Here is a 72,089-nt window from a genome sequence, read left to right as displayed (position 1 = left end):
TATATTACTTAAATAATTCATGCTTAAGAATTACAGAGTAATTTCTACTCTGGAATGTGATTACTCAAGGTTTACATACCTCATATTGCTCATCTGGACTGGCCAATCAAAAAACTACTACTAATATAATGCGTCTTCACTTTTAGTTAAGCCTTCTTGCACCCACCCAGTAGGTTCTCTTAAAATCCCCATTAAGACATCTCAAGAGACAGTTCTCTCTGCTGCTAATCAAAGGAATTTTACATTTAAAATTGCCATCTGAACCTGAAACAAAATTCAGGAAATCTAACAAGCAAATAGGGAATAGGGTAGAATGAAAACATAATTGAAACTCTTATATTATAGTACAGCCTCTGTGTAGAACGGCTCAGACAAAAAAATTAAAAAATCTTGCATAAGCATGTTATTAATCAAAACTAATTAACTTTAGCTGGATTCAATCCTTAGTCATATTCTTGATGCTGGAAGGTATTTCTTCATTTTAGCTGAAAGTAACTCATTTAAAAATATGTATTTATATGAATTCATTTTGTGTTTTTAGATACAACTTATTAGCTCCATTTATAATTAGTGTGATGCACAGAACATATACTTAATAGTCCCATTTACAATTAGTATACAACACATTCAGAAGACTACATAAATAGACACTCAAAACTCCATAATCCAAGAACATAGTTGTCTAATGTTACTTAATTACATATTCATCCTACAAGGTAGGTAATACTTAAGTATTGACTGATAAGCTACTAAACCTGCACTCTTTGTTGCTGAAGCCATATGCACACAATATTAGAAAGAATGTCTCTGAATACTACGTTCTAGGTATTTCTAAGCAGTTCCTTACTCCACAGCATATTGTGTTGAAAACAAATTGAGTGCAGTGTGCATGAACAGAGTAGAGCAAGGGTGATGGATGAAATTTGGGAGAACGGTGGTGGGGGAGTGTGTGTAGCTCCCGCTCCCTCAACACAACCATAGATTCAAATGAGGTGCAGAGCAAACAAAGAAGGAACAACTGTAACCAGATAGGGATCCACTCCCCTCACTGGCAATTAAAGAAGAATCTCCCTAATCCTTCAGCAAATACCCAATTCAAGAGCCCTTGGGCTGCTTTGTCTCCCCACTTGAAATCTAGATTTGTCGCATTGATTGCAATCCAGCTGCATGTGATTTCTGAAATATTGCCCTATTGCTGCTCTTCTGTCAGTTATGTTCCATTTACTTTTCTCAATCAGCTTGCCTTCAGACAACTTTCATTACTATTAAACCAATTATTATTTTAATAGATAATGCATACCTATTCTACAGAATGTTAAACTTCACAATCAATTTACAGAACTGCTATATGTCAAGAAGTGAAGATGTAATCATCTACAAACTGCCAACTTAATGTGCCACAGTACATCATAATGAGAGGGAAATTCACTATAATTCCCCATTTCCTCCTCTATTTCTGGGCTCAAGCCATGTTCAACTGAGATGAATAATATGCTAGAAATGAACCTGACAGTGATTCTTGTATGTGGATTTATAGTCCATTTCAGTCATGCCGAGACTACCAAACCTGCTACTGGAAAGTTTACAAAACTCACAAAACATTGCCATGCTTCTTTATAATTTTTAATGATAGGTGCCAAATGACAAAAAGGAAAACACTTTTCCCTTAATTTTTAATGTATGCTTTCAAACTTCATTGAGCAGTGACCCTGTAGTAGTATATTTCATTTGATGTGAAATTGAACTTAAAATATATAAGTAGAGACTGTCTGATGCTCTCAGAAACACTGAAGTAGATCCATGTCCTTCTCCCCACTGCCCAAAAAAATTACTATACTTGATGGGTCTTCAGATTCTATTATAAGACTTTCAAGGAGGACAACATTTTAAACTTAAATGGGCATTGAGTATGTTTATTTGTTTATTTGTTAAATAATAATCTAATGCACCTTAATCTCCTTTACCTTCGAATTCAACTAGAATTGTTCTTGGAAAAGAAACAGAGATAGTGATATACTGTACAGGAACAAGAGAAGATAAATGTAGAATTTCAACATGGTTAAGAAAAGGATCAAGTAGAGGTTAATTCCACATTGAAAAGTAAAAAGACAAAACAGTTTAGGCTTGAAGGAGAATATTTGCAGAGATATAGAGAATTTGATAATACTCTCTTTAAAAAATACAAACAATTTGCCTGTATTTCGGATATAAAGCTGAAAAACATGAAACATGAAACTGAGTAGAAGATTCTTAAATTAACAGCAGTCAAACAAATAATACAAGTGTGATTGTTTCAGGGTTTATTTTGTCATTGTTCCAAGAATACTTTCAGCCTTCACTACCTGTGCTAGCATGTTATCTCTAGGGGAAAAGCTGTAATTCATGGTTCAGGTTTTTTTGAGGCATTAAATTTCCTAATGTTCTTATCTGTAACATACAGTTCAGTTGTTAAACATGCTAAAAGGTGTAAATGTCAAAGATACTTTATTATATCATAACAGGAAACTGGAAAGTTACAAGACAAGTTCATATCACATTCAGGCTCAGAGACACTCGTCCTCCATTGACAGATTGTGCCTAAAAACACCTTATTTTCAAAATATCTGCTCAATAGCATTTACAAAAAATCAATAAACTTTTTATTTAAAACCACATGACCTGTTGTAGAGCAAACAAACTAAAACAATGGGACTGGAAATTGGTAAGTAGAGCTCTAAATTGTATGAGTAGGATGTTGAAGCCTGAGCTATTTTCGTTGAAAGTAAATCTCATGAAAGGATGCATAAACTGATGCTGACCTATGGGAATACAGACACCTCTGCACTGACACAGTTCCACGACCAGAGTCTGAACAATCCACCAAGGGCCCTGATAAATGCATTGTCTTACAGACTGGAAGACATGAAAGTGGTCTGTGTGTATTCATAGCACGCGGGCACATGGCATAGCAAGCCCAGCCAGCACAAGGCAGCTAATCCCCTAGGCATTGTGCCTAATCTATACTAAATATTACTGTCTGCACAAAAATGTTTGCCGGATCTGTAAAATTCATTGGCTTCGAACCTCATGCGTGCAATTTAGTTGGAAGATTATTGGAGATCCGAATCAAGGATTCAGTGCTAGTTCTTTGACTGAATATATATATATGTTTTCCGCTGTTTTTTTACACAATATTTGGAGTATCATGGTTTATTAGCCTATTTCAGTCATGTTTGAATGCATACAAACAACAGTGCCACATTAAAAGTAAATGTTTTCTCTCCATATTCCAGAATTTGAAATAGTAATTACTTGGAATAAGCTTTGCCTCTACAGTGTTTGGCAATAAAATCAAAACTTATCTAGATAAATCTGAGTTTAAGACCCTCCATTAACAATGATTATTTATATGTGACTGACAAAGCCTCAAAACTACAACTTTTAAACAGAAGGGGGAGCTGAGGGTGATAACCTACATTTTAAAACCTTCTTTCTTTTGTTTCTTTAAAAATGCTCCACTACACTATGTGAAATGTTACAGAAACCAGAGAAGACAGGCTTAACTATTTTAAAGATTTCTTAAAAAGCAAGATTTTTTCATAGTTATGTTGATATGTAAAATTGTTGATTGTATATAATTGAAATATAAATATTATAATATAGAAATTACAGTGGTTACATTTACATGTACCACAGCCACTATGGATCCCTTTAAAGTGTAGAAATACTGATTGCCTACCATCGCAAACGGATATACATAAAGTGCAAAATCATTTTTACAGTTTGAGAGGTTTCTATAAGCACTGTGTACTGTAAGCACTGTGTTTAAAGGAGCTGCTTTCCCTGTCAGGAATTACAACAAAGCTCATTTACTCCTTGGCTAGGAAAGTTTTTGCATTTTTATAAAGACACACACAACAATATCCATAGTGGTCCCTGCAATGCTATAAAAGCATCAAAAGCATCTTCTTGGTCACTTTTAAGTGAAAAAATCATAATTCATGAAACTGTAGTTGGTGAACTGTAACACATATGCATACTGTATATACCTGTATATGGACACTAGAGTATAGTATAAAGAGAGAGTTAAATCCATTTTACATATGCATTTTGAAGGGGGCTGTATTTCAATGACAAAAGCATAAGTGTCTGCCACACCATCCTCAGATTAGTCATGCAGGCTCTGCAGATGTAATGCCAACTGTAGTCAAAAGTTCAGGACTGCTCATTTGCTCAGCTCCACATGGGGTGGTGAAAGGGTGACAAACTCACTGCATTAAGAAGGAGAAGTGGGGAAGTCTCCTCCTGAATTCATAATAGCCAAGCATAGTTTTAACAGCTCGTTAGGCTCTCTCTTCCAGACCTGGCCTCTTTATACAGGGCCAAAGAAATGCACAAAGAGAAGCTTACTTCTTCCTGGGATGGCTTTGCCGTTTACAGCACATGGCACAAAGGAGTCAGCTGCTTGGATGACTCATTATTCTCTTCCCTCTGTCTAAAACCTCACAAAAAACAACTTTTGTAAGGTTCTAGGCCTTGAACTCATAAAGGGAAACTTAAATCCACATAGCATCTTGCAAAGGCCAGAAAAGGTTCGTTAACAAGTAGCAGCCTATTAATCTACAGGCATAATTAAAAGGAGAACAAATAATTATACAAAAACAACAGGTCTTGTGATCCACATTATTCAAAATATCCAAAAATGCCCTACCTCCTGCTCTCATGCATGTGAAGACACAGATGAACAAATAAGTAGAGAATTCCAGCTCTGAACAGCTAAAAGGTTCAGTCTGAGATGTGGCATACACTTAATGTTTGAATGGAAATCATACATTGATGAAGTAATGAGCATATAAAATGTACCTTTCAAGTCTTTTGATAATTGGGGGTTAACAACAAATAAAGAGAATCTCACTAAACAAATTAACTGTCTGTAATTATCTTTACTTTTTGATGATGAAGAGACAGTCTTAGTAATTCAAAATATGCATTTGGGAATTTTCTCTCTGTTACTTTATCATGGTTTATACTTTATAAGAAAGATTTGCTATAGTCTAGGTTTCTAGTGATCTTTAACTGACTCTGCATTCTTCCTAGAATATAATTCTGAAATCAATGTATGTGCTACCTTTTCACTGTAACATGCAGAACAGAATACAACAAATTGTACTCAATTTATTTAATTGAGATATACTCCTCACTGTGTTATATTTTTATTCCTTAAGTAAAAAGCCCTTAAACATTCATTAACAATATACAGGATCCCTACATGCCTCCCAGTTTAAAAGTCTTGAACTCAGACTGGACCAAATTATCACACATACAGTACAGTATCTGCTCCCATGTTGAACTGTTGAACATAATGTTATAATGGCTATTACTCGCATTCATCACTGATTGTGTTCCACAATTGAGGAATGGCTGATCAGACTAGTATACATTCTCTGGCAGGTTCATACAAGCTTCACAATAGCACCTCCTGGTTTCCTTCTTGAAGGTCATGGTAATTTCTGACGTCGTGTTAAGCTGTCAGTTCATCCCCAGCCCAGAGGAGCAACCAACCCCTCCTCTACTCCACCCCTTACTGTCTCATGTTTTTTTTTACTCAGAATAAGAAATTCAACTCTGACAGTGTCTCATGCATAAGCAAACAGGTGCGAGGGATGTGAGTCTGCCAAACTCTGAAGCCGGCACGAGATACACTTGTATCATGCTGATTATGGTGTGGCTTAAATGGGACATGACAAGCTTGAACAAAAGGACGGGTCAGTAGGTGGCCTTTTGATTGCCATTGCCCTGTGACATCGCCCCTATGAGAGTTTACCGACAGACATGGGGAGGGGGTTCTGTGCGGTGGGGGCACACTGGGGTGTGGTTACAAAAGAACACAGAAGGCCTGCAAGAAGCTTCCCATCACAACACTGGGACAGAAGGTCTGTTTCTTTATGTTAAAGTGATGCTGTAAGGCACATGAGGCAGAGCTTGCATCTGGAATCCTGAGCCTATTGTCACTGAAAGTAAACCACTACTTACCCCATTTATGTCACACTTACAAATATGTTTTGGAAATGTGCAAAATGACATGGATGATTGAATCTCAGAAAAATACTTAAATATCACTAAAAAGATCTATAATAACTGAAAAAATGAAAATATATACAAATACAACAACAATCAGTACCGTTAGAACTAGCTTTTTTAGCAGTTTGGATTTTGAAGTACTGTATAATTATAAAATATAGTAAAGGAACCTTAATAAAACTGAATTGTCATTCCAAAAATGAATGAGTAATTAGCTAATCGACTTTTTTAAACTTTAGCAGAAAATTCCGAGGTATTGTAACAGGCTGATGCTGAAACATTTATTACAACTGGTATAGGATTCTAGCAGGTGAGTTGCACAACAGAGACGAGATTATCCCAGCTGCCATCTCCGCTTGTAAAATTCCTCCCTACATAAGACAGTAAAGGAGAAACATTCACAAATTAATGCTTCAAATGAGTCTTACAGCTGTACTACTGGAAAGTGAGAATCAATGATACCTGCTTTATCTAGCCAGGAGAAACTCTAAATTGAAGATTAAATTAGAATTTTGTCAAATGTACAAGAAAGAATTACTACCAAAATTAGTATAAGTAATAGTACTATTTGGAATTTATGAAAAAGTCTAGATATTTAAAACTCTTTTTATTGAAAACTGTCTAGAGATGGGTAATAGTGTACTATGACTTTGAGGAGAGTGACTGTTATCAAACTCAAAACTAAAGAATGACATTTCATTTTTAGGATAAAAGACAACAATCAATTAACATTTTTGACTGCACAGTACCTGGAAAAGTATATTAAAAACTTTAACTATAAGTGTAATCATTTAAGTGAGTGTGGACTTCATGGTTTTGATAATTAAGTACTAACAAAATATTTTGTGTTAAATACAGTTTCTTGCTAAATATTATCAGCAAATTTTAAATATGGGTCAGTTTCTTTCCAAAGGCTGCCCAGTCTACAAAAAAAGATTTTCATACAAAAAATGCCATACAGTACCTGTTTGGTGCTGGTAACAGGAGCAAATTATAAAAAGACTTCAAATCAATTGTGTACAATCTCAAAGACAGGGTAATGTTTTAAAAAGGTGCAAATAAAAATCTCATTCAAATTAACATCACTTCCTTATTTTTGCATTTAATATAAAAAACTTTGCAAATGATGTAAGACCTCAGGAAATAAATTGTCCCAAAGAGCTGATATTCAAGCAAATTCAGGAAAGTGTTATAAGATCTAACACAGCTTTTCTCAATATTTATACACTAAGCATGCCTTCTTTCCCTAGCCTGCCAATCAGTAGTGCTAATTCAGAAAATAGTATTAAGGTACAGAATCTTATAGCTAAATTCATTGGAAGTGATGTTTAATCTGTGGTCTGTGATGGCTGTTTGTTTTGGAACATTGTCTTTATATTTCTAAGATTCATCAAAATAAAAGTAATTATAACAAAAATAAGGGAATATTTTTAATAAATTTAGTAGGTTTTTATTGATACTGGCAAAGTGATGCAATAGGATTTAACGCCAGTTAAAAACAATTTATCATAGGGTTAAAACTGTGTTCACCTTTCTCCTCACTGGCATCTAGTAGGGTTATTTACCAAGAACCAGCCCCACTGGATTTTTTTATCCTAAAACACAAATGAAATAAGAAACAATAACATCATTGTCTGTACTATTTTCAAGTGTAAGCCTGCTGCCACTATCCCCAAAGCACATCAGCCTTCAAAGATGATGAAATGTGTTAAATGACAACATTTTGACAGTAATAAAGATAATTTATTTTAGGAAAACCATCTCTTAAAGTCACTTGCAGCAACCTTTCTTCATGTTTAAGTGAATCCTAGGAATTATTAACATAAAAAATACAGTATTTTTTCCACTAACTAAATCCAATTCTTTCTACCCCTGAGAACATAAAGAAACAGCAGAAACATATAATATTACACTGAGTGGTGTCTAATGAAATTCTTGACTGATGCCTTGTCACTGTTTTTCTTTTAATGACATAGGCCTTGTTATCACAAAAAGGGAAAATGAGCAAGTTATCACTCAACTCCTTAGTTTAACCAAAAACTGGTTCAAAAACCAATACACTGTCAGTGGCCTTCAGAGACTCCCACACCTACCAACATTCTCCCAGCCCTACCTGTTCCTACATACAAATACGCACTTGCCTGGCACAGAGAAGACATTACTGAGAAGATGTGACAGAAATGAACAATTTTTCACCGAGCAAGTGACGCCTACTTTCAATTTATCACAGCTTACATCTCTTGCCTGCCAGTGTCGTTGGATTCATACGTTATTGTCCCTTACCTGTCACTCACTGTGATGCTTTTTAATCTTTCCCCTACCGAATTACATTCACAAAGGTCACTACCATCCAATTAGAACCTTATCAAAGATGCACACACTGCCGGGCTCAGTGCTTATCAAGAATGGGTCATAAATCCAGAAACAGAGAATCTCAATGTTCTGATCCCATAATGAAAAAAAACAAAGAATAAACCATGAAGCAGGGAGGAAACACCTGTGTGTTTGACAGCTGGATACAAAGGGCTGCTCTGCATTACTGGTGGAAATTAAGTTCAGATTATGCCCATCAAAAAGGCTATGCCCTACATTAGTTCCAAAATTCAGTAGGTGTTTCTCCCTTTGAATAGGGCTCATCTGAAGCATGCAAAAAACTAATATAATTTATTTTTGACTTCCTGTGTAAGTCAGTGAGAACTCATGGTGGCTTCATAGTTATGGCCAGTTGCTGTGTGTTCTTGCAAGCCCTTTATGGGCTGTATGGTAACATTTTTCCTACTTCTAATTTTAGTGTGACCACTAAAAAAAAGTAAATTCTAACGTGGAACAGATCTAGATCTTTGTCTCAACCTCCTTCACCTACCTAACCTGCTATGATATACATCCATCTATACTTTTTCTAACAACTTTATCCAGTTCAGGGTCATGGGGAGCCAGAGCCTATCTTGGTAAGCGGTGGGCACATTGCATGCTGTTTTGTACCTGGATGGGACGCCAGTCCACCGCATGGCACACACAGACACATAAGACACTCACACATTCATACCAAGGCCAATTTTCCCTGAAACCAACTAACCTTCTGGTATGTCTTTGGACTTTGAGTTTGTTTCAAAATATAAAATACAGTAATAAAAAACTGTAGATATTCAACTAAACAGGATCTTAAATTCAAAATAATGTGCCTAGAAGCTTTTTAAACACACTTTGCTTTTTTATTTTCTCACTCAGAAGTTTTGAACAGGGGTCCAGTAGATAAAAGGGTTACTAAGAATGAAAGGCAACCAGCTGCACAAAGAGTACTTAAGGTAGTACATACATGTATCACTATGAATAACTCTGCAAATTAAAATCAATGTACAGATCATAGAATTTATGTTGAAGCCATTTAAAAGGTCCTTAAAAACAGCTACTGTATATCCTGCACAGTGCAATGGAGGATACCCAATTAAACTTGACTGTATTACTATACTTCTTTTATCACTTCAGTCCTGTTCACTTGGATCAGACTTTCATCTTCCACCAACACATTTCATTATTTGAAATATCCATATATAGGGCATGATTGGCCATAAAGGCATTTAATCACTGCAAGTAATATGAAAAACAAAAATCACAACATCTTGGGTCTGTGCCCTTACACAAGTACTAAGCCATAATAAAACATTTCCACTGGCCACTATTTGATATAAAAAGATCAGCTGGAGCTTGGCTTATGGTTGGTTGACTCTCGCAATTGACAGACCACTTTGTGCTCATGGCACAACTAGACCACATTGCATGAACTGCAAAATGACCCCCTGCTGGAACTACTGAGCTTCAGATTGCACAAGAAATAGAATGAATCTAATAGGGAAAAGCTAAAGCAACAGACTCCTCCCAAGCTAGCTAGCACAAATAATTATCTGCTTGATCAAACTTTTAGAGCAATTTAATAAAAGAAAAGGAAACCATTTAACTTTCACAAGTAGTAACACGCACCTTCATTTGTCAACTGGTTTAAAATGTTTTTTCATCTAAACTTGGCCTGCCGTTTAAACAAAACCAAATGACTCTTTATGAAAGGTCACAGAAAGTTGAACAAGAAAAGCCTTAATGTAGATGAAGCAATGGGAGCTGCTGAAAAGATTAAAACACCTGCTGTAATTGTGCTCAGTAGGAACAGTCACTGGCAAAATAGTGAGGAAATGACTGTGGAAGAAAACACTCAGCAAAAGTAATGCAACTTTAGAACATATCAAAATTCCAATGGCAACTATAAAGCAGAAGATTTCTACAAATAGGCTTTTCTTAAATTTTTGTGTCATTTTAATTTACAAAAAAATATTGATCAAAGAGCATGGCTGCCAGCTTGAATAAGCCGACCAAAGCTGATTGCAAAGGCTTCCTTATCTTTCTCAAGATCTTCTCAAAGATTTCTGCCACTGATTTCATTTGAGCTAAACAGCAATTCCAAAACAAAAAAATAAAAGCTCCCTCAGGGAAGAAGTGCACAATAGCTGAGCAGTGCCATCTCTGTGATTTTTCTTTCTTCCTCCTCTTCTCTTTTCAGACGACCAGCAGGAAGTAGATTTGCACCCTTGGTTTTTGATGTTGACAGGAGTGTCATCTGTGGCCAAGTCTCTGACATTTGAGGCTGTCAGGAGCCGCGGCAATGGCAAATTGATTGACCTTTGCTCACAGTTATCAAAACAAGTGAAAGGAGGAGGCCTCTGAGAGCAGCTGCCATGGCCCTCTGACTACACGTGGGGATTGGCGGAGTGGATTCCTGAAACGCACGAGGCAGCGGGCACCAAGTTGCAAGCTGTCAGGCCAAGTGCATAAGCCTGTGATTAATGAAAGGGCTGATTTCCATAGCTTGTGAGCCCTCAAGATGTTGGAAAAACCTAACCCTGTGTGGTTCACTATACCTGCAAAAAGACAAACATGGACTGTGCTGTTTTCTTATCTGTTGATAGGTTCTCATAGCAAAATCAGTAAATCTAATTTTGAAACAAAACTTGGCTAGTTTAGTTTCAATCTCCTTTCCTCGTGAGATGGTTACAGTGTCAGCATTAGTAAAGCAACAGGGAGATTAAGAGAAGGAATTAGTGGCGTGGGTGCTTGCACAGAAAAATTTAACATTATTGCTGCTCACACAAGTTTAGGGATTGGGAACATCTGTGTGTTGAACAGAGTGGGGCAATGAATAAAAAAACAACCTCAAATTACATTCTTTTATAGACGCTGCTGCATTACAGATCACTCTTTCACTTTCAAAAGTCTGAAGAAGAGCAAGATGTGTTTGGCCATAATTCAGTGAATAATTTTTACATTATTATCTTTTCTTTATATTATTATTATCTTTCTTTCACAGCTACTAAAATTAAACAGCCATATTCTTTTAAACAAAATGTGAAAGATGAGAACCCAGGAACATCAAATTTCATTGCTATCTTAACTCTCTTATTTCTAACTCTGTCATAATTAATTAAAGAAGTGACAATTATAAATTAAATGCAACCCGTCTTCAGGCATTTGAAGTTCAGCTGTCAGGAGAGAATAACTGAAGCTTGGCACTTGGCTCAGCAAGCCAGCAGCCTTACACGGTTCATGTGAAAGGTTTGATGGCCTGGCTGTTGCCACTCACCAAAGTTAATCATTGTCACCAGAAGGGACCTTTCACCGTTTCTCAGAAACAGTCACCGGTGGAGACAAAGAGATGATAGTTTGCAGGGATGAAGAATATTTATAACAATCAACACTCCTCTTGGCTTTTGATGACTTTTTTCTGTTTTTTTTTTCTTCTAATAGAGTCAAGTGAGCCATTATAGCTTATGAGAAACCAGGCTAATTTTGTTAGCAGCAGTCATCCACGCTATCTGATTTTCCATGCCTTTGGTTGCTGGTCTAAAATCATTATCGTCTACAGGCAGCCACAGTGCTGTGATCAGAGAGCAGAGAGGAAGGGTGCTGAAGGGGTGCAGGGTAACTGTTGACAGCACAGACAGGTGGCAGTCACCAGCTATCCTGCACTTAAAGGGGCAGTGTTCTTTTAATGCTGTTTCTGTAGACCATCTTTTTCGGTTGTCCCTTTTTCTTTGTTTAAAGGGAACGCATTCTTACAGTTATTACAGTTTTCACAGTTTTATTCTTCAAGATGGTCCTCCAAGCAAAAAACAATAAAAATTATGTATCTGGGGCCCTTTTAGCCTTTTTGATTTAAGTCTTGTCAAAGATTTGGATCCAATGTAGTTTGTTAATTAAAGTGTAAGAGAAAAGCTATTACATAAATGAGTTCATTGTATTGTTTTCACTCAGCAGTTGGAAGGAGTCATTAGTGATAATGATGCCCTGAATATTAGACTTTTGATTCCAGTGTTAGGAAGGTAGTGGTGCTATTCTGAAACAAAAATCCTTTTGTGCTATTGGTCTCAATGCGGAAAATGTTCTACATTGTTTTAAAAGGAGATAAGACACCTTTGACTGTGGCTGAAGATCAGTAACTCTGGACAATTTATATCTTTATGTTGAATATTAGCTACATTTCCATACATTTCCTTCAGTGGTATTCATTTGTGTACAAAACGTGTAAATGAAAACACATGGCATAACATATGTCTATTACACCTAGTTTGCACAGCTTGAGATAGCTACATGATTATTTTAAAACACAGTGGTAGTATGAATTATATAAAAGCAAAGTAACTAATGCTGCCACAAAACAGTTTTAGTTAAAAGACGAGTGCCTTCACAATACTTTTCAGACTGCATTTTCTGCATTCAACTGGTCAGCTAGATGTGACTTCAGACCATTTTTTTTCCTAAATTAACCTGAACTGCAGAGTAATCATACAGTATATTTCCTCAACTGAAATGCACTTCCATCCTTCTTGACAGTATCTCAAAACTGCAATAAACAAAGTGGGTACGACACAGGTTTGGCTGTCTGTTACACGCTAACTCCAAGTTATTGCCCAGTTGACTGTAATCATGTTAATCTACATTTCCCTGTCACATATAACACTGTAATCACTAAATGTACTGCCATAAATCTTTCAATTAGAGGATATAACTTTATTAGCATGATATTTCTGTGCAGATTATACAACAACGAAGAGGAGCTTTCATTTATTCTGTCAGCCAGGGTCAACCAGTCAAAGGCCATGGAGTACAAAGGTTGCTGCAGCTGTGACGCCCATTATCTGGCCAGGATGAGCCCCTGAGTGGATGTGTAATAAAATAAATGTCAAGCACTAACATTGGAGCTTCAGAGGAAGAGCAGGCTGGTGGGCTAGCCATAGCCATTCTAAGGGCAGGTGAAGGCCATTAGTCAGCCCACTGAGGTCACTTAGGGGGTCAGAGGACAGAGGGAAGAAGACTGCACTGTTTTCCTTTCCCTATTCCACATTTCATCCCCTTTTCCAGTTGAACCCATCGATCAGAGTGCGGAGTGTCTTACTAAGGGCTTATTTTAAATATCAGTTAATCTTTTTATATAAATCAATGATTACCTATAATTGTGACAATAAGAACCCAATCTTTTGCTTATCTGTGCATTGTTATGACTGCGAATTATGCATTAAGTATATATAAAAAAGTGGCATAAATCATGAGAATTTGTAGAAATAACCACCACAAGAGTGCCTCAAGGAACCTCAGAACCCAAAAGTTCAGCTTATAGCATGGCTGCTGGCAATCTGGGAGCACAATAAAAATAATTAAAACACTTTAAATAAAATAAAACCATAAGTGGTGGGTTACAGTAGGTATACATACTGTATTCAGTGTTATAGAGCTCCAAAACATTCTGGATTCCATAACAGTCATTCACTACTTTAGGTAATACAGGCAGTTACAGGAAAAATTGGAAATCACTTAATTTGTAAGGAAGTGGAGTGCAATCCATTGTGAATGGATACATCATGTATACACTATGTATAATTCATTACTGTGTAACAAGGCTAATTAGTATGCCAGCCATCTATATAATTTTGCTAAGTCATGTTTTATATGCCCTGTGATGGACTGATGTTCAATCCAGGGTGTATCCTGCCTTGCTTAATTTGTCCTAAGACCCTGAATTGGATAAACCAGTTAGAAAATGGATGGATGAATGTTTTATATGTGTAAATAAAATGCACATAGACATGCGTGATATGAAATGGCCCAGAGAAAGACATGAAGGACATGTTGAAAGGAACTGTGACTCCCCAGAAGGGGGAACCCATATGTTTGGATTTATGCAGACTGGACCACACTTCACCTGAGTTGTACCTTATGTCAGCAGGGCTCTCTGACACCACTGTCAGCTCTCCTCAAAGTCACGATTCCACTTCAGTTCTGACCTAGGAACGAGCCCTTTCCCCACATCTCCCCTACCAACACCTTGCTTGGCTCCAATGAGGCAGTGTTCCCATTTCCATCAGTCTTGCACACCATTCCCCCTTCTGTCGGCATCCTGTTCCAACCACTTCCTTGTACTCTCCTCTGGGTCCCTGTGCAACTTAATTTCATTTTTCTCTCAGATTCTTAATGATTCCCCAGCAGGACATGCCAGCACTGCGGCACTGCGCATGGTTAAAGTTATACAAGAGCCTTTGATTGCTTAAATATCCTGTCAGCTTGCATCAACAATCCATACTGGTGATGGTGACCCTAATATTGACTGTGTGAGAAAATCAACAGGATTGGATTATGTGTAAAAAGTACCATTGATCTCTTAATAGTCAAGTAGAGAAAGAATCTCTCTGTCAGGTAGCTGCTGAAGTGCTCCCATTTTGGAGCTTATTCAGCTTTTAAGTCAGCACTTCCATATTCAAGCCACAACAGCTTATTGGGGCAGACAGTATCCTGAATTCTGTGTTATTACTGTGACTGGAGCCCCTACCTCACACAAGGAACAACAGCTGTGCCTGAAGTGGAGACTTAAACCCACAACTTACCCATTATAAGTCTAGAGACATACCCACTCTATTATACCCATTATCAGCTTTCAGACAGGCAGGTAAAAGAGAGTACAGTTTTTATTCTCATTTTGGTGGAAAATACTTTTTATCTGGGGTAAACATTGTGTCAAAGGTGAAAAAAGCTTTTATGGTAAAGAAATTTCAGGATTATGCTTGGAGTTCACAACCATCAGCAATATACTGGAATTCTTAAATGGAAATACAGTGAAAATTAAAAATTGTCCTCCATATATTTGGCTTCTAAAATACATTTTTAGATATATCATGCAGATGGAGATCATTATTTTTCACACTTTGAGATTCTGAAACTGATTGAACTTGTGTCTGAAAGCTTAGCATTATGTTTAAATTGTACTCTGTAATTAAAAATATTCAGCTTGTCCATGAAAAGGTCACAGATTGCATATGCTGTGCACAGTACTTTTTATCATCTGATAAACACTTTTCAATGTGTCCTTTCTGTGCTTGCAATCTCTATTGAGGTATGAGCAGTAAAATCGATATTCATACAGTGTCAAGACTGTAATTTATTTGTCTTTTGAAGGAAACTCCATGGGGGCCTTTAAAAAATCAAGTGGTTAAATTTCACTTTTAATGCAAGGGGCTTTACTCATGTACAGCAATTAAGCTGTTTTCAGGGAACTCAGGCTGGGGGCTTTTTTCCCTGACCATGCTATTTCTGATTTATATTTTTCAATCTTGCTAAACCAAGTAAATTCCTCAGACATCCAAGTTAAAATCAGCAGGAGGAATAAACTGTTTGCTAAAGCGGCAAAGAGTAATTGTATGTATTTTTGTGCTGCACATAATTTCAGTCATTTTGATAGCTTCTAACATTATTATGACAAAGCAGATACTGTTCTACTATAAACTTTATTTTAGATTTAATAATAATAATAATATAATATTTATAATTATAATTATAATAATTGCTTACACTTATATAGCGCTTTTTCTGGACACTCCACTCAAAGCGCTTTACAGGTAATGGGGACTCCCATCCACCACCACCAATGTGCAGCATCCACCTGGATGATGCGACGGCAGCCATAGTGCGCCAGAACGCTCACCACACATCAACTATTAGTGGGGAGGAGAACAGAGTACTGAAGCCAATTCATAGATGGGGATTATTAGGAGGCCATGATTGGTAAGGGCCAATGGGAAATTTGGCCAGGACGCCGGGGTTACACTCCTACTCTTTTTGAGAAACGCCCTGCGATTTTTAATGACCACAGAGAATCAGGACCTCGGTTTTACGTCTCATCCGAAGGACAGCGCCTGTTTACAGTATAGTGTCCCCATCACTATACTGGGGCATTAGGGCCCACATGGACCGCAGGGTGAGCGCCCCCTGTTGGCCCCACTAACACCTCTTCTAGCAGCAACCTTAGATTTTCGTCTTTTTTTCGGACCAGTACAGCTGGTGCCGACCACGGGCTCGCGGAGGGCTCAATCACCCCCACTGCGGCCATCTCCCGGATCTTTTCCTCGGCGGGGGTCCGCTTGGCGTGAACCATGCGTCCCGGTGGGATGCGGATGGGCCGAGCTTCGCCGGTGTCGAAGTCGTGTTTTTCTGTAGATTTCTACAGAATTTGATCATTTCAGGTTTTTAAAAGAGTACAAAATATTCAGTGTTATATGACATTTTTAGAACGTCAGTGTAATCTCTATGGCACACATACAGTCAAAGATCTGTTTTACATTTTTTGCAATGACTTGTCATAAGCTGTGACTGTAGCTTTCAATTCACCTGAAAATGAATTACTCACTGCTTTAAAAGATCAACTTAAAATCTACCAGAATCCTGCCATGCGTCCTACTACATACCAAACAGATGCAAAAGTTCATATACTGTACACAATCAATGTATCAGGAAATGTATTTTAAAAAGTTTGGAGAGAGCAACAATTCCTACAGACTTTAATAAAACTTTAGCTCTAAACCGTTTTTAAAGTGAACAGGGGAAACTTATATTGCTGCAGTGCTCACTAACCTCTTTTTCCTGCAAGATAAGAGAATTACTCTGAAAACTATAATTTCTAATTTCCGTGAACCCCAATGGATTTCTTTGTCAGACTCTTATCTGCGGCAGTGCTATACAGAGCATTAACTGAAACAGCAGTATGGTGAAGACTTTATTTCTCTACTCCTTCCAAACTGTTTTACATTTGTCACCCACACCTTCTGCTTTTAACTGCTGGTCACTATGTCTGGAGTCAGTTAACATTTTATACACAGTAACACAAGAAATCGTTATTGTTTTATGTTAACTCAATGAATTACTAATGTCTAAAGGTGTGATTCTGTGTTTATAATTCATTTTCTTGATTATTTCAAATTATAAAGTAATCTGCATAAAACGTAATGATTTGAAATAAGATGCTAATGAGCAGCTGTACTGTATATACAAATTATTACAGCAGGGTGGCCTAGAAGTCTTGCTCCATGGGGATTTGAAACATTACCACTTAGATAATAGCAAATAATTTTCATAATAAACATATAATCCATATACATACAATATATGCACACACATACGCCAATATAAAAGGCTCCCATTTGATCATACATCCTCGTAAAGAACACAGATAAAGGGCAGCTGTTTTAATAAGGTGTGTTGAATATCAGCACCGGCAGCCCCTTCTTTCTTTGTCTAATCTCCAAACACAGAGATGTGTTTGTTCTGTCCGTCCACATCTCTTCCAGCACAGGCTAGCGTGCTTGTTTGTATAAACTGGCTAGCAGATCAGCAGGAAAAGGATTAAAACACAGGGATTAATGCAGTTTTATAAAGTGTTCACACGATAGCATTTTTGTTCAGATGGATACAGAATCACTGTTCAATTTACTGCAACATATATTATATCTTTGGGGAGGGACAACAAGTGAGAGACCTAATGAATCCATGTCTCTCATAGCTAGGGGCCAGACAAACCTCTAATACTTGGTTTTAGCAAGAGGAGGAGAAAACAAAGTAGGTTACAATTTTTAATCAGGAATGCAAGCATCATCCAGACAAAGAATTGCATAATGAAAGAAAAGTAATATACTTTTTGTCACTGTCTGAGAGAAAATTGCATTTAAAAAACAGAAGATTGTTCAATCAATTTCAGATATTTTTTCTTCTTTCAGGTATTTAGTTGAAATTTAAGAGTTGTACCTCCTTCTTCAGGAAATGATGACTGATTATGATGACCTTATTTGTTTCCATCTTGTTTTGAAATTGCTGTTATGGAATACTCACATTGTGTAGTTGATCTCATTAAAACTTGTAGGAGTAAGGCAGACACACAGCTGTCGTGGGCTTGATGTGCACTCCTAATCTCCTTCCTTTAAGGTTTTGTGCTTAATGTAATGCCTAAGCTACTCATTAAGACACGGCCAGGATGTCAGATGTATCAGTTTCAAATAGTCTAGGACAGGGAGGGAGAAAGTGCAGAGCAAGACAGAGCACTCATATTACACCTTATTGTGCAGCTGTTAAGAACCTAATGCCTTATTGGTTTCCATTTCAACAGAAGTAACTCTAGCCAAACATAATATCTTGCTCCACTATTGAAAGATCATTACAAGTCATAACAAATTCTGACAAACTATAACTCTTCCAATGTCATTGCCCAGGGGATTAAAGCAAATGCCTTGAGACACATTTGCAAAAAAAAAGGATTAATAACGCATGGGGCAGTAAACTTATACCCACACAGCATTTATTATGTCACAGCTTTGCCTAATGACTTGGCTTTAAAAATAAAGAAGAAGAGATCAAAGGGTACATTATTTGATTTACTGTGCACAAAATTAAATAATTAAACATAGTATGTAAGGAAATAATCATAATATTAAATGTTTACTTATAAAGAATTTCATGCCCAGTATTGCAAGTCTACTGTATATGAAATTTACATGTGATAATTATATTTAAATGAACAGGATTAATGCAAAGTTTTCCAATCAATTCTAAAAAGAAAATCTCAGTCAATGTCCTGGTTACTGGTGTGTTCTTTTCCCCATTGTCATTCCTATGCCCATGATCACACAAACCAGATGTCCGGTTGCAGAGATGTTCTCCTGAGGGTGATTGCAAGACTTCATCACCGCCTTTTATGTGTGTATAAATAATACTGGGCCACATTTGAATATATAAACAGAAGAACAGCCTGATATAAAAGAAAAAGCAATGGCCAGAGCAACGTCCCTATTATGGATATAAAGGATGGAATACAAAACAATTTAATAAGTGGATTTGTGTTGCTGCTCCTTTTGTGGCCTTAATAGAAAATGTTACAAATATGAAACCCAGGGGGACTGCCACATTGGCCTTTCCCACACTGTCTGCTCCTTTTGTATGGAAACAGGAGCTGGTAATTAGAAGGTGACTTCCATGTGCCTGTGAGAGGACAGATGTAGCTGAGCATGTCATTGTCCGGACAGAGAAGTTATGAATTTGAGTGGAGGATGGGACAAGGTGGAGGGCAGATGTCAAAAGGGCTGAAAATAACAATCCATCAGTGACTCCTGTAGGGTGGTGACAGTTCTGACCCACTGAACTAAATAAATACATTTAATCACTGGTGGTCAGCTTATACTCCACATGCAAGAAGAGCAGAAGAGCCTGCTGTCACATGAAAGGGCAGGTGCTGTCTGAACTATGGCCCTCAGAACAATAACAATCAAATGTTGTTTTGCGGCCAAAATTAACTAACCAGTGGCTGCAAGTGGAACATCATAGCTGTCCCATCAGTGAGCTATACATGATTGATTATGAGCCACCAGTGAATGACAGGTCCTAATTCAAGTCCTGAAAGACTCTGCAGCTTGGTTTGTTCTATGGGAGATAGCTGAAGCCCAGGCAGAACGGTAATATTGTACTCCTCTGTAGGGACTGGTAAGGTACGTTGGAAGAAAAAACAATGTTAAGAAGATGAGGTTGGGAAGGATCATGGGTTTAATCCATGTCTGATGCACATTTCCTCTACATGTGCATTTGCAGTGGACACACTAGGATTGATTGCTTCTCCAATGATATGTTGAGGAATAAAGAAAGGGACAGCTGATGAACTAAGACCAGATTCAACCACAGTGAGCAAGAAAATACAGAACTGGACTGGCAGTTGTGAAAACCCGTCATTCTAAATTCTAATTGGATCTTATTTCAGAAGATCTAATACCACAACTACCCTAACCACAAATAAATTAAAAGAAACTAGAAGCATAGTCCCACTCATGATATTGGATCTCAGATTGCTTAAAAATGGAGCAATGCTGCATAAGTCATTATCAATCCAACAAAGAAGGCAACAGTATGGTTATTCTCTATGTTCTCTGTTCTATGTTCTCTATTTTTTTGCACAATGACAGAAAGCCATTGTAGAAGCATTCTGCTGTGTGCCCCCTTTATATGCAAACAAGGCACCTATCAGCAAGACTGCAATTTCAGAGAGGGAACAGAACAGAAAGCATTGTCAAAACCCAGAAGTCATAAATAACATTGCAGTAAAACAACAAACACTGAACCTGGCACTTTATCTTGGAGCACTAATGGTGAAGTAATGTGTCTGCTCAGCACTTTTGTATTGATGTCTCACTTTGCCACTGTCGACGACCGGCATCCATGACTGAGAGCTCTTGAACTTGTTTATTCACACTTGTTTAATCCTGTTTTCACACCCTGCTTCTCAGCCTTTGGGGCAAAGAAGATGGATGAGGGGAGCTGGGGCCGTCAGAGGGTCGGGGTCGCAGTGTCGCTGGATCTCATTAACTGCACAGTGCTCCACAGTGGGCACACTGGAGGTCACCCCAGCTGAGGACTAGGGGAGCCATCAATGAGAAAAGAACCAGGGGAGTCGTAAATAAAAAAAACATGTGACAGACAATACCGCAATGCCCAATTCGGCAAGGAGTAATCTGTTACACTCCACACCTGAAATAGGAGTTTTATCTATGCCTGCATAAGAAGCAGGAATAATATATTGATGGTGCTACCTAAGGACTTTAACTAGAAGCCATTAAATAATAAAGAAAACATTGTACCACTTAATAGCAAATACCATTAAAACATAACAGACCAGAAATTCTGATCATTGAAACAGAAACACAAGGAAAATTTTGACAGGATGCATTATATGTCAGGCATCTAGTTAACTGATGTCATTATGATTCCCATTTTTGTAAAGAGCCACTGTTTATTGTCTGCACATCTAATCGCCGCGTCTGTTGTGTTTTCTTGCTGAAGTTTTATAAATTGAAGTTTATACCGATTCTTTTTATAATATGGTTGCAAAAAGAATCAAATACAATGACTTTTCAATAAATGAACTAATTAAAGGGTCTCAAAGGTCAAACTCAATTATTATTACATTCATTTACATGGCTTTACAGTCTGCAAAAGTGTATCATCAGGGAAAAGAAAAGATTAAATATGAGTTCTCAATGTCATTTCATTCCTTAACCAAACAAAAGAAATTCTGCAAATAAAAATGATTTTTATGTCAAAATGCAAACGTCCACATTTTGTGTACTAAAGAAAGACTGATAAAATGATTAAAATGAACAGAATACAAAATAAATCCATCCATCCATCCAACATCAGTCATATAAACGATTTAATTTCCATTTCTTGTGAAAATCAAACCAAATTTACCCCTAATATTTTTCCATTTTCCATGCAGAATTTTCTTTGCTATCAGATTTGCCACAGTGAAATGTATGTTGGAGCCTGACGGTAGAGAAAATAAATGTAATTTCACAATTCACAAGCCTCTGGTCAGTAAATTATATACTGTACATATATTAAATATGACAATATAGTACACGTTTATTTTAAATAATATTAAATAAATATAAGAGATTTTGGAACAAGTGAATTGAATTAGGGTGGCATAGACACATGTACGGGATGTACTGGTTCACTAAAAAAAGGTAACGTAAAAAAAAAGTGTGTCATAGCTTGTGTTGCACCACCATCCATACGGAAGTGCTGAATTCCTGTAGAGGATGATTGACTTCTTGACTGGCATGAGAAAAAGGATGCATTTCCGTGCTCTCACTGTATAGTTTATCTGCCAGTTAGCTTATGCTGAGACACCGATATGGACCAAAGAGAAATAAGCTGTGGTACCTTCAAGGGGAAAATGCTTGGTATTCCTGCTTACCTTTATCTGTCAGTTCCCTACTATTTTATAACTTTAGTGTTCTCAATAAACTTCATTTGGAGCAGCACGGCTGCCTTAATAAAACTTTCCCTGATGCCACCCTGGCTTGACCCTATTATAGCAAGGTTATAAACTTGATGATGTTTCTACACTTGAAGTAGAAAAGTAGCAGTTATAGAGTAATGGTCCATGAGATTTATGATCTTTTCAAAGAAGAGTACTAATCTCTTGAATGTTGAATGTGATCATTTCTGGAGTTCCCTCTTATTGTGTATTTCTAAAGAGAGAAAACAGATGCTAAGAAACAGTATTTAGCAATCCAGAGGGAATTTAAATAGTCATAAATCTGATTGAGAATCAGCCAAATTTTTGGCAATAATTTTGTTTGCAATTGGATTGAAAGATATTCTATAATCTGCAAAGCATTCCGCTGGCCATTGGGCTGCATGTTATTAGCTGGAGATAACAGTGTTTTGTATTGAGGTAGCTGACTTGTACACAAGAAAGATATAAACCTGACATATTCAATCAGGTTTTTATCAGGAGTTGCTCAGCGCAGCAGGAGCTCTGCACCTCTGTTATCACACGATAACATTCCCGCCAGTCCACCAGCATTCCTGTACACACTGATGGGAGTGTAATCGCTTTTCTGAGGCAGAATATCCTGGCTCAAAGGTGCAAAGACTTGCCTCTGTGTCTCACCCACTGAAAATGAAGAAACATGTTTAAATTTTTACTGAAATGTTCATTTGTTCTTGAGATTTACAATCCTACCATGTGTTTCTGGTTGAGGTTGCATTTTTAGCATGACATTGCTTCTTGGTCATTAACTACTAACAGGTTTATTCCTGACAAAAACAGTATATGCCAAAAACACTGTAAATTGCAATGTAGACTTTTTTTGTTTTTTAGGAAAACAAGCATTCCTTGACATAGCTCAAAATGAAAACAATGGAAACGATTTTAAATAATGGACTGCAAAGACAAAATGGCTCAGATATTTTGATTTCTTTTACTCTTTTCACTTATAGTTTTTCTTTCTTCATGCAGAAACACAATCCAATCGATCAATCTTCTTACTGATGTTTTAGTCATTTTGATTTAAGTGAACAGCTCATCCAGATAAATGATTATATTGTACTCCAAAAAGTAGCCTTTAAGTTTTAGGGATATGCAAAAAATAATTTTAATGATGAGGACAAATTGACAATGAGCCAGTTAGATTTGATTGATGGATTAGCCACTGCTAATCTGTTGTAATGTTTTAGAAAATTCTGAAAAATTCTGAAAAGCTTGATTTCTTCTCACCATACTAGACTGTATTCTAGTCAAGGCTGTCCCAACAGTAGAAAACACTAGCAGACTTTATGTTGTTGATGTTCACAAAATACATACTGTATAGTGTAGCTCCTGATTCTGTCAGACTTTTGCACAGCAGTGTATATTCTGAGCAAATGTACAATATCAAGATATCATTGGGCTTGCCCACAATAAGTACAAATGAGCCCACAATTCAACATCCACTCTTATTAAGAACTCACAAAGCCCTAATTTTTCTTTTCTGATATATATTCTTCTTATTTTCACTTGTTTCTGTATAAGCATTCAGAAAGCATAAGATGGGTTTCATACTCAAGAGAAAAGATGTGAGAAGTAAAATTTTCCTAGGGATGCACCTGAATATCTAGGAGACAGAAGGACAGAAGATTGGGGATTTCACACAGGAATACTTTTTACACACTTTCAATTTAATGGCTCCATATGACCCACGTTTTGCCTCCTCTTTTTCATCCGAAGTCCACTATGAAGAAATCATATTCTTCCTCGCCCTTTGTAACATAGACTGATGGCGTACTATGATACTCTGGCTGAGCAAGGCCAATCACTTTCAGATAAGTGTACAGCCTATAGGATAGAGGATACTGACAGGTCAGCGCTATGGAGCAGTGCCCTCTGGGACTTTTCATTGGCCTGTCACCCTCCCTTTGATCTCCACGTCAGGAAGGAGACCTGTCACAGTGCTAGGTTCTTGTGAATTGCATATCTGTACTGCTAAGTTACAAGTACACAAAGACAATTTATTATCATAATGAGTAATACCCAAAAACTACTGTAGCATAAACTACACATTAAAGTGTGTTCCTGAGTAGTCTGTTCATATCTCATGATACATTAATAAATTACTTCACAAAATATACAATTATATCGAATGTAGCTTAAGATGCATTGTTTTTCCTCTACTGTTAGATGATATCATATGTCACTGAAAGTCATGGAATGCCTTCAAGTCCACATTTAAACAGAGCACACAGAAGAGTCTAGATGGACTCTCCTTCACTTTTATTTACTTATCTCATTTACATCATTTTTGTAATGCATTTATTTAATATCATCAACTAAAGCAATGTTTTATAAGAATATAAAAAAACAGGAAATAAAAATATATTGTCTTTATTTTGAGAGGTTATATGAAAAGAAGAAGGATGCATAGTGCGAATAATAAGCAATGAATCACATCATGATGAAACATCTTTTAAACTGAAAACAGTAAGATTACATACCTTCTATACCAGAGAATCTGAAAACGATTATTTTAAAATGTCCTGTGAGAAACATAGTCATGTTAGCTACAGAGGAGTCACAATGTTTGCTATTTTTCATTGAAGTATGCTGCATAATATCTTCCCTAGCTCTCAATATGTTTCCCGTAAATATGACAAAATTTTATCTGACACATTCCCAAGTAGCTATATCTAAAACACACCTTAAGTGCCAAAATAACCTCTTCAACTCAACCATGTATTCAATGAGGTTTGAAAGTAAGTAGGATTGTTTTTTATTATTATTATTATTATTATTATTATTATTAGCAGCTAAACAGAGAAACAGAGCCCAATACTGTAGCAATCTGTCGCCTATAAATAATGCAAGACTTTTTTCTCCTTATTTTCTGGCTGACTCTAGCCCAGTTAGGAGTCCTGGAGACAAGTAGGCCTAAACCACCCTGCAGACACAGAATTCAATCTGTTTCAGAGCTGCAATTCAATTATCGGAAGGATTCTGCTCACTCATTTGTGCAAGAGGCCAAGAGTCTGTTTAGGGGGGTCATATTGAAAAAAAATAAGCATAAGATCCACTAGAGAACTCAATTTTGATATTTAAGCTTCTTCTTATTGTAATGTTAAAAGATTAGTAAAGCTCCAGCTCCTTCTGGAAATGCCCACCATTTTGCATTTTGGAAGTTTACGAAACAGAGAAACAACCTGAGAGTTTTTTTTACTATGACATCTGACCCCTGAACCATAACCTCCTAGGCACTAAAGCATTCAACACCTCATTTAATCTCCCCCACTGGCCAGGCACCCAGCAGCGAGGAAGGGAAGAAGGGAAGAATAATATGGAGACTTCATCAATTTTTCATGAATTTTCATTTAGGCCTGAAACCCCTCTTATTCTGATCGATAGATCAAGCTGCTGTCACGTATTTAACACCTGGGGGCTGCAGCTGGACCTCGGGGGATGGCTATAGTCTTCGACAAGATCAGAGGCAGGGCTGGACAGAGCTCACCCCCTCCTGCTCCCCTGTGTTTCTTACAAGCACTACCCAGCTCTTAGACCAGAAACCCAACCTCACAGTGTGTCCCCTGACACTCCCTGTGGTAAATGACTGCGCTGTAAGTTCAAGCAGGTTGATCCCTGTTTTTAAGTATATTTATGCTTTCCTGTTCTGTTCCCAAAGCAGGCTATTTTTCATATCAATGTACAAAAAAAATACCTAAAAATATTGATTGCCTGGATGAAGACACTTCATAAAAGGAGTTTACTTAAGCAGTAAAAATGCTCAGTTGTCTTGCAATTAAATGTATGATTATGCTAATCTGGTGACAAACCTCTTTGTCCTGAAAGACAAATGTACCTTTCATGTAAGATGTATACAAAACACAGCAAAAATCTTAATCTTAAACTATTTGTTACAATGAAGCAGTGTAGTAGTAGAAAAATATAATTAGTTCCAAATATTAACAAAGATACACGGGATACATAAAATTATAAGAGAATACGTTACAGGTAAAATAGGAATAGGTAAACATTAGAGGACATTCTGGACAGTGTGAACTTTTTCAGACCATATACAGTAATTACTTAAATCTAATATGAAACCTGAATTAATTTTAAGCATATATAATATGTTAGATGTTATGTAAGAATAATTGTATTTAAACCTTTGGTGTGCCAGATCCCTGTCTGATGTTAAACCTTACTGTTAGTACTGTCTTAGCCTGGGAGGTCAAATAATAAGTGCACAATATTTGAGATTGTGTTAATGCACTGTAGTCTCCCTTGCTGACACAAGGATTGCAGTTGGGAGTTAACTTTTTTATCAGCTGTAAACTGCAAAACCTAAGATATAAAAAATCTAACCATAACTAGCAGCTGAAAACGGTAAAAAACTGCAGGAGGAAAACAAATATAATGCCATTTCAGATTTCTCTGAGCTCGCCATAATGGGAAAAGCTATCAGGACACAGTATTGTTTGATACGAATCCCATCGAGCTGTGAGAGCTAGATGGTCCAGCTGACTGTGCTGAAAAATGAGAAATCTTATGTCTGCTGAAAGGCACTACATTCCTCCATTAGTGTAATTATAAGAATGTTGTTATTATACTACATAATTTCTCTAATTAGAGGTGTTCCTTAAAATTATTCCAGTACTAGTGGAAAACAACTTTTATTGTAAGAACTATTCTACGTCAGACTCTATAAACCCTACATTTCACAATTATTGGTAATCCTTCCTTTCTGTTCAATTTTAGCTGTTTTCTTCTTGTGATGTTTTCATTCTGGGCTTACATAAATGTTATTGTTTACATTGTTGTGTTCCTGGTATGAACATATACTGTATATTTGAACTTAAAAATCAATAAATGATAGAGACTCTTCTACAAACATAGCAAACATGGAGCAGGCAAACTCGAAAAAGTAGGTAAACTGTAAACAAAACCATGAAGCTCTATATATCAGTTTAACTGTAATTTAATGCAGTGCTCGGGGTTGTACTGTATGTTTTGTTTTATATTAAGCCGTGTTTGTATGAGTCTGAAGGCACTATGTTAAGGTACAGATGATGATATGAATCATATATGAAAAAGATATTTTACGCCACTGTTTCTTCCCAAACCTTTTCACATTCGCTTTTCACAGCAATTCTGTGGCCAGAGCAGGACTTGAACAAGCCTGTTATTTTTTTCTTCTCAAAATACACAAACATAGTCTTCAAGGTCATTCCAGCAGACCCACATAGCAAAACAAGAATCATGGACACCATTAGCAGTAATCTACTGCCGTGGAACTCTTGCAGGAATAATAGAGATGAAGACTTCAAAAGAATTGAACTGTATAACACTTAATATTAAGACAAATCAAACCAGTTTTTGTGAAATAAAGAAAAAGTAGTTATGACAGAGGCTAAAACTGAATTTGGCATTTCACAAATACAATGAAGGGTGTCATGGTGGCACAGTGGTTAGCCTTTTTTTCTTCTAAGTGCTGGAGCCCTAGAGTGATATCTGTGTGGAGTTTGTATGTTCTCCCCATGTTCGTGTGGGTTTCTTTTGGGTGCTCCAGTTTCCTCCTACAGTCCAAAGACATTCTGACAGGTAAATAAACTTCTGGGAAAAAATTGGCTCTGGTGTGAATGTGTGTGTGTCTGTCTACGCCCTGTGATGGATTGGCATCCTGTCCAGGGTGGATCCCACCCTGAGTCTGTTGCTTGCCCGAATAGTCTACGGCTCCCCCGCCACCCTGAATTGAATTATTAGAAAATGGATGGATGTATAAATACAATGAAAGTATAGAATTATTACATTAAGGTGAAATAACCAACGCAATTATTACATCAGGTGGGTAGCTGCGTCAGCATGCGTAGGCTGCAAAGGAACAAGTAATAGGTTTAGAAAACACAACACTTCGGCTGTGGAGCCGAACACCTGAAGAAGGCTCCATGGCCGAAATGTTGCATTTTCTTTCTTGGAATAAACCTATTACTTGTTCTATTGCAGCCTACGCATGCTGACGTAGCTACCCACCTGAACTACTACAGCCTACACCTGCTGTGACCCACTATGCCTTCCTTCAAATCTTTTTCTAGATCTCTTCCTCCCTTGGCCACTTGCCCCCTTCTCTCAGTAAACCAGCATTCCATCTCTTCACAGTGATCTGTTCCAAGACCAGGCTAACCACCTTCTATTCCTTTACAGATGTCGTCGACATAATATCATTCCTAAAGGATTTTGCCTGAAATTTAATACTTTTTTCTTTTGACTCTGATACCACCCAGAGTCACACTCAAAGACTTCTAAAACAATTTCCAACACCTGAAGAAGGCTCCACGGCCGAAACGTGTTTTCTTTCTTCTCTTTTCAACATGGAATAAACCTATTACTTGTAATTATTAAATACTGATTATACAAATGTATAAAACTGCTAGCAATAAGATCTAGACCTTTTCATGTTAGTATTCATGTTATTCCATTGAGATAAATATTAGTCAAACTCATTGTTTAAAATACTATATTTCTTCTTTAATTGAAGTACTTTACAATACCCTCACAGGATCCTTATTTTTCCTTGTGTTGTGTGTAATTCTTTAGTTAATATATCTCAAGGAGAGAAATTAAAATGCCAAAGGCACACATCTGGAACTCTTGTGAGACCTGGGTCTTTATCTTCACATACAGTTCTTGCAGTGCTACAAACTGAAGAGCAATCTGTATTGTCAGGACCTGTTTAACTGACCTGTGTCCAGTCACAGCATGTGAACAGAACAGTGACCCTCAAATATTGCAATGGCAATAATCGGAGAGCTCAACTTCAAAGTCAAGAAAGCACCAGAATCATGGGAAGACAGGTGCACAGCTCAAAATGTTCTGCACTATCGTATTTCATATCTAGGATCTTGCCTACTGTACTGTCCTGGCTGCCAACATTTTATTATTTTTGCAATTTCTGTTATCTGGCTTTAGCCCATGCATGACCCCCCACCAGCTGAGCCCACTAAACTGCAAGCCAAAGTTTTAGGCTGTATGAAACTGTAGCTTTATAGCCGTGTGATGGAAAAGAGATCACAGAGCCCAGGTTTTCACAAAGCACTTTTTAAAAATAGTTTTTGTGTCTCAGTAAGCATCAAACCTTCAGGAAATGTGACTTTAAATGAAAGAAATAGAAAAGTTATATGAATGGTCGTGTCTTTTCTCTTTAAAATAGATCTTTCTTGTATTATCATGTTTAATAATGAAAACATCAGCGGAGTCTTTCTCTTCAAAATCAGAGTTATTAATCACTATTAAATAATTACAGTTAACATTAAAGTAAAAGCATTAGGAATAAATGTCCAAATATTTAATTTAGTTTTGTGTTTTATATTAAAAATCAGCTTCATTTGAGCATTATCTGTCCTTGTTAGGATATATTACTATAGAATATCCAAGACACTGGCTGGTTCCCAGTTTTAATCTGTCTTTCTTGGTCTTCTGAAATTGTCCAAGGTTAAAGCACCATAAATCTTCCTTATGTTTGAATAAAACCGATGGCTCAAGAAGAAAGGACACAAGTTCAGGGAGCACAAAGCATGCTGGGTTTAAAAGGCAGCGAGGTACTCACATGCCACTTCAAGGGATGCATTGCGGCTCACAGCCTCCCCCAGGTAGTTCCTGGCCACGCAGACGTAACTGCCCTCGTCCGGCTTGCTGCGGCGCCCGTGCACGATGCGCAGGAAGAAGAGCGAGCCACTGGGCAGCAGCATGCGGTGGGAGCGGGGGTCGTCCTTGTCGGTCTCCACCCGCTCTCCGTCCTTGTACCACTCCACTGTGGGGGTGGGCCGGCCCTCCGCCTTGCAGTTGAGGGTGGCCGGCTCCCCCTTGGAGACGATCAGGTCAGAGGGGTGCTCCACAATCCGAGGAGGGGAGTCCTCCTGGCGAAGGCGGGATCCTGGCAATAGACACAATGGAGGAAAGAACCCTTTATATGAAGACATACTTGTAGCACATTAATGTTGCTATTTTGATGTCTTCAAATTTTCAGATCCCACTGTTTTAACTTTTAAAAAAGTTGAGTAAAATCTCAAGACAAGGGGATAAATACTCCTGATCACCTTTTGAAGAAAGGAATACTACACCCAAAAGCAACTCAGCAGCACCAGCAATAGCATCTTTTTTTTACTGTCCTAATTATCTTGCTTCCTCATTTTGTCCTGTTGTCTGTTGGTAACAGTTATCTCTAGACCTCGCCATGCCCCACTTCTGAGCCACTTTCAGTTTACACCTGAGGTCTTGCAAACCTTCTCTGAGTTGTTTCATGCATGAACTGAATTCTCTGAATTCTCTCACTATGCACACCACAGTTTTTCCTTTATGCATCTAACTCCATTGATGAACATACTGTATCTCTAAGAGTGGAAGCAAGTTTAATTTATCAATAGGTGATTAAAGGATAATTGTGAACCAACAGTACATATCAGTTAGATTAATTAATTAACTGAAGTGCCTCCTTACTGTATGAACCAATTCATTAGATTCACTGGCCTGCACTGAAGATGATGGAAGATCCAGGAAGGTTATTAAACTACAAAACTGTACAAAAGGTGATGCAAGTGAGTGGAAAAGCATATGGGTGAGCCCATAGCCCATTCATTTATTGTGTAAGGGGGATTCATTTGAGTAGAAAACTGAAGAGGTTGGAAAAGGGAGAAATATACTAGAAACTCATGTTAATAGGCTTTCATCATGTGCTATGATCTTAAAATCCCAGTCCTGGAGATCAGTCTGTTGTGGAAGACTGGCATTTCAACGCTTAGAATGGAAAGAGCGATTTAACCATTCCATGCATCATAGGTCAAGGTATGTTTGCATTACCACATTAAGTTCATATTGTCAGCCTGTTAACTTCAAACAGTGGGTACATGCCTCTCAATATAATCTCTTGAGGGTTTTATTTTTCATGGTAAATAAACACAGTGATATTTGATATTTAAAGCTACTGTAGGATTCCTTCAAAACAGCAGCTGATCATTTGCTCCCTCTTCATGTTAGAATCAAACAACTATATTTTTTCCCTCCATCTGTACCCCAAATATGGTATCTGGTTTTTAAATAAACTAATTAAAATACCAACTTAGACTGCAGAGATATAGCCTTTTCAAAAGCATGTGAAATGTGTTATTTCTTTCAAAGACTGTTACGTCTCAGTGTGTGTTCTGTGTGTGTTTTTTCTATGTTCCACACTGCTGACCCTTGATTGTTCTCCCTTCCCCGTTGGCCCACCATCACACCACTGTTTCAGTATGATGTCATCATCAATTAGCTCTCAGCCAATCAGAACTCATTTTATTCACTATATAACATGGAGGCTTTCAGGAAGAAAAGGCCTTTCGTTTGACTTCGGTCCCGTTTGGTTTTGGTTATCGCTTCGCTTCGCTTCGCTTCTGGTTATTGCTTCGGCTTCGTTTGTTGGTTTGTTTTGCTTTGTGTGTGTATTTTCGTATAGCTTCGGCTTTGTTGTTTTGTTGGTTTTTTTGTTAGTTTCTTTGTATTTTCGTTTGTTTGTGTGTTCATCCTTGTTTTGTGATTACCTTGCCCCAGTGTTACATGTTCAACTTTTGTGTTCTTTTGTACCCTGCTCCTGTTGATTACTCTTGTTTTCCCTTATTTGTATTCCTGGTTCACTTGTGTTTTTGTGTGAACTCTTGTATATAAGGTTAGTTTAGGTTGCTGGGTACACTTTACACACTTAGTTGATTTTGTATTAGTACACTAGTTAGTACGGGTGAGTGCCATTTGTCTTGTATGGTTTTGGGTAGTCAGTGCAGGTTAGCTAGGGTGTTGAAGACGCCGAAGACCGTGTGTTTCGGGTTTTCTTTTGTAGTCAGATTAGCTTTCCCTCACTGTCCTAGCCAGCTCCATTTTGTTTGTTATTTTCTTTCCTTTGGCACCACTCTAGTTCCTTACCCTTGTTATCACGCTTCCTAGTCCCTCATCAAAACCCACCTGCTTCCAAAAGAATTATCCTAAATGTTACACCCCTAGACACTTGGGGTCGTAACAAAGACATTTCTCATCACACTGCCACTGCCACTGCCACTTCAAAGACCACATTGGAGGCTAGGTACTAAAGTAAAGGGGAAGACTTCTGTCATTATTAATTGTAACACAAATATTGATCAAGGAGTGATTGAAGTCACTATGAATGGGAACTGTTACTTGCACTCCCAATACACTTGTGATAATGTGGTATTGCATGTCAAAGAAACCAACTGATTGGCACCTCTAACATTTACAGTAAGGATGAAGCTATCACAGATGCGAGTAGATTATACTGTTTCTAACATACTCTAAATGCAGTAAAAAAAACAATTAATAATTCAACTCAACAGCAGATACTTTGTTTAATAAAAGTCAAGAAATTAAAGATGACAAGTAAAATACTATTGCTCTCTTTTCAACACAGAAATTTAAAACAAAATGTCCCTTCTCTGTTTACAATGGACATTATTTTTATTCTGGATGTGGGACACGCTGTTAAAACATCCGATCCTGTATCTATTAACATTCTTAATTACATTTCATGTTAAAATGCTAATTGACTCAAGTTTAATAAAAGAGGTTCTTTTAACACAGGGAAATGCTGTCCCACAGATAGTCTGGGCATTATGCTAATTGACTCCAATAAAACTGTTTAGAGTGTTTGTGGTTAGATTTTCGCATAGCCGATATGAACTAAGGGCAGCCAGAAATTTACATCACTTAGGCCCTCTCAGAGGCTCTAAGACATTAGCCAAAACAGGGAAATCATGATTATTAAAAAGCTCTTTTGGAAAGCAGTATTATTTTTCCTGTTACAGAGTTTTCTGAGGAAACATTATTCCTACTGAGCTGTCTGTCTGGAATCATTATCTGGTGGATCAACAATGAACTTTGACCAAGGTCATTTTAGTTACTAATACACTGGAACAACAGTGTCTCATTTTAAAGATTCAAGTTAGCACAAATTTTTCCATTCTTTAAAAATGATTACTTCTCCCTGCAAAGTACAGCATATAGAGGTCTTTTTAAAGATATGTGTCATTTCCATTTTCAGCAAAAAGAGGGACTTTTACGTACATTAACATGACTTTTTCTGCAATTCTCCTAATCCTGTTTATTCAATTTCCACCAATCCTGTAGTCTATTACATTTATGAAACATTGTAGAGATAATGTGAGCTCCAAAGTTTTGTTCATTTGTGTAAATCTTCCAACAGATCAGTCAATTTACTTTCCCTGGGGGTTTCAGGTAGTATGAGAAAGCATGCAGTTTAGTATTAACAAAAGAAAGATGTCTTTGACAACTTTTGTTGAAGTACATTCATTGGCCAAAATGTTAAAACCCTTAATATTCAAACCCTTAGGCACATAATAGAGTCTCTTGGTGGCATATAATAAATGTTTGTCTGGGAAATCTATCCCCTCATTTAATTTCCATGCTTTTACATCACTACTTTCTGCCTGTCAATGCACTGAGCTTCCCAGCTCTTCATGCTGATTTCTGTGGTTTTATTGTTGTTTTATGCTACTGTTATATGCACACTTCGGGTCTTCACTAGATGCAATTGTAATTCACTTTAGATAAAAGTGTCGGCCAAATGAATAAATGTGCACTGATCCTGTGAAATATGTAGCTCAATCCCCCTCACCATTTTCCTTGTGACAGCCACAATAGAAGGTACTCTTGCTGTGAGGAAGCATGCGATTGGACTGCAAAAAACTCAAAACCTTGTCACATTATTTGGTGGAGTTGCAAGTGTTTTTTCCCACTTTATAAAAAACATCCCTAAAACAGTCACTGGAATGCCCTTGTGTTAGTGGAACAAAACAGAATGTGCATCATGTTTATTTCACCATTGTTTTTATACTGAGAAATTTACCAACTCATATTTCTTCACTGTATAAATCCCACTGAATTGCGTGAGTGGTTCTGAAAATTTGTGTCCTTTGATACACACTGCGATGGCTCTCACGGAGCCTGAAGGACACAGTAGAGATTGTACAGTCAGCACAAAACTTCCACACTTTCCAAAGTGACTTGGCACAGAGCTGGGTCACATGACCACTGTCACACCTAAGTAGTGTCACAATCTATTTCAACAAAACAAAAAAAGCTGGCATACTATTTCCATTTGTTTTATTCTCTGTACCCACTTATAGAGGATCAGTCTTTTTCACATAATATTTATATTATTCGCTTTCTTTTAATTTGAACTACTCCTGGTGATTAATTACAGTTACTCACCATCCTTCTAGTGGCATTAGAAACAAGCACACTATAATTCTAATGCATTTTATAGATCACGTTGAAGGAATCTGCACTAAAATCCCAGGTTAGTCAGTCTAAGAAAGACTTGTGACCTCAATAAAACATGACTTTAAAAGGGACGGGAGTAAGAAGCTCCATTTAGATACTTGGCACTACACTTTGCTACAGCAGAATTAAATGAATAAAGCAGCTTTTTGGCAAGACAAAACATTTTCAAGCCGGGCTGGAGCAAAGGGGTGAGTTTGTATTCTGCTGTAAGTAAGTTAATGAATGAAGTACTAATTAACATTATGGCATTGATAAATGGAGAGTGAGATTAGGGACGTACTCTGTGCTCTGGCCTTCCCAGATGGAGTGTCAAAGGCACATTAATTCCTATCTCATTGGAGCATCTGCTTCTCCCATAATCCATTGCCCCTTGGTACGCACAACACAAACTGTTGTGACTCAATTCGATTTATATCAATCTAATTTCTTTTAATCCAATTTGTATTCCAATCTACTGCCTTCTAATCACTTAAACCTTGAGTCTCCATCTGGTAAATTTTCTCTCAAAATTAACAGAGCAGATGCCTGTGCAATTGTCCTCCCCCGTCAGGCTAATCAGGTCCCTACAGCCTCTCTCGGAGAGTGCCCAGGCAGTACGTGACTCTCTGCCGTGCCCTTCTTGTTAAAGAAACAAGCCCATCATGGATGGAGGCCTTTTTGTCTTCCTCTTTGCATACCAGTTTTGCGCCAGAAAGAGAGCAAGAATGGGAGAAATAAAATGAAAGCCCATGAGTTATAGGATACTACTGGCAATGTTTTTTTTTCTAAGCCATGCAGGATATGAAAGAAGGAAAAACAATTTTTGTTTAAATGACTTCAGTAATAACCCTATTTTAAAAAGTATTTACATCTGTGTGCCATCAACATACCACCCAGTGTGACAAATGGTGCTTTTTGCAATGCTAACTACTGTCCACTCAAGGCTAGTCACCAAGCTCGGCTTACTAGTGACCACAGACAGCTCTGAACTCTGATATTAAGAAGTGAAAGGCTAATGGATTATATCATCATGGCATTCAGTCTCAAGTGACCATGAAGTCAATTTATAGTTTACACCATTTTACAGTAAGTGGTCTTTCTATAACCTTCTTACTGTAAGCATTGTTTAGCTTATATGCAACATACAGTACTGTATATGCCTTTGCCAGGCATTGATTTTACTGCATCTGCAAAGGAACAGGTAAAGGTTTATTGTATGCTGAAAGGAAAAGAAAAGACACAATGTTTTGGCTGTGGGGCCTTCTTCAGGTGTGAGGAACTGATTTTATCTATTTCTAATTTTCATGCTCATATAAATGAACACCAAAGCAAAAAATGTAATAATGTAATAATCTACAGCCCTCAATCAAATGTGTTCTAAGCAGGTGTCAGCACCTCAGTCAATTCTGAAATACATCTTAACTATTTCAGAATTGAATAAAAAAGACAGCTAGTTATGAATAGCTAAAAATTGTTCTGTGAATATGGGACAGTTCCCATTTCTTTTTTCCTTTTTCCTTTTTCCACATTGAAGTCATTCAAACTATATTCTTCCATTTTTTAGAAAACAAGAATGCTTTATTAATTTAGGATGTATGCCCCATACTAGACTGCACTTTAAAGGTTTGCAAGATTTAAGCAAAATGCCATACTAAAAATGTTTTATCCCTCCCAAATATGGACCTAGTCACTGGCATTAAGCATATTTATTTCAATTTTTTTTTAAATCAGATGGAAAGTGGTACTGTATATTCTACAGCTAAGAGCTTCAGAGAGGCACATGTTCTCGGGTTAAACATCCACACTAAACATTAGTGACCACTTACGGTACTAATACCTGACAAAATTTTCATCATGTCCCATTGTTGTTATATTTAAAGCACATGAATAAGAGGCTTCAGTGACAATTTTACAGCAGCTCTGACAAGATGAGTGGAAATGGAGCTCCTTGGGGACACGGTGTGATTCATTGATTAATTCAGGATTTTTAACAATGGCAGTCTTACTTTGCCCATTTCTGGAATCAGATTCTTCTGCCTTTAATAAAAAAAAACACTGAATATAGAACACAGCTCATATTTTATATTGACAAGTCTGCAGTGAGCAAAAGCACAGCTCAGATTATATTATAATGTGAGAAGAACTATTTTAAATTCTACACATTTTACAAATATGTATTCAAATATTATGCACCTCCAGCCCTGTGCTCTCTGCTCCAAACACTATTTCTTTTCATTTTCTGGGAACTTTAGTATAACTTCATTTTCATTAAGAGGAACACAGAATTCACGTTATGATAGTTCTTACAGTTTCTTTGAAAGAAAATAAAGGAATTTTAAACTCTGGGCTCCTTCAACAAAAGGCTGGATTTAATTTAAAATTAATTTAACTATTAAATCACCAAAAAAACCACCAGATTAATTGTATGTCCTTGCTAAATTGCAGCCTTTCTCATGTTATTATGAATAAACACCACAATAAGAAATTTCAGTTTTCTTTTTATGTTAAGCATGAAAAGTCAAGATTTCTACATGGGCTCTACAAATATTAGCCATTCTTTGATTTCCAATCATGGCCACACAAGTAGATTTTGTTTCAGAAGGTGGGATGCTTTGATCACTTTGTATTACATCCCTGGAGAAATTACATGAACACTAGCTCAACAAGTACTAGATATCCTGATCAATACTGACAAAAAGAATGCTCCCCCAGAAATGTCCCCAAAATGTGCTGTTGTAACTTAAAAACAAGTGTCATTAGACTTAAATATTCCGACCAAGCAAGGCATCCTCAGATCCAGATACAGGTTACATAGAGCGTGGTGTTTTTAAACAACAATTGCTAACCATCATTAGCTAGTAAAGCCGTAAAGCTTTCAAAACTGTTTGTAAGTTGTGGACTTAAACAAAACATAAAAGCATTAATAATAAAATTAATAAATATGAATAAGTTAATAAAACTAATAAGAACCAATTTAATAAATAATATGACTGTATTTATCTGCAGTGTTGGCCAGTGAAATCTCATTGTTCAATCAAATTCTTAGATTTGTTCTATAGACTTATTCCAGATTAGGCTCACTGGGGCCATGGAGAGCATCAATATTTTCCCAATACATTCCCAAGAAAACAGTACTATACAAATGCACTACAAGCACACAGTGACACTGGAAGGAAGTTACTTAATATTCGCATTGACAAGCAAGAACAAGGGATTAATTATGTGAAATTAGCATTTTCATTGAGAAACCCAGTTGAATCACATGTTCTAGTTAGTGTGTGTGTGTGTTTGTGCGTGTTCAGCACAGCTCCACACAAGGCTCTCATTTAAAGACATGTTGCTACCACTTCTAGCTGTCACTATGTAAACTGTGATAAAGTAGTTACTATTTCAGGATGAATGTCTTTACCTTTGTACTGCTTACTAGAAAAAATCTGATATAGTCAAAAGAAGAAATAAATAAAAGTCCTTGCAGACACTACTATGTGCCAGTTAGAACAAACAAATGAAAATTAAATGCACTTTTCAAATTTATTTACAAACCACTTAACACTATGCTGAATTAAATAATTTTCTCCAAAAAATGTTCTCCAAACTTTGAATAGAAACATCGAATGAGTTTCTGTTACAAATATCTCTCTTTAAAATAATATTTTAAAAGGAGTCTTAGTATAAGCCTATAAATGCTTTGAAAACAGAAAAAAAGTATTTGCATTCAAATTAATTGTACTGAGTTATGGCTACATATTTGATTCACATTTACAAAACAGTTGTATTTCTTGTTAACTCCTATTGTTAGAAAGGATTGCTCTAAATATAAAAGGTTTCAGCCATCACCAAAAAAATGAAATAAAACTTGATTATTCTTATTAGTAGTAGTAGTAGTAGTAGTAATAGTATAACCCCAAATTTTATGAGTACCCACTATGCATAATTAAGACTACATTCCAACATAAAGTAGACTAAAACAAAAAGACAAAAGTGTTTATAATCAAGGTTATTAAGAAATAATTATATATTTATTTGAAATGGTTTCTGGTTAATTACAAAACAAACACATACAAATTAAATATAAACTCTTGTGGTCAGTGTCAGTAGCACAGGGGACACAAACAGTCTGTTATTTAATAGCCACAGAAGGCAAATAAAACTGTTGAACAAAGTTGCAGCTAATTACCTGAGAAAGACTGGCACCGTGAACAGAAAATCTGAGGTGCACCTCAGTGGTCACCATAATGTATAATTGTCTACACAAAGACTGAATAAAAACTTTAACCCCCCCTAACAAGTGTCAACACTTAGTGAAGACTACCCTTTAGGTAAAGGTAAAGAGAATTTTTAAAAGCCTCCTATTATCCCCATTGCTCCAGTCGCTGACTGATTGGAGATCATGCACAGAGTGTTTGAAAGCATTTTCCTATGGTCCTGGGATATACAGTACAGAAACAAAAGAATGTTTCCCTTCAATGGGAGAGCAATGACTTAAGTTGCCTGTTGCCCCTTTGAAATGTGAATGCACCTGTATACTGTACTGAATTACACATGTGTTGTGTTTTTATCTTAACAATAACCCTAGCTTTCCACCTTTGGTTTATTCTAATTATTTCCTGACTACCTTCTTTTGTTCTATTTAGGAAAAAAAAATCTAATGGGAACAGAAGATCAGATTGTTATTTAATGGGCTCATACACATACCTAACATTTTCAAATGTTTTTTTTTCTGCCGCTTGCTATCTGCTCTCATCGACAGGATGTGATCTTATCTTATTCTTCAGAACACAGCCTGTCAAAGCAAGAACTGATAGTGCTGATTTGAAATAAAAAATAAAGAAAAAACATTTTAGCAAGTAGCAGCTGGAAAGGGAGTATCTGTGTTGATGAGGGTTTCTTCTTTCTCATTTTTCTCCTTGATGATCAGCAAAAGCATCTTCAAAGCCTGCCTCTCCTATCCTTTTTCTTAAACCACCGCTGCCAGAGCTCAATTGGAGACACTGAACTGTGTGATGCAGATCAAATGATTTCCAATGCGCTGCCTACTCAAGCATGAAGACCTTCCCCAGTCAAAAGGCTAAGAATCAGCTGTAGCAATGGCCACTTGTCTGCTACCACAGGATTCTGAATCAGCCCAGTGACAAGGTAGGCGCACATTGTGTCAGACAGTACCACACTTTCAAACGCACCCCTTCTGTGACTGCCACCCCCTTTCACCATGCACTGTTTAATCTGCTGACTAAAACACAGTACTGCCAAGGACAGACTGAGCCTGTGGCATTCCTGCCCCCGTCATCTCTCTCACATATAAGCACGAATGAGAGTCTTCATTGAGAACGAGGGGGCTTAAAGAGTGCAAATTAAGCGTGAAAACTGACTGATTCATGTGCTTCAGCACTTAAAAGCAACCATGTATGATCTCAGGATCGTGCACCAGAACAGGTAACATGCAAATGTGCAAAAAATACAGCTGGCATCTCTAAGATCAGAAATGCAAATCCTAGATAAATGTTTCTGCTTTAAATCAGATGTTAAAGCATTATTTACAAGTCTGAATTTTAATTGTAATAATGCTGCTGGAGAATGCTGTTCTTTCATGAAGTAAATGTGAACTATTGTGATTTACAGCCAGTAGTTTGTAGAGGGGCTTCTGTGTCTGATACATGGTTAAACCCCTTAAAAAGACTGCTCTTCAGGGGCATACCTCTTCAAGTTGAAAGGAGATAAGTCAGTATATGATAAATGACAAAGGCTAAGCAATTTGTCCCATTGCCTTTCTGCTTTTCTCTTGTTGCTCTGTTTTTTAAACGTTAGATTTAAAATTGAAGCTTGGAATAAAGTCACATACTTGAAAGTATATACAGTATATGTGCACACCCTACCTGTGTTCTAACACAGATAACATCAGTTGTCTTGTGCTGTTTGAACAAGTTTCCAATCTTTTTTTAAATACTTGGCTATCCCAGTCTTCTCTAAACGTCTTAATGAATTAAAGGGAAAGATACAGAGAGGAAAAAATAAAAAAAACATAATGATATGTTGTTTGTTACATGTTTAATTTGTATTATATAACATTTAAATATTTGATTTCTTTCCCGCATAATGCCCTGGACCTTATTCAGAACTGCTCAGTGAATTGTCTCTCACAGTAATACATGCCTTTGTGAACTGCAGTCTTTACCTAGGTCAGACGCCTTTGTTCTCAGTCAAGGAAAACAACTTGGAAAGACAATTTGGTTGTTACTTAATTCTAATTTTATGGATCCATGACAATCCGCCTAGACCTGTGGTGTCAAGTTCTTAATAAGACATTTCTTATTAAGTTTTATTTCCTTCTTATAGTATGTATTGAAAGCTTTTTTGCAAGTTTGCTAGTAAAGGCAAACTGAAATTTGTATTGTATGCATTATATTGATAATTAAAATAATAATAAGAAAAACAGTTCACTATCATAGGCTGAAGGATTCTGTCAAACATCAGCAGGGGAGCCTAATTTGCTTATCACATTAATGATAACACATTAAAAGTCAGAGCTATATGGTTACAGGTTAACTGTGAGATGCTACAACAGAATAGATGCAACAAAATAGTGGTCTTGCTTAGATGATCTTTAACAGAGAGTAAAGATAATGTTCCTTGCCCACCCATAAGTGCTGTTTCCTTTAACATTTCCACAGATCACCTATTTCAGTACAGGCTCAATCTACATGTTTCAGTTTAGATTTGTTTCTATTGAAACTTCACTTCCATTTAGTTTACACACACCACCATCCTGACCTTAGGGAGATGATCATTTTAATGTTTGTGTTGTCATTGCTTCACATAAATGCAATATTTAATTAAACCAACAGTTGATGGGCTAGCAGGAAGCTTTTGCAGATTATCTGAATGCTCTGTAACAATGTTAAAATACACACTGAGTTTACAGGTACCAGTGGCTCTAAACAGTTCAATAAAACACTGCTGTAATTCTCTCTATATTGTTTTAATTTCTTCCCTTAAAGTTCCATTATTGATGAGCACACTGAATGTAGAACAATAAATGGCTTGTTCTAGAAACTAGATTAATATTTTTTTTCAGCAATTCAGGATAAATACAACTCAAAAATCAATACACTATATATACAATCAATATAGCAAAATAATTCTGTTAAAACAAAAATAAATATTAAATGGTACAAAAGTCCAGATTTTGCCAATTATAACTTGTTATAGTCTTTTCAACAAGCACTTTTAGTAATGGACTAAAGTAGTTTACAAAATGGTATATTTACATATTCAGTAGGACTTTGATAAAACTTCCAATAAAAGATTTATTCTCAAATTACAAACAGAGGCCATTTGGAGAAATGCGTGCACTGGCATTGATAATTAGTTAATAGAATGCAGAATACAATTTAATGGTAAATTTTCAAACTGCAATGATGCAATTATTTGAGTATCACAGGGATCTATATTAGGACCACTGCTCTTTATGATTTATATCAATGATCTAGATTCTGGTATACAGTAGTTGAACTATTCAAGTTTGCAGGCAGTACTAAAATAATATAACTCACTCTGTTACTCACTCACTCAGTATCATCATTTCACTCATCAAATCATTATCATATTCCTCCTTTGCATTCTTTCAGCTCCTAGCTATCGTCCCAATTGTCTCAAAACCCCATCTTCAAATGTCAGGCATGTCAAGGTAAAACACAGACACACAAGTATAAAAACCTATGAGATTTATTTGTTATGCGAGAGAAATATATTGTGTAAGACAGATGTTTCTACAAAAAAAATCATCACAAGCCACATACGTGGGGTAAACTGTCCCCAAAACTACCTCTTTACAATGCCGTGTTCAAAACTGACCACTGACCTTATAAAATGATATTCTGCCTCAAAAAATGAAACAAATAAATTAAAGCCTTCTAAAAAATACATTTCTTCATTCTGGAAAAGCACGTAGACTGTGAGATTTATTAAATTCATATTTCCTGAGACACTGTATTAAGTTAAAGGACAGACTATGGGGAGGAGATTGTGGTGGCACTAGACTGAAACATGATGAAATTAAGTTCACATGCAATACATAAAGGAGGAGCATTGGCCATGCAGATTTGGATAATTAATTCCTTTCATCAGCTGCCTTACTAAAATGTCAACATACTCCATTTACTAACTTCTGCCCATATGGGAAAATAAGACTCTTAATACAAAGCTGACTGAGCAGTTGGCTGATTCAGTCAATGGGAATTATTACATAATAATTTCCATTTCCACCACAAACAAGTAAACATCCCATTTGGAGAAGGCTATTTGCAAAATGAAAATAAAATCAAATCAATGGACATTGCATAAGAGCAAAGATGAATACAAAACAGTAGTGCATCAGAAATTTTAATTACTTTTCAGTCCTCAAGATCAAGTTACCTTGACAATAAACACTGATGACTGCAGTCCCTCTTCATTGTACACATTTATTGCAGTAACACAGGGCAGATCGAAACTTGGTGAGGAGTTGCATTTATTGACCAAATTTCAGGCCATAAAACTTTGCCAGCAGTATTCATTATCAGAGAATAATATGTTGTTTCCAATACTATTGGCTTTAATGAAAATACCTGAAAGAACACAGGCAACAAATACTGAGAAGTATACAATTACTGTGGAGGGCAATGCTTTTTGCTTGGGATGGTTCTTGATGATGTGTCTTAATTAATCAACCCCAGAGGGAAAGCCGGACTGGTAGGGCGGTTAATTATAGTGAGGCAGGAAGCAAAAACAAATGTCAGCAAAGATGATCCATTAAGACCAATGTAACATTGAAAATTTTATTCACTGAGGAGAACTACTTTACCATGCATTACCACTATCTTAATCTTGACTAAATCACACACGTCCCTTTTAGTAAAAAGCTTTTCTTGCCCTCCAAGATGACTGGCCCCAGAGATCAGGAACAACTCTGACATTTTCATACCCAGGGAGGGGTTACCACTCCAACCATTAGTGATTTTTCCCTTCATGGCTTTTCCCACTCTTTTCTGACATGATTGTCACTGGAAACTGTAAAGAGACCAAGCAGGTCTCCAGAGGTCTTTATTTCACTGCAAAAATGCTTTGTGACAATGGAGGATTCCAGCAAAAAGCAAGACACACAGTTTAGTATTACCAGCCATGGTATTCAGCTGTTTTCCATCTCCTGTAATACTGTTCTTTAGGATCTGGATACCACATATTACAATGACAAGAATTTGGGAAAAACAACAGCCTTCTTTGAAATGGGTTTTTAAGTAATCAGACATGCCTTCTCATATTGAACTATTTTTAAACACAGCATTAAACGAATGCTTAACTAAGAGAACTACTACTACTGGGAGAACCCCAATCTCTCACACATATAGTTAAAGCTGGTCCAAACATTCACCTCTTATGTGGACTTTCAATATGTAGATATAACTGGTAAGAGTGTATTCAACTTGTTTATGGGGTACTATGAAGATGCTTGAATAGTATGGTGATACTCTGCCTTGAAATTAAATGCTATTGAACCCAGGGTGTAGCATTTTTCCTTTTAAATCAGTGATGTAGTAGGATTTTATCAAGGCAATATTTTTTAAAGAATGAATAATCCTATAGCTATGTCCTTCGATTCTGAGGTGACCGAGGCTTTAGAGCTCCCTTAGGAAGAATTACATTAGCACATCCATTTGTGGACATAACCAATACTGTAAGGCAAGTTTTACTCAGGCAAGTTTTAAACTTTGGCAAGGATATCAATAGTGCCATATTTAAACAAGAAAATCCACAGAGAATCATAAGAATAATAAGAAATCTACTTTGGAGGTTATGAAAACAAACATCCATCAAGTTGAACAGTTTTTCCTAACTTTTTTTTCTTACTCTGCAGCATCTCTGTCAGTGGAATGGGGTTTGGAATGTGAGGTCAACTGCTTAATCCTACAGACTACAGCACAAAGTGCAATATTGCTAAGGAATAATGTTGCAGTGATTTCTTTGTATCTTGAAAAGAAGGCATATCTGGTGGCCTAGGGAGAATCTTTCTATAAATAAACTGAAACATCAGCACATTCATGTTAGTCCAGGCCTATAATCGGTATGTTGTTGAAATTAATAACCTTGAAACAACATTGTGTTGCTGGCCTTTTTTTCATTATACAAATCTATAGACATTTTTAAGAGAAAAAAGAAAACATCTTCCTTAATGAGACTCGCTGTTGTCTCTTGCTTAAATTATCTTATGTGGTTACTCTTCCAAAGCTACCACTTCATCATTAATCAGACAATCAGACAATAAAACACAATTGAAATGAATGCACCAACAGTGAATGGTTTGTAGTGCAAACAAACAGGAAGCCTCTGGGAAAAATTAAAAATCAACTACCTGGACTGTAATTTGTAAATGTCATGTGGGTCAAAATTTCGGTTTAATCTCTCCCTAAGTAGAGAAAAAAAGACATGAACCTTTGACCCTAGTACAGTACCTCATCAAATATGTGAAATGATAAACAGTAATGAACACATATTTTATAGTCTTGAAATCACTGCTAAAAAGAACTTGAAAAGTAATTAAGTGCATCTTTACAGTATGTAAAACCAGAAAAGGTAAATTAATTATAAAACTGCTTATCCTGGTAAGGGTCCCAATAAGCCAGAGCCTCTCGCTGCAGCAGAGGGTGTTGTGCTGAATAACAATATTTCACCTTGGTGGCAGGCCCGGACAGAAAGGGACAATTTAGAATGACTAAACAAAACCAGACATGTTTTTCGGTAGTAGGCAGAAAACAGAGAACCTGATGAAAATCCACACAAACATTGATAGAACATGGTTTATTCAAACTAGGACCCTTAGCTGAAAAGCAGCAGTGCCAGTGATATTGCCAGTATGGTGCCCTGTATACTAAGAATGATTCTAATGCCAATAATCCCAAAAGTTTTAGAAGTTTATATTTCAGAGATAATAGTTTTCTAAGAGACATGAAACAGAACTATATTTCTTTGTTTTAATTTTTTATTTGTTCTTATATTCAGAAAAACACAAATGGACAACAGTAGCATTAAAGTAATCATGATGAAGTGAGATCAACAAAGCTAAGAAATGCTGGACCTGATCCCTTCTGGAATGGGATTTTGAATGAAAATCAGTATTAGTGTAATTAGTTAGCAGTTTAAATGCTAGAAAACCACATGCTGCATTTTAAAATGTAAAGAAATGAAGCTTATGTATTTTATCGACTTTTCTCTAAAAAACTGTTTTTTCTAAACAGTTTAAACTGTTTAACAAGTTTGGCAAAAATAAATTTAACTGAAGCTGTGAAAATGAATTAGCAAGATGGTGTTTATGCTCTTTCTTACTGGTACAAACGAATAAACAAGCAAAAGAAAAACTGCAGAGATTCCCATCAATCTGGCCCTCCGACCTTATTTTGTCTGCCTGTGTTTATCAGCTCAGCGATTACACCCTGCTGCTTGGAGACTGCCAAGCGACAACCAATCAGATGAAAGGCAGGAGCAGCAGAATCATCTGATTGTGCAGGAGGCCCAAATGTTAATCTGGACCCAATGACATAGAAAGGGAGATAATAACAACAATACCACTATGTGCTGAAAACAGTTTATGAACAAAGCTTTACATTTTTTCCACCGTTTATAGCTATCTATTGGATGGAACCTCTCAGAAAGTTAACAGAAACAGCTTGATTCTACAAGTGCTTGCCTTTGAGCATCACAATCTGTACTTTGTTTATTTTTCTCAGAAGGCAGTGCATGAAAGTTCACGGCTGCCTTTTTGTTGTTATTGTTATGATACATGTGCTTTGCCGTCTGTTTCCCTATGGTGTACTGTTTTGGTAGTTTTTTTTCACTTATGCTGTTAGTGAAAACTCTTGAGGGCTACAAGAATGAAAAATATACATACATCTGTAGTGCTATTTCAAATTACATTGTATAACTGGAGATCGAACCTAGACCCTAGACTCACATAAAAAATACAAGTCAAGTCTCTTGACTTCTTTCTGTGTGGAAATAGTAGGAACTGTAAGCTTGATCAACTTTAAGTAATACAATTTAAAAAAAAACTATTTTATCAAAAACATTTTTTAAGAAGTACACATCTTACCAGTATAAGCACATTCGTACTCGGTATTAAATACTTTGAATGTCATATGCATGCGCCAGTCACTAGTCTGTAGTATTAATACCTGTTTTATCTGTTGCCTAGACACAGACACACAAAAATGTCAGGTATGCTTCTGTTCTCATTTATGTATTATCCAATCTTTTTTAAAAAATATTGTTGATAACATGCAACCACAGTAAATGCATAACTTTTTTTTTATTTTATGATGGTGGTAAGGTATTAAGACGCTTTCATGTAAAATGCTGCAGTGAGATTTCTATGCAGGTACTGGTAATGAGGACTCCTGTTTGTGGTGCTGCTCAGATAAGTGAGAGAACTTCACTCAGACTGCCCCCCCCCCCCCCCCCCACACACAGAACCTCTACAATAGCAAGACCTCTACTTGCAAGTAAACAAAATATATTGATATTAATATAATTCTGTCCTGTAGTATTATTTTTAAAACCTTTTATCTATTCATCTATTTTCGAATCCCTTTTATGCAGGGTCACGGGAAAGCTGGAGCATACCCCAAACAATGCAAAGCAGGATACACCCTGTATGGGATGCCAGTCCATCACACACTCACGCCAGGGCCAGTTTTCCCATAAACCAACTAACCTACCAGAATCTCTTTGGACTGTTGAAGCAAACTGTAGAACCTGGAGGAAACCCTAGCCGCTAACTGCTGTGCCTCCAAACTGCCCTTAAACCTTTCAAACATGGCACATATTTCATCCTAAAGATACAGTATATACAGTACAAGTTTTGTGAGACTGAGTCTTTCCGACAGCAAAATTGGCTACCATAGTCTTTAGTTACAGTGTAAATGCACAAACCCACCTTACTAATACTGCAAGGACTCACATGACACATGATCAAATGGTGCTTAAGGTCCAGGACATCCCATTTCCATTACCTGGACCCTTGACATAGCAAAATCTGACCGCCTTTTGGACAAAATGTGGTGTTGATTAGCAACAAGAAGCTCTTCTTGTTCTGGCATATTATAATCCTAGGATCCCCAATCATTGTCCTGAAGGATCACACAATAGCTATTTTTAAGCCAGACAAGCTCTCAGTTCCACAATTGAATCCTTAATTGAGTAAACATTAATTCATGTTTACAGTTCTTAAACATACTGGAAGTTGAATTTTAACTACTGCATAGGTCAAATAAAACGTCAGGCATCTGAGTAGAAAAATAAACTTGCAAATATTCCAAACAAACAACTTGTTAGTTCAATTAAGGTTTTAATTAAGTAATTAAGCAACTAAGAAAACTATCAACTGTGTTGTCCTCTAGGACCAGGATTGGGAACCGCTAATATGATACATTCCTGGCATTCATTCATTTGAATACTGAACTAATGCTCTAAGAAATATTTTGCTGCTTATTAAACTGAAGAGCAGTGACATTACTTTGTAATGGTTTTAAGCTAATTAGAAGTAATTAGAAACTTGTACAATACTGTATTATAACACATCTTCACTACCCTCATAAACTTTGTCGTCTAAGTCCAAATGCAATGAAAGGCCAGAGAGTCAAAAAACATTAGTTAAAAATATGTGACACCAAAAAAGAACTGCATTATTTAACTATCATAACAGAAATAAAACATTATTGGTACTGGTTAAGGCTCCTAAACGTTGCACAGTTCTTTGTAGAGACATTTTCATGATGATTGAACACGTCTTCCTAGACATCTCTTGCACCCTCACTGAGCTATAACACTTGAGAGTGTTCAATCGTCTTAACCAGCAGGAAACTAGAAATGTTATGAGCTTCCTATTACAAATTTATTTAAGAAATAAAGCATACTCAAAAAATATTGTATTACTTTTGAATGATTTTTAGATAGATAGATACTTTATTGATCCCATGAGGGAAATTGCAGTGCAACAGCAGCTTAACACAGACAACACAGCCACAGTGTAATGAATGATACAATAATAACAATAATAATACAATACAATACAATCAGTACAGTGAGGGGTGCACTGAAAGAGTTACTCACAGTCCAGGACAAACAAAGAACAAACTAGAACAGAACAGTACACAGAAAAATTGTATTGCACATATGAATATAAATATAGATGTAAATATAGATATATAATATAAATATAAATGTATTGCATGGGTCCCTGGCATATATTGCACAAAAAACGGTTGTAAACGGGAAAAGAAAAAGAACAGATGTAGCAGTAGATGTGTAGATGTGTTCAGTCCAGAAACAGGTCACTGTCAATGTTGCCTCTGCCCAGACGCAAGGTGGATGCGTTGTACAGTCTAATGGCAGAAGGCAAGAAATGACCCCCTGTAGAGCTCCCTGTCGCACCGTGGATGAATCATTCCATTGCTGAACGTGTTCTTCATTTCTACAAGCCTGTCATAGAGGGGATGGGAGATGTTGTCCATGATGGCCTCTAGTTTGGGCACCATTCTCCTCTCAGCCACTACCTCCAAGGGGTCCAGGTCAGACCCAATGAGAGAGCTTTCTCTCCTGATGAGCTTGTTCAGCCTTTTAAAATCCACATCTCTAATCCCAGGGCCCCAGCATACCACTGCATAGAAAATGGCGCTCGCTACCACTGACTGATAGAACATATGTAGCATCTTACTACATACATTGAAGGACCTGAGCCTCTTCAAGAAGTAAAGTCGGCTCTGTCCCTTCTTATAGATGGCCTCGATGTTCTTAGACCATTCTAGTCTATAGAATTTATATCTACTCCATAGTTGTTATAACATTTAATAGAAACTAAAACAATTTTTTCTAGATCAACTTTAGGGTGTGCTTTTTTCACAGTACTGGATAAATTGTATAACTTTACCATATACTGTAGACCAGATTTAAATGCATCCAGTATGTATAGTACTCTAAAGAAAAGCTCTCCAGAAACACATGCTTTCTGAAGGATAAGGAAGAAACAGAAGGACACTGTTCAAATTTATGATTATGTTTTCATCAAGACAAGAATTTCCACACTTTTAAATTCTGACAGAGATGAGTCATTCTGAGCAGGAATAAAGAAGTGCACTCTAATGAAAGATACCTCTCTGTCTCCAAAGAAATATAATAGAATGAGATGCACAACATACTTGTGTAACAGGGTTTTGTGGCATTTGCAAAATTGCCAATATAATCAGTCTTGAAATACATGTTATTCTATATTGTTAAGCAATCAGTTAACTATAATTGAACTATTGAATTGAATCATAAAGTCAAACATAAAAACAAATACATTCATGAGAAAACCAAATAACCGAAATATTAATTTCTTAAATTCATATATGTGTACATGTACAGTATATGTATATTCAAAAGCCCCCAGGTTGAAGGTCAGTTCTTGTTCTTTTTGTTTGTGGGAAGCATGTGTTCAATTATACTGACATACTTCACATTTGGTGGACTTCAACAGTATAATTAACATTACTGAAGTATTGGGCAACTGGTAATGGTATGGCATTAATTTGAATGTTTCATACATGTTCCACAAAGTGCTCAGCTAACTGTCTTTTGATCTCAAAGACTGAGACTCCTCTAGGGTCATGATTGGATTGAAAGCTAATTTATATTTAGACACATAATTCATTTTAAGTATGGTTAAGGTTAGACTTACATTTTCAGCCTGATTGTTCAAGAAGGCTGGCTGATGTTTTTTAATTACTTAGTAAAAAAAGCCACATGCTTCTTATGGTTTCATATAGCACTGTTTCCATGTCAAGTGACTAGGGGAACAAGCAACACCAAGATCTGTCATAGCAACTGTTTTACACTCCATTCCAAACTAGTGTGTTCAACTTTAAAAATTACAACAGTCTTCAAATACTCCATTTAGCATACTACTGTGTTCCTATATGTCAGTCCTGTTAAAAATAGATAAACTATACAACTTTTTGCCTGCTGAAAATGGGTACACCATGAACAGATTTAGAGCTAGCTCATTCAGTCTGTACATAACAAGAATTTCAGTTGAAAGTACAAACTCCCAGGTAGAATGTCAAATTATGTGCAGCAATGTTATTTTGGAGGCTACAATCCCACGAGTGGTTTCTGCACAAACATGAAAAGACTAGAATAAACACACTACATACAAAGAATTCCGGCATCTGAAATATTGCATTAGGTTCAATTGCATTAGGCACGCACTACCCATCACAGGAATGACATTTCTAATTGTGTTATCAAAGCAGAGCTAATTATTCAGCAAAACACCAAGTAAGGATTTACTAAAACTCTCCACGTGTATTTAATCAAACACAGTGGTATAAGTTAATTACACAAATGTCAACATGTATTTTGTGCTGGCAGGTGAAACTGAATGCATGATGAAACAAAATATAATAATAACTTTTAATTCCTCCATATTGTTTAGAACCAAACAACTGCATATCAAATACCATATTAAAGGAATGTGAATGAATGTACATATAAAATGAGTATCAAAAGACTTTTAACTCGTAGTTATAAATGCAACAAAAATTTACATCCAAAGAACCTTCAACTTATAATCAGAAAAAAATGAAAAACTTTTGTCAATATACAGTAGCTTCATGCAGTCAGCTGGCCATCAACCTCTATAAGTTCAGTTCCTAACTTACTCTACACTGCTGCACTATCACACTTATCACAATTAGTGGATTGTTCTGTACATCTGTGCTACACTTGCTATCCAATGAGTTGCTCTGTACAAAACCTTGATTCTTGGCTAAAGAGGACTTCTCTCCATTGCTATCAAGTCCACCGAACATGTTGATGGTGGTGATCTCTTAATATGTGGAATATGCTAGTTTGTTTCACTATTTTTACTATGGAATTTAGCACGTTAAATCACCTTATCACCTGTGCCCAATCCACACTCTTAATAATGCAGTGATTCAGGGCTTATACAACAGCATCATTTGAATGTATCTTGGTCAGTCATTAATGATCAATTAATCAATGTCCATCCAAAAAATGTAATCAATATCCAAAATATGGCTAATTTCATCAAGGCTTTATTTTCCTTAAAGAATACTGGTACAGAATGATATGTTTATTTTGGTGCTACAGTAGATGTGCCTGTGTATATATACAGATATACAGATGCAGCCATTCAAAGTGCGCGTTACAGACACGTACCGCAGGTGGCGTCGCTCAGTGTGACGCAAGATGACGCGTGGCACCGCAGTACGTGATTGGTTGACCAACAGGGGCACTCGTGGTCCGTTGGTCTGTCGTAGAAAGACTTACAGTACAGTAAACGTCTTTGCTGTGCCCGTTGTAGATATTGAATTTTACCACTGAAGGGAAATCTTAGTAGCTGAGCATAAAAAGAAAAGGAGCATACTGTAACGCGTGTGAAGGCCATAAACGATATTAATTTTGGAACATAAACATACAGTATATAGCTGGTCTTGGTACTTTAAAGAAAAAAATACACACCAGTATTCCATTTCTCCCTAACGATTTTAAGCATCGAAGTATTTAACTAGCATGTGAAATAGTGTGTGAAAAAGTGGTAGTTTTAAGCTTTTCTGCTAATATAATATGGAATCGCGTATCTAAAGAATTTAATAACGGTATCCGTGTACTGCGGCAGGGCTGTGTAGGGCTGTTTCGCCTGCCTGTTCATGCGAGCTGTCTTGTAGCCGACTGGTCTAGGTGCGTGACTACCAGCTGGCAGGTTGTGTGTTCAAATCCAGCTGGTGCTAGACTTTTCTTTTAACAAACATTTCTTCGAAAAAATAGAATAGCGATATTATGGACAATCAATTGACTTTTATATTTCAAAATATCGCAACATGATCGATATTTGCGATATTTTGAACATATCTTCCCTTCTGACAGTGGTTCCTGCTTCTATTGTGTGTGTGTGTGCAACAGAGTAAATTTTTATAGAGAAATGGAGGCTGGACAGTATGCGTTACAATATAAACATTTATATTGATTTAAATCGTGTTCTGATTTAAATCGCAAACGCGTGTTTAATTATATGTGTTTTTTAATTATAATCAGGCTAATGCAACATAAATTGATACAGTATCTTTGTCTTCTAAGTATCTTAATAAACTTTCAGCATAGCTTTCTACCCGTCAAGATTTATATTTCTTGGGATTTTGGGATCAAATATGGAAGGATTAGATTATAATCGTTTTTATTTGTCAAATACGTGATTGTATTTCTGAATGTTATGTGACACCTACAGTAGTTCACTGCTTTAAATACATCGAATTAAGAAAGTTATGTGTAGCACTTTAGAACTTTTTTCTGAACCAGGGAAAATCTGATCATGTTTCTCTATAACAATAATAAAAAACTTTATTTTACATATCGCCTTTAAAAGTGGCATCTCAAAGCAATACAGTAGATCGAAAAACAGTTAAAAGGGACCAAATTAAATACCAGACAATCGCAAACGCGTTTTCAATAAAATTATTTTATTCATTCAGCAGTTTGTGAGAGGGACATCCAGCAGGGAGAGACACACACACTGGTTTTCATTGACAAAATTGTTTTTTTTCAATTCCTCTTGTCTAACAGGAATGTTTTGTTTGTGGACAGACTGTTAGACAAGAGGAAAAGACCGCCTCCTCCTACGAAGCATTAATCGCGTATCTAAGGAAAATTGCAGTATACCTTTGTTCATGCACATCATTATACAGTACAGTATCTCAATTTGTATTTCGATAAAAAAAAATCGTTTGCCCAGCCACTACTGTTGTTATTGTTTTTATCCTGTAAAGCGTTTCCTTTTTCTGCGTTTTCCATTTCCTTTTTCTGATCACTCGCTTTCTGGATACACATCTCACCTGTCCTGTTCTTTGTTTTCCTGGTTTGCTGATTATGCCTGCTGCGGTCCACTCCTACCCTCACACCTAAAGAATACTATTTTAAATTTCTTGGCGCAGTTCATTAACCCTTGTATGTGCTGTCCGCGCCGAAAATGCAATTAAAAAAAAGTCAATTAGCAGAAAAGCTTAAAACTACCACTTTTTCACACGCTATTTCACATGCTAGTTAAATACTTCGATGCTTAAAATCGTTAGGGAGAAATGGAATACTGGTGTGTATTTTTCCTTTAAAGTGCCGATTCCTGGAATCTGACTGGCTGACACCCCTCTGAAGTGGTTCCATAAAATCTGATATACGGAAAAGAAAGCGTTGATAAATACAAGTGTCTTTTAATACACTCTTTGCTGTGCTCTTGAGGATCCTTGTGATATTTTAAGCTCTAGTTGAATGATAGGTGTCGCATTTTAAATCATTTTCGTAGTTAGAAATTATGAAACGCCCTGTTAAAAGCAAGGAAGTTTTTATGCCCGTTGAAGTAAAACAAAATGCCTGACAAAGTATGGCTTGGACAGATTCCAAGTGCTTGTACAAATGTGCTAAAGAAATTATACTTTGAGTATACAGCTTGTCCAAAGTCATCCATTATTAATACTATTAGTAATATCTTCAGTAAAGGCTTTGATGCATAAATATTTCTGATAAAGGTAGGTTGTGTACTTTTGTCCAACTGAGCAATCTTGCTTTCATAAAATATACCAACATTTTAATGACTGATGATTAACATGCTGTAATACACAGTTCAAAATTAAAGGCTCAAATGCTGTACATGAGAGGTTAAGCTCCCCCTGGCGGTTTTACAAGGCGACGCCGGATAGTTAACCACGTGACACCACGTTAACTGCGTCATACCGCGTGATACTGCAACACGCCCACCGGGGTATGCCGCGAAATACCTCACTCATTTTGAATGGCTGCATCTGTATACAGTATATATGAATTATATGATATATACAGTACATATATGAATAATAGCACAATATATGTGAATTATGTATTATACAATAATGTGAGTGCAGAATATGAATGGACTAACATGACATGGTATCAAGAAAAGCTTTTTTATTTTATTTCAACATATAAAACAGAGCAGTTATACCATATCACTTACAGTAGGAAAAAAGTTGTCTTCTGTCAATAGTCTTGTACCTTCCTGTACCACTGAAGTGATTAAAATATATAATTGCAATAGTAAAAGTGTATACTGTATATTCCCTGCAAGTAAATACTGATTTATTGTCTTCCAAGCCAATTTACCCAAAATAAAATGAACATCAACCTTGATGTTGTGCCTTCAGCTAGCTCAAGGATGCAACCTGCTTGAGGAAAACAGCAAAAGAAAACTTGACATCCTAGGCGACACTCCCTCTTTTTCCAGAAATCCCAGAGTGTTGCAAGCTGCTTGGCAAATCAGCAGATTAAGAGGGAAACCTCCTTTGCCTGCCTAAACCCCACCAAAGAGCAGAAGGTATTAATCATTAGGTTTTAAATGCTGCTGACTGATACCATTCATTGAGCCTGTCTTTGTCACTAATGTGGCCCCATGAATGCGACTCCAGATCTTTTTGTCCTCTTAAGTGGACTCTTAGCAGCAGCTCCTCCCATTTTAAGGATGTACAGAGGACCTTTCAAAGGCCTGGCATTAGGGAAAACAAAAGTACTTATGGGGAAAAAAGTTAGAACAAAGTGGTCAGGATTGATTCAGGCCATGATTCATGGATCACACTGCGATTTGCCCCTCTCTCTTCAGCAAAGCCTTTGCTTTCACCTAGCAACCAGTGGCTGGGCAGTAGAGAAATGGTTATATTTTGCACAGGACCAAGAAGCCTAGACTTCACAGAGCATTTACAGTATTCATAAAAGAAAAGTCGTTAATTCAGGTCTGGAAAACAAGACCACAAAATAGCTCTCTGCGAGTGTCAACATGCCAAGTCAATGTATTCTTTCACAAAGCCCTGCTTTGCACCTTAAAAACAACTTTAAAACAATCAGTACCCACTCAGTGTTAAGGAAATGAGGGTCAGACTAATGTGAACTTTTAGTGTGACTGTTTAGCCTTATGATTAGATAGTAAACAAACTCTAGCTTAAGATTAAACCAACAAGAAAGCAATGCTATTTTTCTGAAGAAAGTTTCTGTATTAAAAAAATCAGAGGGTACTGGACACTTAGATCTCATCTTTCATTCACAACTTTACAGATTACCTGGCAATAGACCATATCCACTTCAGGTAGCAGAGTACCTATTTAAGAGGCTTAAGGACAAGGAGGCGGCTCTCAATGACAGCTCTAGAGATTGGTGATTGTGGGGTGAACCATGATTAAGACACTTCTCATGACTGACTCTTAACTCTAGACAATTTCACAGCAGTACACAGGGATCTCCACTCACACCTATCATTCATGGAGCTTTAGAGCACAATGGAAAATATTTTTTTCTGCAGTCTTTTGTTTTTAAATATCACAGTTGTTTTTGTTTTTTCAAAACAGTATTACAGTGCTGCACAAACTACTGTAATACTGCAAATCACATGGAGCATTCCTGGAGACATCTAATACCTATCTATTTATGTTAATGAAAATATGATTTTATGTTCACATGGAAAATAAGCTTTACACATTGTACTCTTACTGGGAGTGTAATGCTTTTATATATTTAAGACACCAAATGATAATTATGGTTGAAAATGAAACTAGACCATTCTGAAAATCACACCATTTCCATATCATGGCAATTTTTTGTTTCAGGTTTGACCTGTTTCATTGTGTTGGTTTGTCCAAAGCAAATACAGAACACCATACTTTTCTATGGTAGATTATCTGTGCACATACTATAAATGTTGTTTTCATACAGTTGTTGTCCTGAAATGTGTGTATTCAGATTCTGATAGTTCCTCTGACAGTGGTTGTTTGCAATCCATTTCATACATAATAAACAACACATGTTTCCATATAAACAACACCAGCATGGATATTAGTGTATCCACGATACCATGATATCGTAGTAAAAGTGCAATTTAGTTTTGATGAGATACACTAAAAAATTACAACCATACACGTTTTGTTTTTGTGTTTGTTTTTTTGGCGTCTGGTGAGCTCAAATGACAAAGCTAATGAGCAACAGTCGCGGCACTCATCATGCTCTGACTATCCACATAGGTGTAAACCAGCTCTGCCGCCTGTTAATTTAGTTCACAAATTAACAAAATGCTTTACTGTGCCTGATGTCAAATTTCAGTAATAGTTTTTTTATTAGATTTATTTGACAGAAATGTACTAATCAATTATGCAATACTGCTACTCTTGACTTTGATACTAAAGACCAACAGAATAATCTACCACGCCGATTAATATTAATATCTAACGCTGCTGAAAGATACACATTACTATTACGTACAGTACTGTAGCACATGCAACATAAGGATAGCTGCATGACTTTGAAAGTATTAGATGGCAGTGACTTGTCTTTGCTCAGAGTTCTTTAAGTATTTAAAATTTCTGGTGTGAACTTGGGTGTCTATATGACGTCTACGACAATCGAAAACAAGACTTTCGTTTTATTTCGATCTGAATGTATTATTGCAGATGACGATGAACAATATAATCGTCTTTATGAAACTGAAAAAGCACAGTAATACGGTTCATTCAATTAGCCTCTAGCGTGAGTTAGAGTTTTAAATTTGCTTTTTTTCTGTAGGAATTCATATTTATGCTCTTCCCTAGCAAGAAGAATACATTATCTCTTGCTTCTATCATTGCAGCAAGCTCGTTAATTGCATTTGTTTCACACACCTCTGAACATCCCCGGACATTAATTACATTCCGCAAGTGCGCTTTCTCGGATTCGCCCTGGCGATTCCGCTCAGCTCTTTCACTGTTTTCACTCTGAGTACTCTCCTTATCTGCTTGTTTTACCTTTGCCTTTGTTAAATATCTCAGTCAAGTCGCCCAAGCAGGTAAGTTTGAGGACCCGCCAATGTATTTTTTTAAGATAATTGAACTTACCATAGTCACACAAAATGACATCCCAAATGGCGTTTAACGTACTGATCTATTACTAAATATAAATTGGAAAATATTTAATCAATTTTATAAAGTGCATGTCCTTAGGAGTGGCTAATCCAGACAATTAAGGTGAGTTAATGGATCATTAATGCTTCTCACAGTGACCCCTTTCCCTTCTTTTGGGATTAAAATGGGTAATGGCAGACTCCTTATCCTAAAGTTCCTTGGAGTCATCTCTCAGAACTACGTTAGAGATAAAAACATGACTGAATACGATTTGAGACGACTATCGAAGCACATCCAATATGTGTGGTTTTTGTTTGTCCTAAATAAATGGTCCTAAATGTCCCTTATTCGTGGCAGTATATACTGTATAGCCTACAAACAGACATATACAGTATAAATAACTGTATTCCGAATTTTAAGGTGAACAGGAACAGCCTAGCAAATACTGTATTTCCAATCCATTTTTAAATATGTTATTATTAATATTGTTATCATCCCAGAAAACTCTAAGTCTCTGAGTCTACGAAGTTGTCCAAAGTTTAGGCTACCACCGAGGCTTAACTCATGCATACGCTAAAAGATTGCCATGGAATCGTCCCTGGACACATATTCACCTACTGGGATCAGCAGAATCTCACATCCTACAGTAATCATACAAAGACAGCTTTTTATGACAGCAAGCAATAAAAGACAAATCAATGACGACACGACAAAGCACGCAGACAAACATAAAACTAAAGACTTAAATCTGCTTTGTGCTCCTTTTCACATTTTTTAAAAGTCCCTAAACTCTAAACGCAGTTATTAAAACTTTCCATTAGGCGCAATAATTAATACTTGTTTAAGGGCTAGCCTGCCGCACACGCAAATGTGGCTGTACTATGGATGTAACGTATTACATTTTCAGCAAGAAACATTAAATTACGTGACACCCATAGTTGCCAAAACACACTGGTGCCATAAATCAAAACTTGCTGGAAATGAAACAGTTTAAATAGAGCCCAAATACAGTTTCAAAACTTACAATGCTAGACGCAGAAGACAGCTCTGCAATTCGTTTAACTTCACGTGCAAGCAATACCGCAGTGTTGTCTCCCTATTTCAATTTAAACTAGTAAAAATATAATAACATTTTGATATTATTGTAAAATAGAAGCTCCCATCACGAAACGAGGTCAATCTGCAATAAACCAGCTGAAATAATATGAACATAAGACAAATCGAAATGTTTCTCAAAACTTACCGTTCACTTGAAAATACAGTAATCCAGAGATAAGGATGTGAACTAGCAGACCCATTCTAGCATAGTACAACAACCCAAGTCGCACACAAATCCTGGATTGATTATCATGTAAATGGGACGAAAAAGGGGAGAAAATCTGTATTTAGTATTGTTCGTAGTAATTGACTGAACTCAGTCTTAAAGCAGAAATGCGAGGTTGATTCATAATAGCATTTTCAGGACCTCTATACTGAGAGAAACACATCCATCTGCACGTTAAGAAAACTCCAGTCACTGAGATTTCATAAGCAATCCAGCATCCTTATCCCAGCATCTTGCCAGCCAAGTTTCCTTTGCATTTGGGCTTTTCTGTTCTTTAGGAAAATCCACCGCAATTCCAAGGTTGATCCCTCAGTAAAAACACATTTTCGGAACTGGCAATTAATTCCTTTTAGAACCGTTTATCCCTCACGATCACCTAAGCAATGTTTTTTCCGAGTACAAGCGATATCCAGTGTCTCAGTGCATATGATTAAAATGATACAATTACTGATACTTTCTTCACGGGCTCCTACACTTGTTTTTTAACCTATAATGTAAATCTGAAGAAGGGCTGTTAATCCAGTGTGCTTAAGTACTGTAAATATACAGTCAGTGGTAAGTGGATGTAGTTGTTAGTTTAACAGAGAGCTTTCCTACCCTTCCCCGTCTCTGAAACACTAACACTACCACTGCCAATATGTGCACTCATGCTGGGCTCCAGCTCCAAATGACACACCAACCAAAAAAGAACTTGAAGGGGGAGGAGAGAGAGAAAAGTCGAGGGAGGAGGGGGTGAAGGGGTGTTGGCAGGCAAAGCCGTAATACTAAGGGAAGCAAAAAAGCGAAGGAAATATTTATTTCGAAGGGCGACGGTGACAGTTCTTATTGTAGAGAACTGCTTTTATCAAAAGTTACGTGAAGGCAAACACCGAGGTAGAATCTGCGCTGAAACGTTTTTAAGATAAGTATCACAGAACTGTGTGTCGCATTATTTCTCTTTGCTGGGACAGTGAAATAAGGGAGATTATTACCACGTTAAAGAACAACGGTTAAGAGGCTACAGCAGCGCTGGTGTAAAGACACTTTTAATTCTGGCGCTCTTAAAACAAAACAATCAAAACATGCAGCCTACAGCGGCGAGGTACACAGGGAAGAACTGAATAAATAGGTATTTAAAAATCATCAACTACAAGTTGTGAATTTGGTTTTGTAGCTTGTTTTAAGAAGTCATTAAACAGGCACAAATACTACACCACATGACTGAAAATAGACAATAGCAAAAAAAAAGAAAATATATTTAAACATGTAAATTTATTATTACTTCAAAGTGACAGAAAGGGACGAGAGCAGTTGAATTGCGATGGATGCCCAGATGAAAGCGCTGGGCGCTCTTGGCCGGTGTGTTTCTGTGTACTGATCACAGGACCGCTGTAAACTGTCTGATGTCTGAGCCGCTGACGAGAACCTGTCCGCTGGCTGCGAGAGGCAACACTTCCATTCGATTCAGGGTGTTAATAATCTAGCAAGCTTTTACTCCCCCCTACTGGTTACATTGTTGCATGTCTGCATGTGGTGATATAAAACCGCCAGAAATGTTTAATAGTGTACTGTACCTTCTGCACTCGCAAAAGAATTCAGACACTTCCCATGGTGTGCCTCTGAAAAAAATGGAAACCTCTGAAAATGGAGGTTTTGAAGAATAAAATATTACAGTTCAGTTTAAAATAAAACAAAATAAGTTAGTTGATTGCATACGTATGCAGAGACATAATCTTAATATTTGGTGGAACCACCTTTTGTCAGCAATTACAAATAATTTCAGTATTCTTGGGTAAGTTTACACAAACTTTGTATACCAAGCTGTGTCGTTTATTTACCATTGTTCTTGGCAGACCGCTCTCTCAAATTTCTTGGAGCTCACTTATGGACAACTGTTTTCAAGGTTTTTTCACAGATTCTCAATAGTATTCAAGTAAATAATTTGAGCAATCCAAGGAGATTCACTTTCTTATTCTTACTCCACTCCAGTGCAGTTTGGTCTTGTTCTTTGGGTCATTGTACTGTAGAAAGGTGTTTTTTTATCTCAGTGTTAGGTTCAAAGCAAGTTTTTCTGTGAGATTTGCCAGTACTTTGTTCCATTTATGTTCCTATCAGTATTGTTAAGTTTTCCAGTCCCTGCTGATGAGAAACAGAACTATAACATAATTCTGCTACCAACATGCTTGACAGCGGAGATAGTGGTGATTGAGTGATAGATGTTGGGTTTCGGATGTAATGCCTTGCATTTAGACCAAAAGGTTCCCCCAAAGTTGGAGGACCTTGCAGGGATATAGGTGCATTTATTGTAAAATTATGATAAACACTGTTATTGCACAAAAGACACAGGTTAATTCATTGGGTAGCTTACTAAGATTATTCTGTGCACCTTCATTAAGTTAGGTTTGCCACAGCAAAAGGTTGAAAATCTTATGTAAACATGGCATTTTTTATGTTAATTTTCAATTTATGTTTTTTTAATCTACAGATTAGGATGTGTGAATTTTACTTGGTACTTCAAGGAATCATGACTACAAGCTTTAATGCAAGAAAATTTAAAAAGGAATAGTTGTAGGGCATCCAGACACATAACAGAACAGATAAGATTATTTTATTGGCCATATATAATTTTTTGTATTAGGAATTTGTCTTTCACATACAGTACCCCAATTTGCTCTCCATGAGACACACAGACAGGGAGAGAAGCTTGGGGTCAGAGCAAAGGGTCAGTCATTTATACAGCACCCCTGGAGCAGTGGAGGTTAAGGGCCTTGCTCAGGGACCCAACAGAGTAGGATTCCTCTGCCAGCTGTGGGATACGAACTGGCAACCTTCCAGCCACAGGCGCAGATCCTTAGCCACAGAGCCACCGCACTGCCCCTGGGTCCCAAAAAAAAGCCCCAAAAGTTGTGGGGCCAAAACCCATGTGTAGCTCTACTGTTGTACTCGAGTGTAGTACAAGAAGCATGCCCAGCTATATAAATGAGCACAAATTTACAGTGCCTTGCAAAAGTATTCACCCCCCATGGACTTTTTTACATTTTATTGTGTTACATGATGTATTTAACTGAGATATTTGCCTTTTATCAACACAAAGTACTCTATAATGTCAAAGTGAAAAACAAATCCAGACATTTTACTAATTTAATAAAAAAATAAAAATCAGAAAATAATTGAATGCATAAGTTCTCGCCCCCTTGCTTTGACAAACCTAAATTACCTCTGAAGTAACCAACTCTCTTCTCCAAGTCACATAATTACTTGACTGGAGTCCACCTGTGTGCTGTTGAGGTGTTTCACATGATTTCAGAATAAATACACCTGTGTCTGGGAGCTTCCCCACTTAGTGCATTTCCAAGGAAACACTACGCCATGAAGACCAAGGGACATTCCAAGCAGATCCGAAACAAAGTTTCTTGAAAAATACCAGTTGGGGAAGGATATAAGAACATTTCCAAGGCATTGAATATACCTCGAAGCACAGCGAAGTCCATCATTTAAAAGGTGAGAAAATATGGAACAACTGTGAATCTGCCCAGAACTGTCTGTCCTCCAAAACTGAGTGTCCTGGCAAGAACAGCCGTAGTAAGGGAGGCCACCAAGAGGCCTATGGCAACTCTAAAGGAGTTACAGTCCTCCATGATGGGAGAATCTGTGCATGAGACATCAATATCTCGCACACTTCATAAATCTGACTTGTACGGAAGGGTGGCAAGAAGAAAGCCTTTGTTGAAAAAAACTCATATCACACTCATATCATATCGGCTGGAGTTTGCCCAAAGGCATATGAGAAACTCAACAATTTGAAGGAAGATTCTATGGTCTGATGAGACCAAAATTGAACTTTATATTTGGCGCAAACCTAACACAGCACATCACACTGAGATCACCATCCCTACAGTGAAGCATGGTGGTGGCAGCATCATGCCTTGGGGATGCTTCTCTGTGGCAGGGACTGGAAAACCCATAAAGTTAGAAGGAAAAGTGGATGGAGCTAAGTACAGAAAAATCCTGGAGGAAAACGTGCTGCAATCTGCAAGAGCACTGGGACTTGGAAGACGATTCATCTTCCAACACAACAATGACCCGAAACATACAGCAAAAGCCACACTGGGGTGATTTAAAACCAAAAAGGTCAATGTCCTGGAGTGGTCCAGTCAAAGTCCAGACCTCAGTCCAATTGAGCATCTGTGGAATGACTTAAAAATTGCTATTCACAAACGCTTCTCATACAATTTGATGGAGTTTGAGCAATTTTACAAAGAAGAATGGGGAAAAATTACAGTGTCAAGATGTGCAACGCTGATAGAGACTTACTCAAAGAAACTCACAGCTATAAATGCTGCCAAAGGTGGTCCTACTAAGCATTAACTATGGGAGGGGTGAATACTTATTTATTCAATAATTTTCTCTTTTTTATTTTTAAATAATGCAGTAAAATGTCTGAACTTTTTTTTCACTTTGACATTATAGAGTACTTTGTGTTGATGAGTGGCAACAATTCTCAGTTAAATACATCATGGTTCCATGCTGTAACACAATAACATGTGAAAATGTTCAAGGGAGGTGAATACTTTTGCAAGGCACTGCAAGTTGTTTTGGATAAAAGAATGAGCTTAGACTCCATTCATCGTACTGTTTGAAAAGTTCTGAACTTAAGATTTGTATTTAAGAAAGTTTGCCATTTTTTACAAATACTGTACCTGGCACATCAAATTATGTAGCATTTCTGTTAATTGATAGCTCCAGCCAGGCTTTAATTTGTTTTACAGGTTTTGGTCACAGGGCTACATTGCTCCATACATACATATCAGAAATAATATTTTTTTCAAAGCAATGAAAATTATCATGAAATATTTACTTGTAAATAAGACACATCTATATTTTATCATGTTGCAAGTGTGAGTATTTGTCCAGCGGTCGATTTTAAGCCTTCTTCACAGATAATAAGATATGCATTAAATGCCAAGATATATTTAACAGTCATGTGTAAACAAAGTTAAGGACATTCAAAAGTCTGTCAGAGCAACTGAAGTGCAGAATATGAAAGACATTGTTCAGAGCTATATCTGGTTATACGTTATTATTGTAATGCTCATGGCATTGTCCATGCAAAACAAAACAAAAACAGTTGTGAAAAAACACCTGTACTGTGACACAGCTATGTTTTTAATGATGGACAGCGATAGAAGGTCATTAAGACAGGCAATATTGATAGACAGCAGGAAAGCGATTTTATTTTTTTACATTTTTTTTCATCCTTGTTGGTGGTAGAGAGGTGACAATGGATGTTACATTAATCAGTTTTGATAGGTTTGTAAATTACTACAAATTTTGTTTCTAAACACCCTATCTGTGACATCGTGCAAAGCTGTATTTATTTTCCAAAAGGAGCTTCCCTGGAAATTGAAGTAATGAAATGTTACAGTAAAAGGGTGAGAGTAATGTGTTAATTCTATTGGCATGGAATCACTATTTTAAGCACAGTTCATTTTAAAAGCATCAATAACCAGCATGGAGGAATTGCTAAATTACAGACAGGTTTGTGGCTGTAAAGTATGCAAGATGGAAATGAGATTTTACTTGCCAAAAGCTGTTCTGTAATGTCTTCCTTTGTAAGTTTAAAGGAAGAATTTGCTTTTATTTCTGAATCTACATTTGATCCCTTTTAGAATGCACATACCAATATATACTGTATTTTGCTCATTTTCTATGAGATGATTTGTTGTTTGAAAAGTAAAAATATGCAGGTAATTTCCTCTCAGGGTAGTAATAAGTTATAAAAAGCTCTTTCATCTCTCAGTCACTCAGTGGATAGAAGTCTTTATGCTTTTTCATCACTGACCCAATACATGTGTTCATTTAATTTTTTTAACAATTTACAGAACTAACACAATATTTAACATAAAAAATTAAAGTGTCATCAGTTTTGCTGAAATTGTGTATTGATGGATTATTTATCTATATATGACATTAAAATCAAAAGGTAAAGTTATGAGACATATTGATGGTAAAAGACAAAACTAGTGAGGGGGCAGTGTGGAGCAATGGTCAGAACTCTAGATCCAGGGGTTGTGGATTTTAGTTTTCAATACAAGTGCTGCTATTGGCTCCCTGGGCATGGTGCTTTACCTTTACCACTCCTGCGAATCAAGTTGTTTCAACTTTTCCAGCATTGCAGGAGCAGGTAAACTAAGGAGGACATTGTCCCATCCAGAGGAAATCCTGTACTTTCAGTTTTCTTAAATTAGGAATAACCTCTCACTCTAGGGAAAGAATCTCAAAAACATCAAAAGTAATAGACTGCCATTGTCAATGACGATAATGTAATTGTAACTGAAAAGAAAGGAAAGAGATGTATGTAAAACTACTGGGTGTTAAGTCTCATGTGTTTTGTGTATACATATATGTATATACATTGTGTATACAGTATATGCAAAAGAAAATCCTAAATGAAAATGAATGAGGGTGAAACAAAAAGTTTCAATTATGCATTTAAGTCCAGGATTTATGCTTAAAGCAAAGCCTTTTCAGCTGTCCTCTTTTATTGTTAAAAAATAAATGCTATCTGACCACAGTTTCCCTACATAGCATGTATCTATGGGACAACATACTTGAAATGCCCCTTTATTATAATCATTAATAATCAGATAAGATCCTGACCTGGAAAAATGAAGAAAGCATTGCCCTGCTTGGTTACTTTTTGGAATGACCCACATTGCTTGAGATTTTCTTGGACCAGAGTAAACATGATTAGTGGATTCATCTCAAAGGATCACAGTGAACCCCACTGCACCCTAGTGAACAGCAGCCTGGTGAATACAGGCAGAAACTTCTGGAACCAAATACCATTCAGCTCTCTTCAATAGCCTGGCAACACTTGTTAATTGGGTTTCTATTTGGTGTCCCTTGAGAGTGTTTAGCTGCAGTGTGAAATTTAAAATTTGAAAAACCCCTAGAATGTATGAAATATTTAAATAGTTTTGTGATGTTGTATAACTAGATTACAATACTTAAAAACAGGAAAAATAAAATATAGTACATTTTTATAATGTCTGAAAAAACAACACATCCATTAAGGGGAATTTTAATAAAAGGGAAAGTAGAAGGCAGCATGTCATTTTCAGTGAAGCAAAAAACTGTACATTAAACAGGAAAAGGAGATTGATGCCATTCCATTAAACTATCAAAAAAATTCTATCCTCAGAAATAAAGATTAAATCTCTGCTGACAACAGCTAAACATTAAGCACACAATTCAGGCTACACACAGGAGATATGGTGGAATGTCCCAGCTTGAAACTGTTTCCACTTCAAAGCAAAACACAATCTAGGTGGTAGATGGGAAAACTTTTGTGGTATTTTTAATTGTAGTCTTGACTGCAGTTATACTTAGCTCAAACATGTCAAAGCGTGAATGTTGAACGTTGTCAAACAATCAAAGCACCTTTACAGTTTACTGTGCTCCAAAAAACTACTATTTTATGACAGTTTACCGTGGTTATCTTTAGTTAAAATTACTCTAGTTTTAAAAAGTGATCCATTACATTACAAGTTACTTATGGAAATGATCACTTTTTCAAATAACAAAATGGTGGAAACTGCTTTTAAGAGAGAAAGTATTTTACAGTAATTACACACTAAAACACAGATCACCATAAGTGAATTTTAAAATGATTTTCCTCTGACATGTTGTTCAATTTAATAATGAATTCTTTACACAAGTAACTTGAATCTAGAAAACATTTCTCCAGCTCCCACCGTTTCCTAAGGTTTCACTTTCTTTACTACGCTGGAACCAGTTTTATCAGGAAATCCATCCGAAAAGCATATAAATCCAGTATGAAGCACAACAAACTGTTGTGTCCTAATATGTGCTATGTTTCCAGATGCCAGAACTGAAAACATACCTGGTACCTTTGTCTGTTTTTAGTGTTTGTGTTTATTGAACTTCAGTAATGAGCTGTTACGCATTCCACACGTGTCAATGTCCCATTTCGCAATCTCATGCGCATTGTGTTTAACAAACGGTCACGCCGCAAGTAATGTACCTATCACCGTTCACTCCCATCGCTATTTTAGTTCCCCTCTTTCCTCACTTCCCCGCTCACTATTGTGGATTCTCCTCGAGCTCCCAAGTGCACGTTATTTCATTACTAGTCTATATTCAGTATTTGACCTTCTAGCTTGCCCCTGGTTTTCGATTTAGTCTTGCATTTTGGATTGTTGCTCTCTGGTTGTCTCTCTCGTTTTCTGAACCTTTGTGTCTGTTTTCTGGAATACATTTTGCTTAGCGAGTCCTGCAAAGGATCCATACTTCCTACCTGCCCTCTGTTACAGAATAGTGAGCCGCAGCATGGATCCAGCGGACCAGAATGAAACTGCTGCCTTTTTTCAACAGCAGTCCCAGGCTCTTTGTACAACTGACCACCGCGGTTCAGCGCCTACTGGACCACACCACCCATCCTCCACCCCGACAGGTGGCCCCTGTGCCAGCTCCTTCCCTGGCTGCAGCCGCTAGCCTGTTACCCCTCCCCATTCCAGAGAAATTTGAGGGAGATCCGGCAAAACTTAAAAGTTTTTTTACCCAGTGCTGGATGGCTTTCCACCTTTGCCCAGAACTATGGAAGAAGGCCATTACAGCATTGCTAAAGACGTCTCATAGACAGAAAATCTCTGCCGATAGACTCTGACGACCCTTCCCCCGACTATGTCGGGGTCAATTTGTCTGGCTTTCTTCCAAGAACATTTCTCTCCGACAACCCTCCTGCAAGTTGGGTCCTCGATTCATTGGGCCCTTCCGAGTACTCTCCCAAGTTACACCCATCTCATACCGCCTCGCCCTACCTCCCACCCACCCTCAGGATTCACCCCACCTTCCATGTGTCCCTCCTGAAGCCTTACCACAAATCCCCACTTTCTGGACGTCAACCACGTCTACCTCCCCCCCCAAACCATGGATGGCTCTCCCACCTATATGGTGAATAAGATCTTGGGCTCCTGATGGCATAGAGGCTCCCGCCAGTTTCTGATTGACTGGGAGGGTTACGGTCCAGAAGAACGTTTCTGGGTTTCAGAAGCGGACATTGAAACCTCATTCTGGACTTTTTTCGCACCCATCCCACTTTGGCTAGTAGGTCGTCAGGAGCCGCCCCTGGGGGGGGGGGGGTACTGTTACGTATTCGACACGCATCTCTGTCCCGTCTCGCATTCCCACGCACATTGTGTTTAACAAGCGCTCACGCCGCAAGTAATGTACCTATCACCATTCACTCATATCACTATTTTAGTTCCCCTCTTTCCTCACTTCCCCACTCAATATTGCAGATTCTCCTCGAGCTCCCAAGTGCGCGTTATTTCATCACTAGTCTATATTCAGTATTTGACCTTCTAGCTTGCCCCTTGTTTTCGATTTAGTCTTGCGTTTTGGATTGTTGCTCTCTGGTTGTCTCTCTCGTTTTCTGAACTTCGTGCTTGTTTCCTGGAATACATTTTGCTTAGCAACTTGGATTGGTGTTCTCTCTCTCTCCTGAGTCCTGCACAGGACCCATACTTCCTACCTGCCCTCTGTTACATGAGCACTATTTTTCACTCTCACAAAGTGTTTCTATTAATCTTCTATTTGTGATTTCCAGTAATAGTCTTCTAGTTTGACAACAGTCTTGTTCTGAATAAGCTCTCAGTTACTCTGTTTTAACCATATTTGAGCTAATAGCTTGCATATTACATATGTGTCATTGTGAAGTATTTACATTGGTGTTAGTTCTGAAGGTTGTCAAGTTCAATTTAATAATATAACTAAATATTCAGCTGTCTAAGAGAAGAAAACAGTAGTAAAAAAGGTAATGGGAAAGCCTTGCTTTAACCTGATCTGTGATCTACAGTGCTAATAAAAAAATCAGAGTTTTTAGGTTAAAGCAGCATATAAAAACTTATGTTGTCACATGATATTTTATTTCATCCTCCTATGACTGTGTAGCATCCAGGACGTTTGTAACAGCACTGAGGAAAGCACGCAGGAAAACAAATGTTTGCTGATATTGCAAGAATCTAATACCTGTGCAAACAGAGCCTGAATTTGCAGTATTGTCAGACTACTGCAAATGTCCATGTACATTTACTCAAGCATTGCACACACAGTGGGGTGGCACGGTGGCACAGTGGTTAGCATAGCAAGCCATGGGTGCAAGATGAAGTACAGCCTAGACAGGATGCCAGTCAATCGCAGGACATACACAAACACAGAGATCTACGTACTTACAACAGGACCAGTTTTCCCGGAAGCCAACTGCCCTACAAGTATGTCTTTGGACTGTGAAAGGAAACCAGAGCACCCAGATGAAACCCAAGCGAACACGGAATTAAACCCAGGACACCAGCACAAGGGAGCAGCAATGCTAACCACTAAACCACTGTGCCAACCTTGTTTTCATATCCCTCAGTGCAATACACAATCATGATATTTTAACATATATACTATAGCATGCAAGACTGTGGATTACACCTGTCTGAAAATATCCTCTTTTATGACCAAATATTTATAGGAATCACTGTTATTGCACAGAAGGCGAATAACTTTGCATACCTGTTCTAACTTTGGTTTGCCATAGCAAATTGGATGAATAATTATGTGGTTAACATATTTTAATTTTTGATGCCTTTGCTTTAAAGTTTTAAATAAAAAAGTAACTTTTTTATTTTGTATCTCCATGTTCAAACTAAATGGAAATGTCTGTTTTAACATGTTACTTTTTTGAGAACATTTAGTGGACACAGCAGATACATTGATGAAAAAAAATGTTCATGATCAAGAACATAAGAATAATTACAAATGAGAGGAGGCCATTTGACCCATCTAGACTGTTAAGTAGTTAGTAGCCAAGGATCTGATCCAGATTTTCCTTGAAAGAAGCCAGGATACTGTCTTCAACAACAGGTCTGGCTAGCGTGTTCTGTACTCCCGTACTCCCACCTATTTCATGAATATCTCAAACCTGCTAATGAATGCTGGTTTTTTACTCTTAAAAATGCTTCTACAGTTAATAAAAATAATAATAAAAAAAAATAAACCCCACTTGTAAATTTGCAATATTTTGTAGTTGTTGTTTCTTCAATCAAGGTCACTAAAGAGTACTGACGTTTGTTGACCAAGAAGGTGCCTAGAGAAATATTTTTAGTCTGTAAAGAAAAGGTATTATGCTAGCTTCTACTTTTTGCTTCCTCAGAAATACTTACAGATGTAGGTTTATTCTAATAAAAAAGCTAAATTCTAATAAAAACTGCATAATTCTGCTGATTAATGATACCTATTATCGACCTTAATTGTGGATCTGGCCAGAATGCTATAATTAACACTTATTCGTGGTGAGGTGATCATAAAGTTTAATGGTGAATATGTTCTTCCTAATATGCCAATCCTAATAAACGGCCTTTCATACATAGCCATCATAAGACAACATTAAATATTAAACAGTCTTTATACTAGCTATTTCCCGGCTGAAGGTTCCACATACAGATTCCTTTAAATTCCATTATAAAAATTCATGAAGTGTCTACTCAGAGCTGGTAGTTCGTTATGAATATAGATGTGAGCTTGAAAGTTCCTGTCAAAGTACAGAAAAAAATCATCTTTCACCCAAACACAAATACACACATACATAATTTAGCAAAACTAGAAAGAAAGAAACATCCTTTCCCCCATCATTCTAACGACATCCATTGAAACACTGCGTCTTTATGGTTTGGTTTTCCCAGTTGGTCATAAAAACAGAAAGGGTGGATTTATTTTAATTAAAAAGACGGTATTAATATTGACATAGGCCTGCTTCAATAGTTCAATAACAGCAGCTCAAAATGAAGATTCTTCAACAAAGAAAGCACAATAACTTATGACATGGAACAGTCTGATCTCCTGTCTCTTCTCCTTAGAAGTAATGTGCTGGTTTTAATTAAGTTTTACAACTAGCACTGGCAATAATTCAAAATGTCTCTGTTAAAAGCAAAGAATGTTTTACATAAAAAATAGGAGGATAACCTGTCTGAAGTACACTTGTAACAGAATGACAATCCATCTCATGTTTGGCATTGTAGCTAACACAGAAGTAGACTTACTTTATTTACACCTTATCTTACTTTGAGAACCTATGTGAAATAATCAAATTAATATGTCTAATTTCATTTTACTCCACTTCTCAATAAGAATGGTGAATGTCTTTGATTTCCACCTTTAGTGTGCTGACAAAATTAATAAGTTTGACATGGTAAGGATCTGTTTTTCAAATGACATGGCAAATGAGGGTAAAATGCAAATATGAGTTTTGAAGACTACAGTAAATTAACCCAAGAATCAGATGAACAGTGAATAAACAGCCATATCATTTTATTTAGTGTCCAGAAAGCTTGGCACCTTAGGAATTAAGGTTAATGTAGTGTTAGCACAAAACAGACTGATGGATTTCCTTCAGCATTTTGAAAACCTGACATCCATCTGCATATAATTAGTCCCAATTTCAATGTTTCTTTCCACTTTTAATCTTTTGTGCACGGCAGTAAGTGGCTGCAATTGCCAAACCGCAGGCTCAAATGGATAATTTATTTTTGCTAAATAGATCAGTGTGTAATTACTGTCAACTTATTGGAATAATTATGTGTATCAGATTAGATCAAAAACAATAATCAATCAGTGATAAGACAATTCAATGGAAAAATAACTTCATAACTGAGTTGTGTATAATGGTCAAGTTTCTCTTTGAAGTTTATGTTTGTGCTATACATACTATGTATATGTATTGTACTTACTGTATATTGTCCATATATTGCAGGAAGGTTTTCATTAAAATATTTTAAGCAAATGATAAAAAGAAAAGAATACCATGAATAATGGAGAACAATGTCAAAAATGCATGTTCACTATTTTACAGTTGTGCCATGCTTTTCATTTCACAAATTTATTTTTATTTTATCACTTTTTATCAATCTTTTTTCTAGTTCAAGAAATTTACTGGGGTTTTGTTGTTATGTAATTTTAATTTAGATGCATGATATTTTATTCCTGGATGGAACAGTGCTGCAGTGGTCAGCATTGCTTCCTCACAGTGCTGGGGCCCTGGGTTCAATTCTGGACCTTGAGTGCTATCTGTGTGGAGTTTGTATGTTCTCCCCATGTTTGTGTGGGTTTTCTCTGGCTGCTCTCATTTCCTCCCAAAGCCATACTGGTAGATTAATTAGCTTCTGAGAAAATTGGTCCTGGTGTGTGCGTGTTTGTGTTAGTGTGTGTTCTTTGATGGACTGCTGTC

The 72,089-nt window shown here is 36.9% G+C and overlaps 1 protein-coding gene across 1 annotated transcript; it reads right to left on the bottom strand.

The window, feature by feature from the left end:
- Positions 1–28,780: 28,780 nt before the first annotated feature.
- LOC148830734 (roundabout homolog 2-like) lies at positions 28,781–59,468 on the bottom strand. Its single transcript, XM_088920492.1, has 2 exons — positions 58,739–59,468; positions 28,781–30,146 (listed from the first exon to the last, which is right to left on the bottom strand). The coding sequence occupies exons 1-2, from the start codon at positions 58,791–58,793 to the stop codon at positions 29,797–29,799; spliced, it is 405 nt and encodes a 134-aa protein (XP_088776618.1). The 5' UTR covers positions 58,794–59,468; the 3' UTR covers positions 28,781–29,796.
- Positions 59,469–72,089: the final 12,621 nt, after the last annotated feature.

The sequence above is a fragment of the Atractosteus spatula genome, chromosome 7, assembly GCF_055471065.1.
Source record: "Atractosteus spatula isolate fAtrSpa1 chromosome 7, fAtrSpa1.hap1, whole genome shotgun sequence".
NCBI lineage: Eukaryota > Metazoa > Chordata > Actinopteri > Semionotiformes > Lepisosteidae > Atractosteus > Atractosteus spatula.
This window is presented reverse-complemented; position numbering and strand designations above follow the sequence as displayed.

Excerpts from the sequence above, each read along its gene's own strand:
- LOC148830734 (XM_088920492.1), bottom strand. The coding sequence starts at position 58,793 with ATGGGTCTGCTAGTTCACATCCTTATCTCTGGATTACTGTATTTTCAA. Across the intron at positions 30,147-58,738 it reads ACTGTATTTTCAAGTGAACG|GATCCCGCCTTCGCCAGGAG; the intron begins GTAAGTTTTGAG and ends GTCTATTGCCAG.